At 36.1% G+C, this 72089-nt stretch overlaps 5 protein-coding genes and 1 long non-coding RNA gene across 8 annotated transcripts in view; 1 reads left to right on the top strand and 5 right to left on the bottom strand.

Moving 5' to 3' along the window:
• The window catches only part of LOC107607652 (uncharacterized), a 1330-nt gene extending 132 nt beyond the window's left edge, over nt 1-1198 (bottom strand). Inside the window, exons 1-2 of the mRNA XM_016309580.1 lie at nt 707-1198; nt 1-522 (exon numbers count right to left, since the gene is read on the bottom strand). The exon at nt 1-522 is cut by the window's left edge and continues 132 nt beyond it. Of these exons, the coding sequence (XP_016165066.1) occupies nt 1-522; nt 707-1198 (1014 nt within the window). The remainder of the gene's footprint in view (nt 523-706) is intronic.
• Nucleotides 1199-19590: 18392 nt separating this feature from the next.
• LOC148554082 (uncharacterized) lies at nt 19591-21366 on the bottom strand. Its single transcript, XM_088494975.1, has 4 exons — nt 21286-21366; nt 21081-21169; nt 20381-20757; nt 19591-19622 (listed from the first exon to the last, which is right to left on the bottom strand). Exons 1-4 carry the CDS (start codon nt 21364-21366, stop codon nt 19591-19593), a joined length of 579 nt encoding a protein of 192 aa, XP_088351101.1.
• Nucleotides 21367-21489: 123 nt separating this feature from the next.
• Nucleotides 21490-23540, bottom strand: LOC148554081 (uncharacterized). The gene is made up of 3 exons (XM_088494974.1): nt 21973-23540; nt 21806-21927; nt 21490-21674 (listed from the first exon to the last, which is right to left on the bottom strand). The coding sequence occupies exons 1-3, from the start codon at nt 23538-23540 to the stop codon at nt 21490-21492; spliced, it is 1875 nt and encodes a 624-aa protein (XP_088351100.1).
• An 11676-nt stretch (nt 23541-35216) lies between these two features.
• Nucleotides 35217-36345, bottom strand: LOC107648178 (uncharacterized). Its single transcript, XR_015892036.1, has 3 exons — nt 36311-36345; nt 35978-36087; nt 35217-35330 (listed from the first exon to the last, which is right to left on the bottom strand). It is a non-coding gene; the product is annotated as an uncharacterized LOC107648178 (long non-coding RNA).
• Nucleotides 36346-43158: 6813 nt separating this feature from the next.
• On the top strand, nt 43159-50897 carry LOC107607650 (uncharacterized). Of its 3 annotated transcripts, none has more exons than XM_088493786.1 (8): nt 43159-43298; nt 43393-43717; nt 49182-49228; nt 49324-49417; nt 49678-49936; nt 50038-50217; nt 50327-50482; nt 50590-50897. In XM_088493786.1, the coding sequence occupies exons 5-8, from the start codon at nt 49724-49726 to the stop codon at nt 50752-50754; spliced, it is 714 nt and encodes a 237-aa protein (XP_088349912.1). In that variant the 5' UTR covers nt 43159-43298; nt 43393-43717; nt 49182-49228; nt 49324-49417; nt 49678-49723; the 3' UTR covers nt 50755-50897. The 3 variants fall into 3 exon arrangements, with proteins under 3 accessions (XP_088349912.1, XP_088349913.1, XP_088349914.1); XM_088493787.1 differs by having other exon boundaries at nt 49288-49417; XM_088493788.1 differs by lacking the exon at nt 43159-43298 and having other exon boundaries at nt 43698-43717; nt 49317-49417.
• Nucleotides 45285-47547, bottom strand: LOC148554080 (uncharacterized). The gene is made up of 3 exons (XM_088494973.1): nt 47098-47547; nt 46023-46364; nt 45285-45866 (listed from the first exon to the last, which is right to left on the bottom strand). The coding sequence occupies exons 1-3, from the start codon at nt 47545-47547 to the stop codon at nt 45285-45287; spliced, it is 1374 nt and encodes a 457-aa protein (XP_088351099.1).
• Nucleotides 50898-72089: the final 21192 nt, after the last annotated feature.

Below are 72089 nucleotides of genomic sequence, written 5' to 3'. Positions count from 1 at the left end.
CAGGTAGTAACCTTTAGCTATCACTACCCCACTTTCTCCTTTCGGCATAAACCGAATTGTCCGTTCAAAGCAATCCAACAAAACTCGATTCTTCGAAAACCAATCAAACTCCAAAATCATCTCCAACCTAACCATTGGTAAACAGATCAAATCATACACAAAGTCTCTACCCTCAAGTTTGAATCCTACTTGCCTACAACCTGACCTAGTCATGACCGTCTGATGCGGAATATGTACATGCAAATCAAAGGGTAACTCTGACACTTTCAAGCCTAGTTTCTCAACTTTAGCAAACAAAATAAACGAATGTGATGCTCCAGTATCATATAATGCAATTAAGGTCTTACCACCAATTAAATAAATACCTCTCATCAAAGGATCCGCCTTGGAAGCATCCTTGGCATTCACAGCAAAAACTCGACGCTGATGCTGACTCTGACCCGCACTTGGGTTCCTCCCACGAGTGCAATCTCTCACAATGTGGCCAGGCAATCCACAGTTGAAGCACCCACCTAAACTAATCTTGCAAGAGTCATATGGATGAAAACATCCACAACGATCACAAGCTAAATCCGGAGAATTCTTACTCTGATTTTCTCTTCCCTTGCCACGCTAAAACTGATCATGAGTGTTCCTTCTGAAGCCTCCTTGCCCTTGAGGCGCATATCCTCCTCTCTTGAAGCTTTGACCTCTCGGGTGGAAATACTTGCCACATCCCTTGTCCTCCATGAGTTTCCTTGGACGCAGCCACTGTCTTGGCATACTCCTCAACCACCCTTGCTTTGTTCACCAAGTCGGAGAAGACACGGATCTCTATAGGAGCCACAGTAGCCATAATGCTATCCTTCAAACCACTCTGGTACTTGATGCACTTCCAGCTCTCGTAAGTCTTCGGGGCACCCTGACACACCCTAGAGAACCTACAAAGCTCCTCAAACTTGTTGGTGTAATCTGCCACCGACAAGGAACCTTGCTTCAGCTGCATCAGTTCCATCTCTTTCGCTTCCCTTGCAGACTCAGGGAAGTACTTCTTGTAAAAGGCTGTCTGAAACACATCCCAAGGAACATCTGTGTTCTGGAGCTGTAGCAAGTGGCACTCTGCCTGCCACCAGTGCTGAGCCTCTCCTGCCAGCTGATAAGCGGCAAACTCAACATATTGGTTATTTGGAACATGCTGCGCCTGTAAAGCACGCTCCATAGCCTGGAACTGATGAGAGATTTTATGCCGGTATAGAATTTATCAATAAATCCAATCGTGAGTATAGTCTAAACCAACAAGCAATCCCATATCAAACTTAGAAAATGTGTATATTCAAAATCAATAACCGAGAGTATTAGTCCCGAGTCGTTCTCCCTAGGAGTTGCCCTAAGATACACATCATTGGTTAGGTATTCTCTTGTTGTTTTAGAGTTTAGTACAAGGAATCAAGCTAATAAAAGTGAATGACAATCAATCAATGTAAAAGCCTTGACTAGGGGTGAGAATTGGAAGTTCTATCATCATAGTCTCCATCAATTGTGACAACAATTGGTCATTGCTCCACTTAGTCAACCTTTAACTATGAAGAAAAGTCAAGTAAAGATAATCAATTTGAGTTCACAAGTCTTAGTCAAACCCTAGGGAAGTCTAGCTTTAGTGACATGCAAATCAATTAGCAATTTCCAATTGATAATCAACAAAGGACATTGACAATTCAAGTGTCTCCAATAACTCAATCCCAAGCCAAGAGTGAAAAGTCTACTCCATAGCTAAAGTTGACATTTTCTCAAACATTTGGTGAGCGCAATAGTGAAAAGACATTGTGAAGTTGGAAAGAGAATTTGAATTCAAGCCATCTAATTCAAGCAATTAACAACAATCAAACAATTAACATCAATGAACATGAAATTCCTCAATGCATTAATAGAAATCAAAGTAACAAGATCCAAATCTAAGATCCAAAGTAACTTGAGCAACAAGAACACTAAATTGAGAGTAGAAGAATTAGATCTACAAATTGAAGTAATGTAGAATTGAATTGACAATAGATCTCACCAATGGGTCCAAGAGGAATTGAAATTGAGAAAGCAAAAACCTAGAGAGAAGTGAGAGCTTCTCTCTCTAGAATGTAACTTCCAAAAACTAACTAAAAATATCTAATGGTGTGTAATGTGTGAATCCCCTTCAATCCTTGGTCCTTTATGCCTTTTCCCACCAGAGTTCTGCTCAAAACTGGGTCTGGAACTCTTCTGAAATCGCCAGTCACGTTTTCACTTTAAAAATCACGTGCGAGCATCAACGCATACGCGTGCGCGTCCTTGGATTTTTGCGATCCACGCGTACGCGCAAGGCACGCGTACGCATCCATGAGGTTCTTGCCCAGACATGCGAATGCGCCGGCTTCGTTGCGCCGATCCTAGCAGCGCACATCCACGCGTCGCTGCTCAAGCTATAAAGCTCCATTTTTTCCATGCTCTTTCCATTTATGCATGCTTCCTTCCTCTCTTCTAGGTCATTCTTGCCCTATAAACTCTGAAATCACTTAACAAACAGATCACGGCATCGAATGGTAATAGAAGAGGATTTAAAATATAACATATTTAATGTAAAAGAAGCAAGTTTTCAACCATGAAGCAAAATTGGGAAAGAAACACAAAATCAGGCATTTTATATGAATAGGTGTGGAAGAACATTGATAAAACCCCCCAAAATCCATACAAGATAAACCCTAAAAATGGGGTTTATCAACCTCCCCACACTTAAACCAAGCATGTCATCATGCTAAAAGAAAGCAAAAGACCAAATAATCACAAAAGAATGGGATTTATGAGATGTAATCCACCTATATGAATGCAACTAAAATGAATGCTACTATCTACTTGGTCAAAAGTAAATCAATCTTCCAAGAACATATGAGAGCACGTAGGGCAAAATGATAAGACAATACATGAACTCTACCAATTCAAACATCAAAGTGAAGTGCGCTTAACTTGCATGAAGAACGCTCGTGAGAGCCGGGAACAAGGAATTGAGCCTCGAATCCTCACCGGAAGTGTTTGCACTCTATTCGCTCGGTGTGTAGGGTTGACCACTCAATTCTCCTCTACTTCATGGTTTCCACAATTTGTTCTTCCTCTAACAATCAACAATTAATCTATGCATGCATACATATATCATGAGGTCTTTTCTTAGGTTGTAATGGGGTTAGGGTCAAGGTAGGGTTATATATATGGTTAAGTGGACTACAATTCGAATCTTTGTTTAACCTAAGCTTCCCACCTAACCTATATAACAACCCATACAATTAAATGCTAACCTAACTACCCATTCTCTACTTTTTCACATACTCATGCATTATCTTTTGATTACTACACATATGCATTGATTGTTATTGAGCCTTGCTTGGGGAATTTTATCCCCTTTTTATTTCTTTCTTTTTCTTTTTCTTTTCTTTCATCAATTTTTTTCTTTTCCTTTTATCATTCATTTTTCTTTTCTTTTTTGTTTTTCTCTTTTTTTTTTTTTCTTTTTGATGTACTTATATACAAAGGTATCAATGCATATGGTTTACACATTTGATTAACACATGAGTATGTACCCAATTCCCAATATTTTCAACAAAAATAAAAACATACTCTTACCTCAATCGATGTCCCAAAGTTCCCCACACTTGAATGATATACACACACTAGCCTAAGCCAATCAAAGATTCAAATAAGGACATTTATGATTTTCCGCTTTAGGCTTGTAATGTGCTAAAATTAAGAATAAGTGGGTTAATCGTAGGCTCAAAGTTGGCTAACAAAGGTTGTTGTAAGGTGAGGCTATTTGGGCAAGTGGCTAAGTAAAATGATGGCATCAATCACATACATGCATTCATACACACAATAATGGACATATAGAGTCAAACAAATCAAGGATCACAATTATAGGAGGAGAACAATGCACACAAGAAGGAAGATAAGTGGTTATATGATGTAACCATACAATTAGGCTCAAGTCTCACAAGCTTGGGTTCTTAGCTCAAAACCGTGTTCCAAAATACATTCTTCAAGCAAGCTTAACACCAAAAATTTTTCAAATTGGTAGGGTGTCCTAAAAACACAGTTTCTTGGAAAACAAATTATTACCCTTACTGAGTAGTCCTAATCAAGAGACAACTAAAAAGAAAAAACTACTCATGCAATCTATCCTAATTAACAAAAGAAAATCAAAGTTTATTTGGGTGTTACCTGGTGCGGTATTTATAACCCACTAACTTACCGGCAAGTGCACCGGGTCGTACCAAGTAATACCTTACGTGAGTAAGGGTCGATCCCACGAGGATTGATGGACTAAGCAACAATAGTGTTTGATAGGCTTAGTTAGACAAACAAAAATTGGTGTTGAGATGCAATATAAAAGACATTAAACAATATAAAAAATATTGAAGAAAGGCAAGTAAATACTTTGGAAAAAATATGGAGAAGATAGTTAAGGTTTTAGAGTTATCTATTTTTCCGGATTAACTTTTCTTACTAACTAATTTAATTATGCATGATTTAATTTATGGCAAACTGTATGTGACTAGACCCTAATTCCTTAGACCTTCCTAGTCTACTCTAAAATTCATTAACTGCCAATTCCTTGGTCAATTAATTCCAATTAGAGGGTGATAATCAATTTCTAGTTTATATGCCACAAAAACTCTAATTATCCAAGAGGTAAAAGGATTATATGTCACGTATCCTATTAAATTCAGATAATTAAAATTTAGGAGAAATAGTTTTCAAGCTGTTGTTCAGGTAAAGAGCTTTTCCAAGTTTTACAAGAATTCAAATAGAAAGAGGGTCATACTTTCGTTCCACCCAAATTCATAAAATAAAGAGCGAAAACAATTCTTAAATTATAAATACATACATAAATTAAAATAGTAAAAGCAATAAAATTAATCCATAGAAATAGACAGAGCTCCTAACCTTAACAGTGGAGGTTTAGTTGCTCATGGAAAAGAGAAAATAAGGATTCAGGTAAAAATGTACAGAGTTCCAATCTGATGGCATTAGATCCCTTTTTATAACTAATCCTAATAAATTTAAAATCTAATATTTAAAATTAAACTTAAAATAATATCTTTTCCTAATTTAAGATTTGAATTTAAATTCGAATTAATTAACAAGTCTTCAACTGATGGGTGGGGACCACTTGATTTGTCCATTCTGTAGCTTCTAATCTGTGATTTCTGGGCTAAAAACTGGGTCAAAACGGCCCAGAAATCGCCCCCAGCGTTTTTCTACATTTTCTACACGTGGCGCATGTGACGCGTCCGTGTCGTCCACGTGTTCGCGTCATTTGTGCAAATTCCAGTCCACGCGTTCGCGTCAAGCACGCGATCGCGTCATTGCGATCTCCTCCATTCCGCGCGGTTGCGTGAGCCATGCGTCCGCGTCGGTATTCGCTGGTCATCTCCTTGGTTTCTTCTCTTTCTCTGCAGAAACTCCATCAAATCCAGCCGAATGCTACCTAAAATAAACAGTATTGCACAAAACTCAAAATAGCATCCATAGTGGCTAAAATATAATTAATTCTTTATTAAATTCAACAATTTAGATGCAAATTCACTAGGAAAAGATAGGAAAGATGCTCACGGATCATTACCTACGGAGATCGGTCGATTGACCTCCCCACACTTAAGAATTAGCATGGTCCTCCGTGCTATTGGTGAGGCGCAAGGGGCGATCGGGTCCGGAACTTCCACTATCCCCTTCATGGATCCTATTGTCACTTAAGTTCGAGGTGGATGTGGAGATCTCCGGTTCCTCCAAAGGTGGGGTCGCAAAACTCAAAAGCTTCTTCACATAAGCAAATCGGCATTGGTTTCGCCGTTCATATCAGTCCATCTTCTTATGGAGATCCTCAAGCAGTTGGTGGGACGATCTTGGTGGTGCGGATGAAGTGGTGGGGATGCTCACGGGAATAGCTATGTCAAGGTTCTCGGTTTCCGCCAGAGGCTTGAGATATTTTCCGGTTAGGACGACATTGCCCTCTACCGGAATCATTGTCTTCTGGTCCTTAGCCTCCCGGGGAACACCAGCTGCAGCAACTAACTCCATCACCAGGGCTGGAAAGGGTAGGTTACCCTTGGCGTGGACACGACCTAAGGCTTGTCGGATAAGGAGGGGGATGTTGACCAGCTTTTCTGTAAGTATGTACCAAACTAGTAGGGCTAGCTCTGCGGTGATAGATGACTCGTGGGTGCTTGGAAGCACATAATGAGATAAGATTTGGGCCCACGCCCGAGCCTCTACAGTGAGAAAACGTGCGTTAATGCCCTTGGGCCGGGGTCGCATTCTCTCTCGGGTCTAAAATGCTTCCGGTTCGGCTATGACCCGGAGAATAGCATCGCAATCGAAACCATATTCACAATGCTGCGACAAGACCTCTTGGTAAGCGTCTATCCCATCTGCCAATGGCAAGGTCTTAAGCACTCCTTGAATAGCTTCCTCCGAGACGGGGACTTGCTTCCGACGCACAAAAACTGACGCGAGAGAAGATGGGTGGTAGTTGGAGTAAAACTCCACCACTTAAGAAAGGTTATCCTCCTGCGGTCTTCTCATGAGAAACCCCATTGGTGCCGCTCGATGTGGGTTATGACAAACTGAACAACATGCTCCGGAGGTGCAAGAAGGGGCTCAGAATGATTATTCCTATCAACCATCATGGGTTATATGAGCTCACAATATCGGTTGGAAAACCTAGTTGGATCCCTCGCAAGGTTGTCCTTCTCCTGTTCATCAACATTAATGGTGCTCCTCGCCCTCTTAGGGAGGGGCTTAGCTTTTGGTGCTTGGTGCGCCTTGTTGGTGGATCTTTGAGGTGCCCGTTTGGTAGATGGTTTCTTCGGTGCCTTTTCCTTACCCTTTTTGATGACCATCCTAGAAAAAGAGAGGAAAAGGGGCGACATTAAACTCAAAGAAACACACATCAATAGTAACATGCAAGTGAGAAAGAAAGCCACAAAAGAATAAGTGTCTTGAAAACATGACAGCGGTAACATGTAAGCAAGACAACAATGAAAACAATGGGCATGTCACTAGCATGTGATGCAAGAGTGATATAAGTATGCAAGTAAAAGGCATGAGAAGCATATGCTCAAGCATCAATAACAAGAAGTAAGTCATAAGGAAGGAGCATATGAATGGGAAATATGAGAAGTAGTAGGCTCAATACACATAGGGACAAGCACGTGAATGAGAAAGGGCACTAAGTTGAAGGCATCATGTCAAATTTGAAACAAGAACTCATAGGTGCCTTTCAACAAACACTTGGTGTGCAACTTTTAAGCAATAAGCAAGTGGAGGAAATGTAGCAATGTAACACCCCCAAAATGCATTACCAATCATCATATAGCACCACATATCACAAAGAAATCAAACATAGCAAATTAACCCATTAATGCAAGAGATAACTCCACCCTCAATACCCATGGAAAATAAAAAAAAAAAGAAGCAAGGAAATAAACAAGAATGCATGAATGAGAATCTAACTAAGAAGAAATGCAAAGAAATGCAACTAAAGAGAAAAAAATTGAAAAAAAAAGAAAAAAAAGAAAGGTGAAGAATACCTTGAGAGGGGGGGAGAAAGTGGTGTAGAATACAAGTGAAGAGAGAAGAAAATAAATGGAAGAAAGAGAGAAAAGTATGGGATCAGTGGGAGTGGTGGTCACCGGTGGTAGTGGACGGAGATAAGGTGGTAGGAGTGGGTGAAGAAGAAGTGAGGAAGAAGAAGAATGGAAGAGGAAGAATGAAAAAAAGAGTGAAATAAGGCGCACTGGTTTGAAGTTGCGTCGCGAAATCGACGCATGCGTGCCATCCACGCGCACGCGTGGATAAGGAGAAAAGGATAGGGACGCGCGAGCGTCGCCCACGCGTGCGCATGGGTGGCAGAAGAAGAGGGGTCATATACGCGCAAGTGGCCCGCATGCGCAAGTTGTCCACTTCAGTAGGATTGGTTGATCCTCGGAAAGTTGGTGGATGAACCTTGAGGAAGGTTGCCAAAGTCATCGGAACGCCTCCCGTGTTGTCGCCGTTTCCCTCAGTATTATCATGGGCATTCCCTTCGCCATTCCCGTTTCCATTTCTGTTTTCGGCCAGTTGGCCTAACCTCTGCACAGCTTGCAGAGTCGCAGCAACATTAGCTTCCATAGTGTTCGCAAGGTTTGCCATGGCCGCCATGAATTCGGCATGGTTATCAGCCGGTCGCTCATTCCTACTTTCTCGTGAACGTGCTCGACCTCATCCGCGAGTGGCCATGTGGGGTTCCTGTCTACACCAAACATTCGATATCAAGGTGACCAGTCTCAATATCAAAAGTCTAGTGCTTCAATTATCCCAAACAGGCACTCACAAACAAGCATGCTATGCAATATCAAATAGATAACATAATAGCATCAAAGAAAAGACACAGAGTATGCAATGAAGCACAATCGGTCCATCCCTCAGGCTCATGAGGATGAACCGCTCTGATACCACTAAATGTGACACCCTAATTAACCTAAGCTTTACCTCACGTCTTAAAGCAAAGGTTAATCAGAGATTACGACAGTTCTAAGCTCATACATATAATATATAGAAAGAATTTAATATAATCTAGAAGTCTGATGAAGGATATAGCTCAAAAATCAGGATTTACGAAGCGCAAAACGTACTATCGAAGCTACTAACTTAAAGCACAAGGAATAGATACAGTATACCAAAATATCATAGTATAACATTATAAGGATCTAGCCACAGCTCGCGGAGTTTAAGCCGGCTAGTCATATATACAGACAAACAGAGACCTAATAATAAAAACAGCTTATACAAATTTTGTTCTCTCAAATACAAGCCTCTAGGCAAAGCAAAATACAAAAGTGAGAGACATATACAAAGTAAATCAAAAGAGATTCAAAAGGTATCCGGATCCTCTGCTTTTGTCACCAACCAAACAACTCACTGAGGTGGGTTGCGACCTGCATATGAAAAACAGAACAGAAATATGGTATGAGAACCGGAGATTCTCAGTATGGTAACAATGCCCAGTGATGTAGGATATAAAATCCCGGGACTCCAAAGGCAATCCTAGACTCCATATCCATCACAATAATTCAAACTTAAAGCATTCTAAAACAAACAAGCATATTTAGGTAAATCTTAACATAACTAAACGGGGTATTCTATCTTAAGGGGATTTCTATTCTAACTAATCACCGCTGTCCCACAGCCTTCACTAACCTAACCTCCGTGCGATCCCATCGCCACCGCCTTCCGAACCTCCTCAATCCCAGTAGAAAGCACAATTAATAGTAATGCAAGTAAATCACAAGTAGAAGCATATAAGGCAAGTAACTCAAGTAGCAATTAGACATGTTATACAAATAGGCATACAATTACAAGTCGGCAAAGCAGACAAACAGATAGAAAATGCACATGATGAATGCCTGTCCTATTGGCTGTGATATCACATTGTCGGTTCAACTGCCAATCTGACACATCTCCATGGAGATGTCGCCCTTCGGAATCATCATATGGGAACCCCCGAGATATAGTGTGCTTGGATCACTGTCCAAGATTTTGCGCCTGCACGCTCTATAGATCTGAAGGGATGCGAGCAGGATACTCTTGCCACGGACCTAACATCTTAACGCAAGTGGGACGAACCACCGCCCTTACGCCGCCTCCGCTACCTTGACAGGCGGGATCCAACCGCCGTCCCCGCTAGGCGCATAGCGTCTCATAATCTTAATATAAAACAGTAGTGCAGTGGTTTTCAGAAAACAGTTTCAGTACAACATGGATCCATCATCCCATTCAGAGTCCACGACTCTTTCAACCATTGTCCATTCACAATTCAGTTTCGAACTCAGTTATTCCTCAATTTTCGTCTCATACATCAACCATTCATCACATACCATCGAGCCATTCTCAGTACACCAGAAACCTAGGCCTCTGTTTTCTAAGTTTTCCAAATAATATCATCCATAACACTTAAATTCTTTCCCATGTTTTAAATATCCAAAACTAGGCCCAAGAGTCCTAAAATGGTGTTACAGAAGCTTATAACCTTGTTGGGAAGGTAAAATAGTTGAAAACAACGTAAAATTTGAGAAACAGAGCGTGTGCGTCCGCACAGGGGTGTGCGTACGCATGCCCAAGAAGATTTTAAAAGTGTGCGTACCCACAGGGGTGTGCGTATGCACAGGTATGAAAATTCACAAGTATGTTTACTCACACAAGCTGTGCTATCGCCCCCAACAGACGACCCTCCCCGACTTGTGCATGCGCACAGGGCTGTGCGTACGCACAGGTTGCAATTTCTTGTTGGTACGCGTGCACACAAGCTGTGCTAACGCTGCAAACAGCACGCCCTTCCTTGTCTGTGCGTCCGCACAGAATAAAATTTCGCAAGGTTGTGCGTGCGCACATAACAGAAATCATAAAATTCTGCAACTTTGTAGAATTTCAGATTTTTAACACCAACTTTAAATGATCATAACTTCCTCTACAAAATTCCAAATTTTGCAAACTTTATATCAATTAAAAGGGTTTTCAATGAACTTTAATTCTAAATGAATTTCAACCAATTTTAAAAACCGATGCGAAAGTTATGATTAGACAAAGTTCACCAAAAACCAACATTTACGACAACTCACAATTTCTTGTAAAACACAACCAAAACCATACCAAACCATTCCAACTCCAATTCTCACCACAATCAACACTATATGTCATATTACACCCAACTTACCACATTTTCCTTCACCTTTCCTCATTCTCAACCTCAACCTCAATATATCACATTATAATCAAACCTCATTAACTTATTTCCAATTACATCACCAAATCATCAACATTAACATTACATATATCAACACAATTCTCTTCTCCACTTCACAAATCATTAATCCTCATCATATCATTATCAATCATCATAATCAAACTCAACAATCATCAATTCATCATAAATCATCACATATCATCATTCAATAATTCAACAACCATTTAAATCCAAACCTATCCTATGGGTCACTAGTCTAAGTGTCCATGAATATTATATACTACATAGAGGAAACTGAAACCATACCTTGGCCGATTTCCAATCTGTCTTTAACCCAAAATGAGCACCAAAATGATCACCAACAAGCTTTCCAACACAATCCAAGCTTCCAACAATCACCAACAAGCTCCAAACTCACAATAATCAAACTATATATGCATAAACCATCACAAATCAACCTAGGGCTCAACAAAAATCGAAATTTCACAAGAGTTCAAAACCTCTTACCTTGTCTAACAGATTTGGATGTCAAAACCCAATGCTAAGCAAGGATTAGAGTGAACCTAAACACCCAAAAATCACAAATCTCACTTAATCACAAATCCTAGAACTCGAAATTTTGGAGAGAAGAATAGAAAATATTTCGTGGTTACCTCACTACTTTCTTGTATCGGCTTTGTAGAGCTCTTCACAAGGAACGCGTAGCCGCAAACGGTGCGGCGATCGGAGCTCTGTAGCTCAAGATATGAGCTTGAGAAGAAGAAGGTAAATAGTATCAATGGTGTCTCTCTTCTTCTTCTTCTCTTCAGCAATGTGTGTGTGTGTTTAAGTGTGTTATGAGTGATTGGGTTCATTAATGGACCCTTATATATGTTGGGCATGGGCCCAACTTGGGCCCGGTCTAACCCATTAGTGCTTTTAGCCCGTTTGTCCCAACCTCGAGCTAAACCTTTAAATTAACGTCCGGTTTTCTATTTCTAATGTTTTTCTAAGGTTTTTGGCTGTTTTCACTTTTTGTCACGCAGCACCGGACAGACTTGAATCGGTTCAACCGGTTCAACTGTCGGTTCGCGATTTTTCACGGTTTTCGCAGAAAACACTTTTTCTTATTCAAAAAGACCCACTGAGTCCAAAAATCACAGTTAAATCCTCAAATTCTCACTCTAACTTTCGGAACTTGATTTGGGTAAACGAGTAATTAAGCTCGGTTCTTACAGATATCGTTTCCACGAAAATTAACGGATTGAGGCAAGCAACGTCTAATTAAATATCTAATTACATCGATCAAACCTTAGATTTTGGATTGTGGATCTTGTAGAAAAGAAGAAACAGAAGAAGAGAAATGGTAGAATGCTTGAAGTTGACAGAAATCAATAGATGAGAATATTGAAGGTTTGGAGATTTTTGATTCTTAGAAGAACAATGCTTTTGCTTTCTTATTTAATTCATGTAAAAATCTTTTCTCAACAAAATATTTATAACTAAACTCCAATTTCTTGGTGATTTAATTTCTCTAAACCCAATTAATCGTCAATCCCTTGGTGAATTAATCGAGAGAAGAGTTAAAGAACGGTTTCAATTTTAAGCCTCACAACCTTCAAGAACTATCACTAACCGAACTATATGTCACGTATTTGAACTAGATCTAGATAAGTGAAGATTATAAGATGAGTTCTAAACTAATTCCAAAATTAATTTTTTCAAATATAAAATTAGAATCCAAGACAGATATATTTTCCAATAGTTTTAACTCTTATTGATGAAGAACAAAACTTAATCTTAAAAAAGTAAAGAAGCATGAATTGAAATAAAGAAAATACTTACATAAAATCAAATAGAGCTCCTAACCTTTAGCGGAGGAGGTTTAGTGACTCATGAAGAAACTAATCCTAGTGATGAGAGAAGTGTCCCATAGATGGGTGATGCCCTATCTGTAACAAGATTCACTTATTTATAACTTAAGTTCTGGAATTTAAATTCAAAATTACTCCTAATCTTATCTCTTGAAAAGATAAGAGAGCTAATTTCCTACTTTTAAATTTAAATCAAAACAAGAATTCAAATATAATCTAGAAATAAATTCTAACAACCAAATCTTTATATTTTTAGAAGGAATTAATGATAACTAATCTTTTGAATCTTTAATCTTTGAATAATATTATGGGATATTTTTTTGTGTTATTGGGGTTTTTGTTACGGCCTATATTATAGTTGGCTGATATCTTAAATGGTTCTCTAGACTTTTTCTTTAAATATTAAACATAATATTAATTTAAATTAAATATTAAAATATTTTAAAAAATTTTCAAAAATTTCACTTGACTTTGGACGTTCCATTTTGCCTTCCATACATGCTATTTATTCATTATGTTTTTCTGTTTGATTGTTATTATTTTTTATTTTTTTTAATTTTCTGTCATTCAGTCATTCTACATGCTGTTGTTTCTTTTTTTGTTTTTGGTAAAAATCCGGGGCCGAAGCCCTACATGCCGTTCTTTCTGTTTGGGTCACTATTCTACCTGCTGTTAGAAGAGGGTACATGGGTTAATGGCTTTAGGGTCCCCTAAAGCCCATAAATAAACTAGGCGAAAGTAACATAGGCTTGTTTACATTCAAAAATTAAATGTAAGCGTCCAAAAAAAACATATTTAAATGTACGTACCATTGGCATTACTAATGTTGACTGATGCCAGGGTAAAGGACAAACAATGAGATATCTATATAAAGTTCCGAGTTTGAATTGAATTTGTAATATAGTTGTTAGCACCTAATAATTGTAATTTGTGAAGGGCTAAAGCTTCTAAAAGTAATAAACATGTGTGTTTCCATGTAATAAAATGCATGCTGATTTACTCTGGCAAATGCATTACATTTACGTTTGGTGCGGTTACAAGGGTAATTGCCAACATGATGTTTTCTTTTTAATCCTTTGGCAGGTGTGATTAGCCGAATAACGTAACCAAAATATCATAAATAATAAACAAAAATATATACTTAATAATATTCTTATTGATAGAAGGATATGAATCATTTTTTAATTTAATTAACATAATTAGTTTTTTATTATTTTTTAATTAATTATATCAAAAATTAATTTCAACTTTAATGTGAATTAAATCCCAAATTTTTTTTTATTATTACATTTACAATTTTACAATTTTTTTAAATAAAAATTCTAAATTCATATATCATTAATCTTAAAAAATATCTCAAAACACTTCGATATATCTTTTTTTGAGAGAACAAGGCCACATGTCCAAAAGAACAAAAAAAAAAAAAAAAAAAAAACTACACAAGGATGGTTCTAAAAAAAGTCATTCTTCTTCTATCTGACAATGAACACTTACTAAAACTTAGTCATAACAATGGAAGTCATGAGGACTTCCTTGGACATGCTTCGCCAAAGCATGAGCACCTGTTAGGAAATTTTCTTCCATGAAGATATATCTTGTCCAAAATTTTTTAGGTACGGCTGTACACAGATCGGATCGGATCGGATATAACTTATAATTTTATCCGATTCGCACTGTACTCATCGGATTGGATCGGATATGATATCCGCATTTTTTCAGGCTGGATCCGATCCGATCCACATACAGGGGCGGAGCTAGATGAAATATTAGAGGGGACTACAAATATTTACACAATAAAATAAGACTAAAATAAAATTTTAAGGGGGTTAAATTGAAATTTACGGATTTGGATCCTCTAAAGTTTGAATTTTACTTTAGAGAGTAAAGTGTGATCTTCTACCTTTAATTGGTTTCTCTTTCATATTTATTTTTGGTCCCACTTATGAAATAAATGGTGAGAGAGCACACTTTACTCTCTAAAGTGAAATTCAAACTTTAGAGGATCCAAATCCGAAATTTACATATAATTTACATGTAAAAATTAAAATTAGGGGGCCATTGCCCCCCTTTTCTACTACATAGCTCTGCCCCTGTCCGCATACTTACGGATCGGATATCGGGTATATCCGCATAATTCAAAAAAAATGTTGTAAAGCCCTGTTTGGTTGTTTTTACAAAAAAAATGTCCAGAAAATACATCTTTTAACCTGTTTAACCTTATTTACTCCTAAAATATATCAATAAAAGTTATCTTGAATTAAAAAAAAATAATAACACAAGATCTAAGTTTAATTATTCTAAGTTGAAGTATAACATAAAAAATTAATAACAAGATATGATAAAATTCATAAAACAACACACTAAAATTCATAATACAACACTTGGTAAAACAACACACTAAATCAGTAATTCATCCTACTAAAACATCAACTCAACAACTATACTATTTATATGAGACATGCGGATATGCGAATTTGTGGATCGGATCTGCGGATATCACTGCCAAATCTGTAATCCGATCCAATTCGATGGCTCTGCGGATCGGATAATATCCGCAAAATTTGGATCGGATGCGGATAATTACCGCGGATATGCAGATATTATCCAATCCATGTGTAGCCCTATTTTCGGGCTTGGCCAATAGAGCCCTAATCTCTCGAACAAGGGAGGTTGTTGAGTAGGGTAGTTATGGAGGAGTTGCAGTGCGCACAGCAAGTCAGTTTCAATCACCAAGCTTTAGATGTTGAGTTCCGTCGCAAGCTTCAGGCCTGTGTAGAGACCTCAAAACTCTGCTTTAGCTATGGAAGTACTCCTAATATTCATCCAGAAGCCAGCTACAAATCGACCTTGGGAGTCTCGAATTAACCCATTGTAAGTATCAATCTAGGAGGTAGAGAAGAACGAGTCATTCATGTTGAGCTTGAAGCCGCCTACCTCCGAAGGTTCCCATCCGATGTACTCACCCTTGTGGAGGTGAGCGTTTTCTTACTGGACTCTGTTAGGGATAGCACCTCTTCATGTTTTTTTTAGATTATGAGATGAGTAGGAAAGACTAGTGTAGGGGATGTTTTCTTGGTTGAAAATCAATTCGTTTCCTCCATGCAGCGTTACACATGGTGGTGAAAAATATGGGCCAAGCGATGCCATTGTCTTTCGAGTATCCAAGCTCAAGTTGTCTTCCATTTAACTGAAGATTTTGATTGAAGAAGTCATTTTGCAAGGTACTATCAATGTTGCTTTCCCAGGCATTTTGTATGTAGGGTGTAAGACCCAAGACTTTTGAAAAGTCCTATTTTAAACTAATCTCAAACCATATATTTATTTACAGTTTTAATTTCATAAATTATCTTATTGAAGGTAATTAAAGGTAGTTTTGATTAAATGAATTTGAAATAAATTAAGGTTTTCATCCAAACTCTATAATTATGGATTATTTTTCTATTTACAACTTAAAGTTCTAGAAATCTAAAAATAATGAGTTTGGGCTATTTAAATTAAGATTTTATCTAATTTTACAATTATTGAGTTATTTTATATATTTAAATTGTAAAGTTGGTAGTTGTGAAATAATAAGGATTTTTATATGATTTGGACTAAATAATTAATATTTTAAAATATTGATACTACTGTTTTGGGAAAATAAAGGATTTAATTATATTATTTCTAATTATTTGATTTGGACATTTATTGAAAATAATTTGTAAAATTGATGAGCAAATAGTATTTTCTATATACAAATAGTGTTGGATTTAAATTGGGTTTCAATTTCTATATTATCCCTACTTTTATTTGAAATTACAAAATTACCCTTGTACCTAATTTTACCTTAATCCTAAAACTCAACACACACAACTCTAACCCCTAAAAACCCTACCCGATTACCCAGTTCCCCTGACCTAGTACAACACTAGTGCACCTAACCCTACAGCAGTAGCAGCTGTAAACTGAACGAAGGAAAGAAAGAAGGAGGAAGCAGGGGAAGGGTTCCACGGAAGCAGAGTGAGGGAGGAGGAGGAAAGGCGGCACGGTGGGTGTCACTGCCACCGTCGCCGCCGTTGCTAACAGAGGAGAAGGGAGATCTGAGGGAGATAGAATGGAGCTCCAATCAGGGGAAGGGATGAGCCGTGCTGCTGCCACCATCGCCAGCCTTGGGGTCCTCGTTCATGCCTCGTCGCGTCACCATTAGTTGTCACTGTCGTCGCCAACCAAGGAGAAGAGAGAAGAGGCGAGCGCGAGCCAAGATCTGCGACGGAGAGCTGCCGCTACTGGATTGCTGTTCTACCTCGCCGTCGCCGTTGGATCCACGAGCTACGCCCAGTCACTGTCGCGTTGCGTCGAGGAGGAAGGCCGAGACTGAGCGACACTGGGAGAGAAGAAGACGCGAGCTGGAGGAGCTGCGTCCAGTCGCCGCCGTCGCGCCACTGACCGCCACCATTTCGCCGTCGTCGTCAGTAGGGGTTCTGCCAGGAGAGAGTTCGGGAGCAGAGCAGACGAGAGAGAGATCTGAGGCTGAGTTGGGAGTCCAACCACCGTGCCCAGCCGCCGTTCGCATTGTCGGCGCTGCCTCCGTCGGAACTGCTGCCGTCAGGAAAGGGTTCAGGCCGCCATAGGTGTCGCTGCTAGAGAAGGGAGCTACGTCACCGTGACTCTGACTGCCGGGAGTGGTTCTGTGACTTCCGGGACCACCGCCGAAGCTTCTGGCTGTTTCTGCCATATCTGGAAAACTCTGCCGGTAAGGGTGTTGAATTTGGTTTTCATTCGTTTAAGATTCCGGAAGCTTTATCATCTCTGATGTGGGTTTCAGACACCATTGCCAGATTCCGGGTCACTGCTGCCGCTTGAGGTGGCTGCCGGGCTGCCGCCGAACCGGTTCAGAGATCGCCACTGTTTCGGTTCAGCCGTTCCTTCTTCGTTCGGTAAGCGTCTCGATCTGAAAGCCCTCTAGTTACTGCTCTGCTATACGTTGAGGTGTTGTAGCATTCGTTGTTATGAGAGTTAATCTCGGTTATTATATGTTGCGATTAGAGTTATTGTGGTTGCTGAGAAAGCGGTTTGGAGCTGAGGTTTTGATTGCAGTCGATTCGGGTCGATACGAAGGAGTCAGTTAGCGAGTTTGTGTTATGATTTCAACGTGTCGAGGTAGGGGCTTTTTATACAAACTAATTTATTTTAAATTGGAATTGTTATAAATAGATATGATGTGCGAAATACATTTCTGGTGATTATGTGAGTCTTATGAATTGTCTGATTTAGATTGGATGAATATGATTGCTGGTTTGATTGAAATAATGTATGATTTTGTTCAAAATGGAGGTTTCTGGTTGTTTTGAATTGAAAATTTTTGTAATTAAAGTATGAATTTCTCTTATTGGAAATTGATTTGGCCTTGAATCCCTTGTAAACAGAGTTGAGGATTGGTTTGGTTGGGACCCGAAAAGTGTGGCAAAGTCCAAGTTTTAGGGGAGATACTACCAAAATTTCTATAAAATCTGAGATTTTGATTAGAACGTTATTTTGAAAATAATGAATTATGCTTTGAATTAAATGTTTGAGAAATAAATTATGTTTGAACTTGCCTTATTAAGAAAATTGTTATATTTTGGACGTAATTATTAAGAAAGGAATTATGCCTTAAAAATCAATTTAAATATGAAAATTTTTATGTTTTGGAATTTGATTTAAGTAAACAGATTTGTAGGGATTTTAATGGATTTAGAAGAAACCTGGTTTCCAATTAATCTATTTCACTTTATTACATTTTGGAAAATGTTTGAAGTATTAACTAGAATCTTTGACTTAGTAAAACTGATACAATTCCCGAGCCTTTGGAAACAGATTTAAGAATGAAACTAAAATTGGTTTTCAGTTTAAATGACTTGGTTTTGGTCTAAGTAAGTTGGTTTTGAAATTGGTTCAGAATATTTGGACACATGACTTGATTTTGGTTTAAATTCAATTTTATTTATTTAAATCAAGAAGTTAAGGTTTCGGAGGTTTTCAATGAATTTAAGAAATGAATTAGGTTATTCCACTACAAGAAAACATGTCTATTGCCACGCTTTTAAAGCGTGGCGAAAAGCTGAAAAAAGCATGGTGATAGCTTTTCGCTATGCTTTTTGAGCTACCGCCACGCTTTTGAAAGGGTGACCTATGAAAGGGTGGCGATTGCTCTATCGCCACGCTTTTTTTAGCCTATTGCCACGCTTTTTTACAAACTGCCACTTGTAAAAGCATGGCTGTAGGTGGGAAATATGGCCACGCTTTTAAAGCGTGGCGATAGGTAGAGATATGGCCACGCTGTTAAAGCGTGGCGATAGGGCAGATCTGGCCACGCTTTTACAAGCGTGGCAGTAGACGAGATATGGCCACGCTTTTAAAGCGTGGCAAAAGGGGAGGTATGGACACGCTTTTAAAGCGTGGCAAAAAGAGCAGATATGGCCACGCTTGTAAAGCGTGGTAATAGAGGAGGTATGGCCACGCTTGAAAAGCGTGGCAACAAGAGGAGATACGGCCACGCTTTTAAAGCGTGGCAAAAGGGGAGGTATGGCCACGCGTTTAAAAGCGTGGTAATAGAGGAGATCTGGCAACGCTTTAAAAGCGTGGCGAAAAAGCTTAGATACGGCCACGCTTTCTAAGCGTGGCAATTGACAGAGATATGTCCATATGGCCACGTTTTTAAAGCGTGGCAAAAAAGATGGTCAGTAACCTAATTCCTTTTTAATCTTCATAAATAAAACCTTACATGAATTCATAGATAATTTTATAATTTAGTCAATGACCAATAATCAAGTAATCCAACTTTCATAAAATTGTCACCAAAATAAGTGTGTGATCACATAACAACATACACTAACAAAATACCAAAAGTGAAAGTCATAACTACTCATGAATTCCTAATACATGAATTAGAATTCCTAATCAAAGTTTCTTGTACTTCATGCCAAGATATAAAAACTTCATGTATCATTGCAAGCTAAATTGTTTTGACATGTGCCCTGCAAAATAAAAAACACAAATGAACAACTACAAATGAAAAATGGATGATGCAGTAAACTTCAGCCCACTAATTTTTCTAACAATTAGATTTGACATCAAACTTAATTTTTGTAACATAAAAAGCATTCTAACAATCAGATTTAATTTTGCTACATATATCCACTAATCTGCACAAGGATTCTCAAAATCTCCTTTAAATTTGATATCAAACTTATTAACAAACAACTTATTGTTCAATAAATAAATCTGATTTATAGCATCAATGAAAACGTGATACAACATTCATGTTCCCTCAGCCAATGTTTGATATTCTATTGTTGAGCCAAGCCTAAACCTAACAAACTAAAACTGAAACATATATTACTTATTTTTAACAAAATAAAGATGTGAATGTGGCATAAGGTCTCTGGCAGCAATTTAATTTTGATCATGCGCCTACACAATATGATGATATCATCCAATACCATTAATATCTCTCTAACATTTCACAACACACTATGAAATTTGAATCGTGCATTCAGAATTTTCAGATAGAAGGAATCAATAAGTGAAACAAGTGAAAAAGAAGATGCAAAACGAACAACAATGGCAACTAGTTTGAACCTTCCAAGTTCTAACAAACTTAACTATTTCCACCAGTCATAGTTATTCAAAATCATATTAGAACCTTCCAAGTTCGAATTCAGCAACAACAAACAAAATTGAAGTACTTGGTTATATTCCAACATTTTTATTAATAAAAATATTATAATTTTACCTACATCATCTTTGTGTGGAATGTGAGTTGATTCGGAGGAGCGAGGAGCATTTCTTGCTTTGCTACTTGAGGTATCCAAAGGAGAAACTTGGGCAGCTTGAACTAAGGCTGCTACCTCTTCATCGCTCATTCCAGGGTTGAGTTGGTGCACCAATACCTTTAATAAACCACATACACCATCTATCTTCTTCTCTAATGATGAGACCTTAGTGTTATATTCAACTTTTATATGGCGAATCTCCTCATCTTTTTTAAGAGAGCTTCTTGTAATCGAAGCCCCATAACAACGAACTCGACCTGGTTGGTCCTTTCCTAACACTCCTACAAAAGCATCCTCTTCATTTTCTCCTGCTTCTAAGCGGTTTCTGAAGTTCAGTCTATCAAAAAGCAACAATCAATAAGGTTCAAAGTCGCATTAACTCAATTTAGATAGAAATCACATCAGAATTCATAATGTACATATCCAAAATACAAATACAAACAACTCACAATTGTGGCTTGTGTTTTAGCATCAATTTTTTTTCCTTTTTTACTTGTGCGAGTTGCTATGAAAACTTCAGCCCTTGATGGTTCTTCACTGTTCTCTTTAGAGTCGCGCTAGAGTACATAGAGAAAAGTTTACATGAAGCATACTAACTAGGCAACTACACCATGAATACATATAAAAGAGAAATCACAAAGAATAAGTTATATTACCAGCTGCTTACGCACTATTCCAAAATTTGTGGACCCCATTCGGTGAGGACATGTTTTTTTCAACTTATTTTCAGTATTCTTAGCAGAAATAGCCTAAATATAAAGAATCAATGAAGAATCAAATTTCTTCAAAACACCTAAGTTTAGGAACATGAAGAATCAATGATAGTATGCTTGATGGTATAGGAAGAAATAAAAGGCAATATTACCTTGATGGCCGGAAGACTCCAATACCGAATTAGTTTGCGAAATTGAACCTCGGGAATCTCTAATGGTCGGTTCTTTATCATTTCTTTCTTTGTGTTGTACTTCACGAAATGCTCTTTTTTTATTTCTCTCTTATATTTTTTCCATGCACCACAAAATCCCCGTATTACCCACGGCTTTGAACTTATGGGAAGAATAAACTTTTGCTATGCAACACAACACATTAGAATATCAATGGTTAGCACAAACAATGTGACAAATATTGGAAGTATGCTCTTGATTGGTACTTGCAACAAGTAATGCAACATGAAATGAGCATCATGGGTCTTGTAACCAAAAATCTTCTTTTCTGTTTCATGCACACATCGAGCAATATTGGAAGCGCTACCGTCTGGTAATTTTGCCGCTTTCAACACACTACAAAAGATTGTTTTCTCTGCTGGAGTCATTGAAAAGCATGCCTTTGCTAACTTAGTTTTTTTCCATCCTTCATATCTTTTGGTTGAAGTTTTTTCCTGATACCCATATCTTTAAGGTCAAAACGAGCATCTACATGATCTTTCGTCTTTCCGAGAATATCTAAAAGAGTTTCAATTATGTTATCAACTATATTATTCTCTATGTGCGTGACATCAAGGTTGTGTCTAAACATGTTGGACTTTCAATATGGTAAATAAAAAAATATTGACCGTTTTTTCCAATTTGATATGCCATTCTTTGATCTCTTTTGCTTCTTCCCAAAAGAATTATCTACCTCTTGCAATATATCAAATACAGTTGAACCTTCTAACAACTGCGGTGGAGAGCTGAGTTCAGTTTTTCCATTGAAAGATCTTTTATTATGCCTCCATGGTTGATTCATGGGTAAAAACCTTCGGTGATCCATATAAACAGTCTTGTGACTATGTTTCAGATAGATAGAAGAAGTCTCATCATTACAACATGGACAAGCCAATTTTTCCTTTTTACTCCACCCAGATAACATAGCATACACAAGGAAGTCATTAATTGTCCACAAAAGGCATGCTCTCATGTTGAATGTTTTGTTTTCTTTCGAATTATATGTTTCGACACCTGACTCCCATAATTCTTTTAATTCTTCAATCAACGGTTGAAGATAGACATCAATGTCATTTCCCGGTGATTGTGGTCCAAGAATGAGTAAAGATAACATAAAATAATTAGGCTTCATGCTCATCCAAGGGGGTAGATTATACACCATCAGAACAACAGGCCATGTACTGTGTGTACTGCTCAAAGTTCGGAATGGATAGAATCCGTCACTTGCTAACCCAAGTCTCACATTACGAGGCTCCTTTTCAAAATCTTCATGTCGATTGTTAAATGCTTTCCAAGATTCACCATCGGCAGCATGCCTTAAAGACCCGTCTTTAACACGTTCATTGTGATGCCAAGACATAGCTTCAACAGTTCTTGTGCACATAAAAAGCCGTTGAAGTCTGGGAATTAAAGGGACATGCTTTAGAGTTTTTGCAGCAACTTTGCGAGGCTTTCTAGATGAGGTAACATCATCTTCTTCTTCATGATGCTCAATATAACGGGATGTTCCACAGACATAACAAGATGAGTCATTCTCATACCCATTCCGATACAACATGCAGTCATTGCGACATGCATCGATCTTTTGGTAGTCAAGACCCAAGTTCTTCACCATATTCTTGGTTTTATCAAAAGAAATAGGAATATTCAAATATGGCATTGCTTCTTTCAATAATTCCAAGAGAGAAGTAAATGACGCATTACTCCAACCATACAAGCATTTTAACAAGTAAAGACGAATGGTAAAGGATAATCTTGTGAATCCTTTACACCCGGGGTATAGTTCTTGGCTTACCTCGTCTACCAATTTATAAAATTCCTTTGCACATTCGTTAGGCCCCATGTTTTGTCCGTCAACTTGTGTATTATCTCGAAATCTATCACGTAACAACTCATCAATGTTATCGTTGCAGTTATATTCACCGCCTATGTCACTGTCAATATCCATAGCAAAAAGTGATTCCCCATGATTAAACCACCACCTATAACCTTTTACAAAACCGTGGCATATTAGATGATCATATATGTCATCTCTCTTTAACCAAAATATATTACAACACTTTGCACAAGGGCATTGAATTTCTTCCCCTTGAGGAACTCTCTTTGATGAGAAAGCAAAGTGTAAAAATCTTTCTACACCAACTTGATATTCTTTCTCATGACATGGTGTATCCATCCAGTCTTTCGACATATCCATCGAAAACCTATATATTTCACGTAGATAGCTAAGTTTCTAAATTGAAGTCCTTACTATTAGTCTCACTAACTGCAAATCTAACTTCCTAATTAACTAAGAGACAATGTTGTGCATGCCTCCAAAATACTTTGAAGGCATTAGACATAAAATAACAGAGAAAATTGAATTTTAGCAATGCTTAAAGAAGGGCCTAAAGTGATGAGTACCTCAAGAAAGCACTAAGTTGCATGCATAACATCAATAACAAATTAATAGATGTATTTAAATTTTCATAAACCAACCTTAGTTACTGTCCTAATCCATTCCACAACAGCAGCAAAGTGGTAGCACAGCAGAAGCAGAATTAGAGAGGTAGCAGCGGCAGCGAACAGGTATTCAGCAGTAGCAGACTATTATATTACCACAAGAGCAGCAGAACAAAGAAGTGGCAGCAGTAGTGGATAGATAACTATCGAAAGCCTGAACAAAAATAAGCTACATTGAAACCCAAACTGCTAATTAAAAATAGCACGAGAGTAGAATGTCCTTAAATGGGCCAATACATTTGTTCTTTCTACTACTACTAAAATCCACTCATCATGCTATGCCATTTATACTTCTATACTCCTAAGTCCTAACCCATAATTTTGTTTTCAATTTTCTTAAACTTTAATACAATTTGCTAGTTAATGCAAAGTATAAAGTGGGTTGATGTGAATGTGAAGGAATAAAAAAGGGAAAATGGAAGCAAGTGTTGGGAGCTACTGATTGCTGATGGAAAAATGCATTAGGACCCCCTTTTAAAAAAGCAAATTTAAATTCAAATTTTGAATAAGTAAAAAGCAAATTCAAATTTAAATAAGGCTTATTTTAACTGATATGACCCATTTAATAGCATTTCCAATTTTAAAATATTATTTTTTTAAATCTGTTTTTTCTTAGACAAAAAAGTGAAGGGATAACCATTTTTATCTAAAGCTTTTTTTAGAACTCAAACGCAAATAAAAGGCTTGAAAAAAAGAGTTATAATCTAGTTGTCGCAATTCCCAATTATTGGCCAGTGGTGAGAACAACAAACCATATGCATAATGTATTCATAGCATATATAGAAATGGTCATCAAGCTTTTTGAACTGGAATATCCAACAATCAAAATACTACTATGGTCCAGGTTCCACACCTTTTAATTTCGTCACACTCTGAACCTTATAAAACTTAAAAACATAGAAACTACAGTACACCTTGAAACTAACTAATAAACTGCAGACTCAGTGACTAATGGCAGAGAAGACTGAGTAGGGAATGGCAGAGACGAATGCACCAGCAGGGATGAAGGAGCAAAGCGGAAACAGCAGAACCTCTTCAAACTTGTTCTTCTTCTCTCTCAATAGCTTCAGTGTTGTTAGTGGTTGTTACTGCAAAACATAAAGCATAATAACATTACTTTGTTAATTAGTAAGCAGAAGAGGAAATGCAAATTGAGAAATCAGCAGCAGCCAATGATTAAAGATGTAATGAGCATGAATGCATAATAAGCACAAAGAATCGCAACGAGGAAACGAGTTGCTAACACATGGCACGAAACAGCAACACTTATTAAACAGCAGCAGTAAATAGTTGTTTCCCAGGTTCAAGCAAACAGCAAACAGAATTCATATGACTTAACCAGTTCCACAAACTGAAATCATTGCAGTTCATATAACAGTCCAGATTCTCTAATTAGCCACTTAATTCAACTAAACTAAATTAGTTGAACTAAACAAGCTAAACAGAATGAGCTAAACCAGATTAATCAAACAGAAATATTGGTGAGAGCATGATCAATCGATTATTGGTGAGAGCATGGAAACAATAGACTGTAGTATTACACAAACTACACCATAAATTACATATGAGCTACAGTTTTCAAAGAAAAATAGGGGCCAAGAAAAATATGAGCTACACCATAATATGATACTCTATCAAACAAAAGGCCGTCCAGTAACCAGATCAGAAGAAAAATTAGATCAGACAATAAGGCCAGCGAACAATCAAGACAACAAGAAAAACGAAAAATAAACACACAAGCTATGCACATTAAATAAAATCAGTCAAGTTCAACTAGACCTTAGATCTCCACAGTAGAAGATCAGAATCAGAGTTATCAGCATGCTATATACAGTTAAACATAGCACAATTTCTAGATCTACTAGGTCTCTAACACATGGGACGAAGCAGCAACACTTATTAAACAGCAGCTGTAAATAGCTGTTTCCCAGGTTCAAGCAAGCAGCAAACAGAATTCATATGACTTAACCAGTTTCACAAACTGAAATCATTGCAGTTCATATAACAGTCCAGATTCTCTAATTAACCACCTAATTCAACTAAACTAAATTAGTTGAACTAAACAAGCTAAACAGAATGAGCTAAACCAGATTAATCAAACAGAAATATTGGTGAGAGCATGATCAATCAATTATTGGTGAGAACATGGAAACAATAGACTGCAGTATTACACAAACTACACCATAAATTACATATGAGCTACAGTTTTCAAAGAAAAATAGAGGCCAAGAAAAATATGATCTACACCATAATATGATACTCTATCAAACAAAAGGCCGTCCAGCAACCAGATCAGAAGAAAAATTAGATCAGACAATAAGGCCGGTGAACATTCAAGACAACAAGAAAAACAAAAAATAAACACACAAGCTATGCACATTAAATAAAATCAGTCAAGTTCAACCAGATCTTAGATCTCCATAGTAGAAGATCGGAATCAGAGTTATCAGCATGCTATATATAGTTAAACATAGCACAATTTCTAGATCTACTAGGTCTCTTTATTGCAATAAGTGCTAAATACAAAAAGAGAAGTTGAAATTAAATGAGAAAACATAATACATAGAGTAGTAGTGGTAAGAGTTGCCTATAGACTATAGGTAGGGTTCCCTCCAATCTATATTTCCTTATTTAATTGCCATGTTACTACTATAAAATTGTACACATACAATATGAAAATAATCCATATAGGTAGCAGGTCCCCTATTCTGAATGCTTGTTCTTTATAAAGTTGTACAAAAAAATCAAGTTGTCCCATGTATTTGTTTAATCTTGTGCTATTGAATACTAAAAGTATAGTCATTCTTTTAAACTTCTTCTAGCTCTAACATAACCTAGTTACAAACTATTGGATGGAACAATCATATTTAAACATTCAACTTGCCTCAGTATTAAGTATTTAAGTTCATTTGCCAAAATAAAACAATTATAATAGCATAATTGTCCTTACTTGTTCAAGAACTAGTTAAATTTACTTGTCCATACAACTTTTCCTTATTCTGAATGCTTGTTCTTTGCCTGTGTGTGAGTTGCTATGCCTCTTATCTGAGCTTGACTACCTTGAAGGTTAGCAATCTGCTGCGTAAGCCTTACCAACTGTCAAGCAAGAACTTTTGCAGCCTGAATATTGCACAGGAAAAGAAGAATATATTAGCATGTTTGGCACAACAGATTATCTAAAGACTAGAGAGAAATAACAATTTTTAATACTTTCAAAACTTTTGATAGAAGGCTCTTTCACTATATAAGATGTTTTGAACCAAAAGTAAGCCAATTCGAACATATTTAGATCAACGTGACAGCTTCTCAAGTAATTATGCATAAGAAACCTATGAGAAAACGTGGATCATACCTCGTTTCCCGTCTTAGCAGTTCTCTTTATCTCAGCAAGAAGCTTCTTTTCCTAAAAACAGTAAGAAAGAAAAACATTAGAGATAATCCCAAAGTTCAGCAAGAAATAATCAGTGATCAATGAATAACTGCTTCACATACTTCCAATTGTAATGCTCCAATTTCCCTCTCTATACCTGAAAAACATCACCAAAAATCAATCAATCAATAATTTCTAGGAAATTCACACGAAATTCGAAGAGATATTTATATTAGCATAATTGAGCAGCTTTTTCTTTCTATAGCATAAAAAAGAGTTACCTTGAATGAGATTATCCTGCTTTAGGAATAAGATTTAACCCAGTCTAGTCCAAACTCTCAAAAACTTCTTTTAAGGTCAGATATGTCCCATCTCTAAATATTACAACCTGGACAAGTTAAGATTATTCACAGTCATAATCTTTCTAAAAAATAATTCACGGGATATTAATAATTAAAATGGTGTAATAAAAGACATTTGGTATTGACTTCTACAATGATGATAATCAATTGATCATTTTAAGTATCCTGAATGTCGCAAATATTGCAGCAGTATTATATATCCCATTCATATGTTGAATTAGCATACTAAAAAGTTATTCAACATGAAAAGTCTATTTTCTATTTTTCTTAGTACACATACAGTACAAGTTTAATGTGACCCTAAAATTAGTTAAATACTCCAAACCTAATCCGAAGCATCAAATTCATCATAAACAGTAATCCATCCCAATTCGCGAGAAATTGTAAACGAGAAATTGAATAGAGTAAAATAACATGTACAAACCCTCAGCAGAGAATCAAGCGAAGCAAAAACAGTGAGGCAGGGAATGGCAGAGACGAACGCACCAGCAGGGAAAATCGACCAAAGCAAAAATGGTGAGGCAAACACGAACGAGGGATCAGCAGATGTGAGGTGGAGGCGCGGTGGAGGGGATGACAAAGAAGACGGTGGCCAGTGCAATGTTGAGGGTTAGGGCATGGTGGCCAAAGCAAGAAGATGGCCAGAGCAGGAAGGCGATGACAAAAGTAAGGTGAAACCACAAGGAAGGAGAGCAGAGAAGATGACACTGGCGACGATGCAGAGGAGATCGGCGAGGAGGAGCACGAACGAGGGATGTAGCAGATGCGAGGCGGAGGCGCGGTGGAGGGGGTGACAAAGAAGACGGTGGCCAGCGCAATGTTGAGGGTTAGGGCATGGTGGCCAGAGCAGGAAGATGGCCAGAGCAGGAGAGCAGAGAAGACGACACTGGCGACGATGCAGAGGAGATCGGCGAGGAGGACGACGCTAGTGACGAGGAGGAGACGAGGCGTAGGAGAGGCTAATGGCACAGCGAGGACGGTGCTGGTGACGGTGGGGATCTGAGCTCTTCCAGGGTTGCCATGGAGTCGAGAGCTGAGTGACGATGGTAACTTAGTAAGAGCTGAGAGTGAGAGAGTGACAAAAGGGTTTTCAGATCAAAGCTTGCTTTGGGGTAACTTAGGGTTTTATTTTCCCAAAACCTTTTGGCCACGCTTTAAAGAGTGCCAAAAGAGTCCCCCGTTCCCTCTATGGCCACGCTTTTGAAGCGTGGCCATTCCAACCAACTGCAACCCTTCCAAAAACGTGGCCAAATCTCTATGCAATCGCCACCCCACAAAAGCGTGGCAGTTGACCACTTTTAGCCACGCTTTTAAAACGTGGCACAAAAAAAGCATGGTCATATCTCCAATCAACTGCTACCCTTCCAAAAGCGTGGCCGTTGACCTTTTTCGCTATGTTTTTGAAGCGTGGCAAGAAAAAATGTGGCCAAATCTCTATGCAATCGCTACCCTCACAAAAGCGTGGCCATTGACCACTTTTGGCCACGCTTTTGAAGCGTGGCAAAAAAAAGCGTGGCCATATCTCCAATCAACTGCTACTCTTCCAAAAGCGTGGTCGTTGACCTTTTTTGCCATGTTTTTGAAGCGTGGCAAGAAAAAACGTGGCCAAATCTCTATGCAATCGCTACCCTCACAAAAGCCTGGCAAAAAAAAGTGGCCATAGGATATTTTTCTTGTAGTGTTCTCCCCTGAAGTCTTGAGACTCCGCTGAGGAATTTTATGACCAAATCCTGATTTAGAAATGAATGATTTTGAGTCTTTCGAAAGATGATTTTGAATTTGGCATGGTTTTGAGATTGTTTGGAAGTGTTGGAAAGACGTGGAAAGTGGCTCCGTTTTGAAAAGTGATTATTGGCATGATGTGAATTGAATACGGTTGTTATTTAAAAGTAAATGGGCTAAGAAGGATTTTGAAGTAAGATATTGAACCTGATTGAGGTATTGAAAATGTTTTTCTAAAAAACCACTGGACTACTGTTTTATATTGAGACTTATGAGACGCTATGCGCCCGGCAGGGGCTGTGGTTAGATCCTGCCTGTCGAGGTAGCGGTGGCGGCGTAAGGGCGGTGGTTTGTCCTGCTTGCACTTAGATATGAGGTCGGTGGCAATAGATCCCGCTCGCATCCCTTCGGATCATCAGAGCGTACAGGCGCAAAACCCTGGATAGTGATCCGAGCACTATATCTCGGGGGTTCCCACACCATGAATCCGAAGGGCAACATCTCCATGGAGATGTGTCGGGTTGGCAGTTGAACCGACAATGTGATATCATAGCCAGTAGGGCAGACATTCATCATTTGCATTTATGTGACATTATTTGGGTGTGCATATTGTAATTGGTTTGCCTATGTGAATACTTATGTTAATTGCTAACTGCTATATTTGTTGTAATTGCTATTGATTATGTTTGAACTACATTATTTGTGATTGTGTTTGATTGGTTGGCTTGTGATGAATTGGTTGATGATTGAGTCGTTTGGGCCGGGGGCCGTGTTGGATTGGATGGGCTTGAGGCCGTGATTGGTATATTGAGTTCTAGTTTTGTATAAAGTATCTGACCGGTTCAGCATAGACTTAATGAATCTATGCTTGGAACGGGATGGTCATTTATACTGCGTAGGTAACTACTTTCATGGTTGTGGTCTAGAAAAGTATGAAAAATCAAACTCTTACAGCATAGACTTAATTGAACCTATGTTTGGGATATGTTGGTCATTCATACTGTCTAGGACAAACTTTTCAGATTTTACAAGAAGGGAAAAAGTTTTGTTTGAAATTATTTGAGAAATTTACCAAGTCTTCAAAAAGGGATTTTATGGATTTTGAATGTGTACCCAAGGTTTTGGAAAGACTCATAAGACGAGCAATGATCACTGTACTCTAAGAATAATCTTTATTTTACGTATCTTGTTATAGCAATTTCTGTAACTCTATAGTGAGAGCAAGCGAGGACGACGTTCTCACTCCCCTACAGGTTCTTCCTTTTCAGGATATGGGCGATGAAGCTTCGGAAGAGTTATATTCCTTTTTCTGTTTATTCGTTATTTTTGTATTATCTTAGCTATTATTTTTCCCTCGCCTTTATCTTTATTAAGTTTGTAAGAGGGATAGGTAATTATGATATGTATGTTTGTTAAATAATGTTATCAAATATTGGGTTTTGGGCCTCCTTCTTATGTTAGATTTTATTTAGTTTTACTTGATTTTAGTGCAAAAATTCCCTTTAAATGCTACTTTGAGTTGTTTTGGTGTTTTTATGATTTCAGGTAAAATTCAGAACAATTTGGCGAAGTTTGGAGCAAAAAGGAAGAAAACTTGCAGCACCCTCTAGGTGCTAAACTGGCGTTTAGCGCCAGCAAGGGACCTCAGCATGCATTAGGCCGCTCTCCTTTGGGCGTTTAACACCCAATCTGGCACTAAACGCCAGCAGCCAGTCCGAATTACACTCATTTGGGCTTCTCAAGTGGATTTAGCATTTATTAGTTTTATTTTATTTTCTTTTTGTAATTTTTATTTACATACAATGTCTTTTATTTTTAGAATTTATTATTTTAATTTTACTCTCGTATTAAACTAGGTTAAGATAAAAGGGAAAAGATCTTCAGTATTCGAATCTCCTTCCTTCCACACATTCTCAGAACCTTAGTTTCTCTATATGTCATGAGCAACTAAACCTCTTGGTTAAGGTTACGAGCTCTGTTTATTTCTATGGATTAGAACTATTATTCTTCTATTTTAATTAATATTTTGATTCGATTCTAAGGATTATTTTCATTCTTAATCTTATGAATTGGGTGGAGCGAGAGTATGACCCTTTTCTACTTGAGTTCTTGTGATTTTCGAGAAAGTTATCTCGCTTAAACTACAGCTTGAAAACAATTCCTCATAAATTTCTATTACACGAGCTGATTGGGATTTGTGATATAAAATCCTATTAGCTTTGGGCAATTAGGGTTTTTGTGGCGTTAAACTAGTTTTCTGAACTTAACCCTCTAATCGGAATTAAGTGACCACGAGAGTAGCAGTTAATGAAGGTTAGAGGAGGCTAAATCACTAAGAGATTAGGATTTAGACATTTGCAGTTTGCCATAGAATGAATCATGCATTGTTAAAATAGTTGGTAAGAACTTTTAATCCGGAAAGATAAATATTTCCGGAAGCCTTAACTATTTTCTCATACTGTTTTCACACCAAACCCTTATTTGCTTTCTTTAATTGCTTATTTATTATTTTTTGCGATTTCAACCATCAAAACCCCTTTTCTGTTCTCCTAATTAAGTCCAACCAGACAACCATTGTTTGTTCAGTTCGACAATCCTCGTGGGATCGACCCTCACTCACCTGAGGTATTACTTGGATGACACCGTGCACTTACCGGTTAAGCTGTGCGAGTTCCCAATTCATGCACCAAACACGACCAAACACTAAAGAGAAGAGAATAGAGAAAGTTATTTTTGCACATATACAAAGCTGTCTCTGTAAATTGGTCATTGCAATTTTTTTCACCATTGGATTGAGCTCAAATTTGGATAATGTGTTTTAGACACCTGGTTCTTCATTTTTACCATTCAGATCTCACAACTAGAAAATGGATTAATACAGACAGATTTACAGACAGATTTAGTCTTTATTACAGACGGATTTTTGGTTACCGACGAAATTACCGACGGATTTTGTCCCTCTGTAAAAGTCCCATCGGAAATTATTTACCGACGGATTTTTTTCCGTCAGAAAATTACAGACGGATTTTTACCAGTTACCGACGGATTTTCCCTCTGTAAATTCTCTATCTATTTCCCGAAGGCGACGAACTTTTCGACGGATTTTCCGTCTGTAATTACAGACAGATTTTTTGACAGATTTTCCGTCTGTAATTTGAACTTTGGAAAATCATCCCACACTCTGATTACAGACAGAAAATCCGTCTGTAAAGTATAATAGAATTTTTTTTATTTTTCCAATTACAAAATAAACTTGTTTTCATACAAAATAAATATAAATTTAATACAAATTTTTATCTAATTTGTATTCAAATATTTATAATATTTCAAAAAATAAACAAATTCATCGTATTATGAAACTAAAAAAAAACTACTATAAACAAGCAAGTCAATATAATTCAAAATATAAACAAAGTGTATTGATACATCAACTATAATAATAAGTAACAAACATACATCAACAAAGTCTATTGAATAAATTAAAAGTTGTTAATGAGTATCCAAAAGGCTCTAAATGATTTTCCTCATACTAGTAAATTAAAAGACCTATATTGCAAGCAACTCCTATTCAATTTCCTAACTTATTTGAACAATTTTCACTGCTCTAATAATTAATAGATGAAGTTGGTGAAGGAGGTCCTGTATTAATTCCACTTATCTCATCTGCAAAATTCACTTCACTTGCTCTTTCTGCTAGTGCTTCTTCTTCATCATCCCAGCTTTTCTCACACGGTCACAAATATTCTCTAAGACCAGATCATTCATGTGCTGAAATAATAGTACCTGAAAAAATTAAAATAATTAGATGTTGACCAATAAAGGATCGAGAATGTAACACCATGATGTAAATAATGCACAAAATCCAGAATATATGTTGCATAGTCAATAGTGAACAAAATCTCAACTCACACCACAAAATCCAGAATATATGTTGCATAGTCAATAGTGATCATTCTTAACACTTTGCTGCAAAAAAAAAATAAAGCACCCTTAACCGCAATAAGTAAAAATAAGATGAGTTTAATGTTCTTAATAGCAGGTCTCTCTACAGTGTGAGTATGTCTCTTCTGTTAATTATCTCCTTTTATTGTAAAACTTTGCTCTAAACTACCTACTGAACAATGAGTATTTCAAGTTCAAGTTCATAGCATTCAATTTTGGCTGATCAGCAAACCAATTTTGGCTGATCAGCAAACCAATTTTGGCAATAGCTTTCTGAACCTGCTCTGAGCAGTTAAGGTACAGTTCATAATTTGGTGAGAATTTGGACCATGCTAAAAGTTACCACTCAAGCTGGTGTGTCCAAGAAAGCAAAAAACCCATACCTTTAAAAGTGCACTAGGTCCTTCTTCCTTAATATCAAAGGGCAAATCCCGCAATAAAAAAGATCCATACCCCTGGGTTTCAAAGATCAATGTCAAAAATTTATGTAGTCATGTATTGATTGTTCAAGAAAAACAAGGCATCAAAAAACAAGCAGTACTTGCTTTAATAAATACCTTGACCAAGAGTGAACTTTATAGGTTGATCTTTATCCCTCTACTGGAATCAAACATGGTTCCATCTTCCAAAGTCCCAACATAGTGCACTGCATTCTCGAGATGAAATAAATAATCAAACATTAAACATTTTTTATTATTAACAACAACTACTACTTTTTTATTACTAACAACAACTACTGCCACTAAGAGTGTTCTTGTTTCAGCTTATGTTGCCAGAAAAATCTGATTTTCAAAAACAATCCTAATTAAAAAGATCAATAAATCTGATTTTCAGCTTCATACATTCTCAACTTCTTCAATTATATGTAAAATCACCTAAGAAGTTATGTCCAAAGCAAGTATTATTTAAGAGAGAAAAGAAATGGCTTCAAAAAGTCAACTTAAAATATTTTAACCCCCTATATTGTAATCAAAAGATTGAACTGAGAAGCATGTTGATTGTTGATGCACGCACTTCATCAAATAAAAAAGAAGCAAGAATTATGAGTGGCTTTAATTTATGAATAAAAAATCATGAATGGCTTCAATATTTCTCCAAATCTAAATATGATGCATGAACCATGTACTATATGCCAGAGAATCAAATTCAATGTCTCAACCAAGTACATAGGTAAGGATGATCAATGACTTCCAAAAAGAAAAAAGAACCTATCCTATTCCACTTTTTCTTTTACTTCTATTTTTGTCCTCTTTGTGTCAATGAGTCTGAACTTGACTAAAAGAACACTCTGGAGAAAATGGAAAGCAATTCAATGGAACTAAAGATAACTCTAAAGAGAATAAAAGAAGAAGAAGAACACAAACCATCTTGAGACAAAAGGAACAATTCCAAAGGTCATGCCACAAGTAGCTTGAACAAACACAGAGAATATGATCATAACAACAACAGAAACACTCAAAGATCCAACAAGCCCAAGAATTATGCAGAGGACACCAGCGAATGTTTGGCAAAGCCACAAGGCCCAGAGCCTACCCCTCATTCCAAACCTCTTTGAAACTGCATCAGATATGAACCCTCCACCGGGCCTGGAGAAAAGATTCGCCAATCCGAAACCGGCAGCAATGATCCCAGCAGTGTGCAGCTTGAGATTGAATCTGTCACAGAAGTACTCAGCTATGATGTTATCAATAGTCAACTCCACACCAAAGCAGTATCCATAAGTGAAGTACAGACAGCAGTATTCAATTTCTGAATAAAAAATTAATCTTTACAACAGCAAAAAAAATATAAATAAATAAAGCATAATGCCAACAAAAAAAGTGTCAAAAAGAGATTATAAAGCATTACTTACAGTATTTTAGCTTAGCTTAGCTTAGCTTCCTTTTAATTGCAGTAGGGAACAAGCAATAATCAAAATTAAACAAAGGGGAAGGAGAGAATGAAAAGGATGGGAGCATAGAGAGCATACATGTTTGTTCTTTGTTCATCAAAACAAACATGTCGTTCTCAACCACCTTTGCTACTCCCAATCAGCTATAGCAATTCTCTGCTTCTGTCCTCCAGAAAGTTGGGTGCCACCTTCTCCAACCTGTGTTAGAAATAAACTATTAGGCTTTAAGTTTGAATGCGTATTTTCTGATATCAAAGTGTTTTAGATCTACACTTTACTAAAAAACACAATAAAATGAGGTTAGGAGATTAGGTCACTTTGCATCTAAAATTAATTGGCCAATTCTCTGGTGCATTTAACTTTCATGCTGAAATTTGTCATTTTAATATATCAATTTGGAACAAAAGCTGTCATTTTAATGGAAGAGTCTTCTCCTAATCTCATTTGTGAGGAAGTTATTCTTTCACCTGGAGAGGGATAATCTTGGATGATCACAAACCCAAGTAGCTAGTAATAAAATCAAATTATGATGTAATTCACTAAAACCTATCATGACAACATCAAAACCTTTCCCTCACTGGATATGGCTGGATGCATGAATCAAGCAAAGTTAAGTGATTAGCAGCATCATCCATCAACCCCAAAATAAATCAAATCAAATCGGAAAATAAAAAAGTTGAAAAAAAGAAAAAAAGCTTATCATCGTAGAAGAAAATATACTCCATCAAGCAAACAATACAAGAAATTAATATGAATAAAAAATAAAAAAAGTAATTATAACAATTAACAAAAGAATAAACAGAGAAATTAGGTTTGAAAAACTGAAAAACTGTGAAGAGTGGCACCTGAAGCAAATTTTGAAGATATGAATCACCACATTTACCAAACTTCAAGGCTGGTCAATCTTCAACTCCTTTGCACAAACATCAAAGCCAATACACGCAGCAACTACTACCTGAATAAGAACAAGAACAAGTTGTTTGGCTACTAAGAAAACGAGAGAGAGAGAGAGAGAGAGAGAGAGAGAGAGAGAGAAATGGAAATAAGAGGCAAAATCGCAGATCAAGCACCTTTGAGAATTAAAGGAAGCAGAGATTAAATCACAAAATCGGAAATGAAATCACAAAATCAGAAACAACGAGGGCGAGGAGCAGAGATTAAATCACAAAATCACAAACCGGCGAGGAGCAGAGAATCAGAAACAATGGACGGCGAGGAGGGGAGGAACCCTTCGCGACGGCGACGCCACGAGCTCAACTCAGAACTTCGTGCGATAGTGAGAAGAGGAGGAACGATGCGAAGAGGGCCAAGTAGAGCTTCCCCAGATGACGAGGGCACCCACGGTCTGTCCCGCCGGCGGCGACACCACCTTCTACCAGAGGAGAAGAGTTTGAGGGATGAGGGCTGCTGGAAACGTTCGAGGGATGAGTGTGAATGGAGTGTGAATGGGTGGTGATAAAATTAGGGTTACCTCAATATTTTTGACGGAAAATTTAAATTACAGACGGATTTTTCGTCTGTAATAATTTAATAAAACGCAGCGTTTTGTCTATTTAATTACAGACGGATTTTCCGTCTGTAACCATTTTCCATGGAAAAAAAATTAATTTTTCCGACGGAATTATCGACGGATTCTCTTTTCCGTCTGTAATTTATGCTAATTCATTTTTTTAATTTTCCGACAAAAAATCTCTCTGAAATTCCTTCTGTATTTTCGTAGGATAAAATCCGTCAGAAATATCTGTCTGTAATAACTAGTTTTCTAGTAGTGTCTTTAGTTTGGTGTTTATAGATGGAGGTATTGGCCATGCACAAAAGCTCTATTTTTTGTGGTATCTTCATCTTCTTGTTCTTGTTTTGTAAGCTTTGGTACTTGGGTTGTTTGGTTTGTTGTATGCATGTTTTGTACAGTAATTTATGACTCTCTTGTACTCTATTTTTTATCATAGTGAAGCTATTTTCTATTCATGGTGACTCGTGGTTTTTACTTCTCACATTGAGGAGGTTTTCGACGTTAAAAATTTTGGTGTGTTAGCTTACCTCTTTTTTTGTGGTTTGTGTGATTTTCTCGCTGCTATTAGGTATTATTGTGTTACTGTTATTACTTGTTGTGAGTGGGTATATTGCTCCTTTGATTCTTGCAAGTAAAAAAGTTGTGTGTTTTATTCCTATCATTTGGTATCAAAGTTCAGTTTTGGGGATTTGGTTATAACTTACTTGAAAGATGGAGGCAAATAATTCTACTAGGATGATAAGCTTGAATGGAACTAACTACCATCTATGGAAGGAAAAAATGAAGAATTTGTTGTTTGTCAAAAATCTACATCTATTCGTATTTTCTACACAAAATCTAGAATCAAAAGCAGATGAAGAATGGGAGTTTGAACACCAACAAGTTTGTGACTTTATTAAGAAATGAGTGGATGATAATATTTACAATCACATTACTAATGAGACTCATGCTAGGGCTTTGTGGAATCAAATTGAATCTTTGTATGCTTCTAAGTCTAGCAATAATAAATTGTACTTGTTGAATATATTGATAAATTTGAGATACAAGGAAGAATTATAAGTATTAGATCACTTGAAGATGAGGTTCAAGGATTATGTTTGCTAAATATTCTACCAAATTTTTGGGAGACACTTCATATCTCTCTTACTAATTCTACTCCGAATGGTAAAGTGAGCACGCAACTTATTAAACATGGCATTTTAAATGAAGAGATGAGAAGGAAGACGCAGAATTCTTTGTCACTCTTTGAAATGCTAGTCACTGAAAATAGGAGGAGAAATCAGAATAAAAGTTAAAAAGGTAGAGGTAAAAGCAAGAGTAAATCCAAGTCAAGATACAAGAATGTTGAGTGTCATTACTGTCATAAAATAGGCCATGTAAAAATATATTATTTTTTTTTAGAAAAAGGAGAACAAAGGTAAGCAAGAAAGGAAAGATGATGGAAGTAATGATCGTGTATCTGCTATTTCAGATGATCTTTTCATTGTTGACATTGTTGATTATGAGTACAAGGTCAATTTTGTTTCTGATGATGAGTTCAGCTGGATAATTGATAGTGGCTCCTCAATACATGTTATACCGAAGAAGGAGTTCTTCACTTCTTATACTCTAAGCATTTTGGAGTGCTTAAGATGGGTAATAATGGCTTGACCAAGGTTATTGGTGTAAGAGATATTTGTCTTGAGACTAATATGGGAATGAAGTTGCTACTCAAAGATGTTAGACACGCTCCAGATGTTCGCTTGAATTCGGTTTCAGTTAAAAGGCTCGATAATGAAGGCTTTGTAAACACTTTCGGCTTTGAACAATGAAAGCTTACTAAACGCAACTTAGTGGTAGCTCGAGAAAAAGGTACTTCAAGTTTGTATGTGATGCATGCCATGATTACAAAAGATAGTGTAAATGCGGTTGAATATAAAGAAGTTTGTAGTTTGTGGCACATAAGACTTGGTCATATTAGTGAAAAAGGACTTAATTGTTTGGTTCAAAAAGATGTTCTTTCCGGTTTGAAGAATACAGAATTGGAGAAATGTTCTCATTGCATGGCTGGTAAACAAAGAAAATTATCCTTCAAGAAGCATCAATCTTCAAAAAAATTAGACTTCTTGAAATTGGTGCATTTCGATATTTGTGGTCCTTTGAAGATACAATATTTTAGTAGAGTTGTTTATTTATTACTTTTATTGATGATCATTCAAGAAAGTTTTGGACTTATGCTTTGAAAACAAAAAACCAAGCTTTAGAAAAGTTCAAACAATTCCAAACTTTGGTTGAGAGGCAAACAGGTAAAAAGCTTAAATGTGTTCACACTAATAATGGTGGTGAGTATCGTGGACCATTTGATGAGTATTGCAAGCAGCAAGGTATTAGGCATGAAAAGATACCTCCTAAAATACCTCAGTTGAACGATTTGGCAGAAAGGATGAATAGAACACTGCTTGAAAGGTTAGGTTTATGCTTACTAAAGCTAAGCTACTTAAAGTCTTTTGGGGTGAAGCGCTACTTACTGTGGCTCATGTGATTAATCTGAGTTCTACAATTTCTTAAGATTATGATGTTCCAGATCATGTTTGGTCGAACAAAGATGTCTTGTATGGTCACTTGAGAGTCTTTGTATACAAAGCATTTGTTCATATTCCAAAGGACGAGAGGTCCAAGTTGGATGTGAAGACAAGGCAGTGCATTTTTATTGGCTATGGTTAGGATGAGTTGGATGACAGGCTTTATGATCCAGTTGAAAAGAATCTTGTAAGAAGCCATAATGTAGAGTTTATTGAAGACCAGACCATTGAAGACATTGATGAGGTAGAGAAGAAAAATTCCAAGAGAGCAATGACTTGACTGATGTATATCCAATTTAGCCACCTCCTTCACCAGAACTAGTAGAGAATCAAGATCAGGATCATATGCAGTAAAATGAGCCTTTGGTTCCTGATAATCAGCAGATGGGAGATCCGATTGATGCTCTAGGTGATGATGATGCTAATAATCAACCTGAGCTGCCTGAAAATCCACCAAGTTTCTATCCTAGGAGGTCTACTAGAGAGCGACAACCTTCAATGAGGTATCCTTCTAATGTTAGTGATGGGTATGTGACTTTGACTGGTGGAGAAAAACCTAAATGTTATAAGGAAGCTATGGATGGTGATGACAATAAGAAATGGTATGATGCAATGCATGATGAAATGTAATTCTTGCATGATAATCAAATATTTGAACTTGTAAAGCTGCCAAAAGAGAAGAAAGCTTGGAAGAACAGGTGAGTTTATAGGTTGAAGTGTGAAGAAAGTTCTCAGTCTCCAAGGTACAAGGCTAGATTGGTGGTTAAGGACTATAGGCAGAAAAAGAGAGTTGACTATAATAAAATTTTTTCACTGGTTGTGAGAAGATCTTCTATTAGGACTATTTTGAGTTTAACTACAAGTCTTAATTTAGAAATAGAGTAGATAAATGTGAAAACTGCTTTCCTTCATGGTGATTTTAAGGATGAAATTTACATGGAATAACCTGAAGTTTTCGTTATAAATGGCAAAGAGGATCATGTTTTCAAACTGAAGAAGAGCTTGTATAGCTTGAAGCAAGCTCCAAGACAATAGTACAAGAAGTTCGAGTCTGTGTTAAATAGTTTGCTAGTAATAATTTTATTATCCTTTTGATATGTGTTGATGACATGCTTATTGTTGGTCAAAATGCTTCTAGGATTGACATGTTGAAGAATCAACTTGTGATGTCATTTTCAATGAAGGACCTTGGATCAGCAAAGGAGATTCTTTGTATAAGAATCAAGCGTGATAGAAAGGAGAAGAAACCTTGGTTATCACAGGAGAAATACATAGAGACAATGTTGCGCAGGTTCCAAATGGAGAAAGCAAAGGCGGTTAATACTCCTCTTGCTACACACTTCAAATTAAGTTGCAAGTAAAATCCATCAAGTGAAGAAGAGAAGAAAGACATGGATAAAGTTCTATATGCATCAGCTGTGGGTAGGTTAATGTATGCTATGGTGTGCACAAGGCCAGATATAGCTCATGCTGTTGGTTGTGTTAGCCCTTTGTTTCAAACCCAGAAACATATTGATGTGAGGTATCATTGGACGTGATGTTTTGGACGCTGAGTTGTTGAAACTTGAAAAGGTTCATACTGAGGAGAATGGTTCTGATATGATGACTAAGGCTCTGTTTCTATGTAGAGAAAAGCCCAAATGCTGGTACCCATAGATAGTTGAAGTAGCTGAGGATGTGCTAGGGTTGCTGAGAGAGATCTCATTTGTAAGAGAACACCAAACACTAGGGAGAAGAGAAGAGAGAAAGTTATTTTCGCATATATACAAGGCTGTCTCTGTATATTGGTTGCTACGATTTGTTAACCGTTGAATCAAGCTCAAATTCGAACAGTGTGTTTCAGACACCCGGTTCTTCATTTTCACCGTTTGGATCTTCAATTTAATTTCTGTAGATGGAGATATTGGCTATGTATAGCAACTCTGGTTTTTGTGATATTTTTATTTTGTTCTTGTTTTGTAAGTTTTGATGTTTGGGTTATTTGCCTTATTGTATGCATATTTTGTATAGTAATTTGTGACTCTTTTATACCCTATTTTTCATCATAGTAAAGCTATTTCCTGGTCTTGGTGACTCGTGATTTTTACTTCTCACATTGAGAAATTTTTCGACGTTAAAAATCTTAGTGTGTTAACTTGTTTTTATTTTCTTGTTTGTGTGATTTTTTCGCTGCTATTAAATATTGTTGTGTTATTATTTGTTGTGAGTGATATTGTTACTTCTCTAATTTTTGCGAGTAAAAAATTATGTGTTTTATTCTTATCATAGAACAACATTTTTTTCTTGTTGGAATATCGGGGCAACTAGCATCATTAGTAAGCCCTCTTTTTTGTCTTCTAGAATTTGTGAACAGAACTTTAAGCATAATGAGCTAACAAACGTTTTAATTCTGTGAAGTTTTTTTATCTTCCAAATATTCTTAAAGTAGTTGCTAGGAGCATCGTCATTATCATAGTCATAGATTTCTTCATATGCTGATTTGATCGAAAATTTCTCATTTGGTTCGGGTAGCCAAGCTGTACTATTAGAGCCGAGTTTTCTTTGGTGGGCTTTCACAAGACGAATGATGTCCAAAACATGTTCTGGAAGCATTTGATATAGCTTCTCCCACCTCCAATTATTATTCTGGTCAGCAAAGATACTTTATCTTTAAAGCTGTCTGCTGCAAGATTTCCATGATAAAGGTCTTAAGAGACTCAATTCCTGAAACTCAATGATCTTCGCAAAAATGAATCGCTTCTCCATTACCTATTTTCCAAATGATACTTGTCTTGAACTGATTCCAAATCTTCAGTATGCCCTTCCACACGTTGGAAAATTAGCCTTTTAATAAACTTTGGGAATGGTATCACCGTCGCACCTACATTTCGATCTCATCATCTTGAACCATAAGGGATCTCTATTTGTAATCAAGTTACAAGCTAGTTTCATGAGAAACAAGTTGATAATTTCTTGAGCTTTCCTAAGGCCGAGCCTTCCTCTTTGTATTTTATAAAAAATCAAGGTTTAATTACTTTGGTTCTTATAGTTTTGCGAAATTTTTAATTAAGTTCTTATACTTTTTTTTTTTAATTGAGTTCTTACACCAAATTTTTTTAATTGGTTCCTATATTTTTTTTATTTTATTTGGATTTCTGCACTAATATTTTTTTAATTGAATCCCTATACAATTAAATCAATTACGGTCAAAAGGGACCTATTTAAAAAAAAATTTAGTGCATGGACCAAATTAAAAAGAAAAAAAAGTATAAGGACCTAATTGAAAATTTTACGAAACTATAGAGACCAACAGAATAATTAAACCAAAAATCAAAATATCTTTTGATTGATCATTATTTATTAATAATAAAAAAATCTAAAATTATTAGTTTATGACCTGTAAAATAAAATAATAAATAATAAATCAGCACCAATTCATTGATTATAAATGTTATGTGTTTAAAATTATAAATGTTATATGTATAAAATTATGGATGTTAAATTAAAAACTTTTAACAATTTTTACTATATAACTCATATTTTTACATATCAACTATTATAAAATAAAATATGAAAAATAAAATATGAACGAAAACTAAGAAATTTTTTTTTAAAAGTATTTATTAACTCATCAATAAATAAGCATATTTATGAATATAAAAAAAATTAAAATAATTAAAATCATGATCTATTGATGCATATATGAAATATTGAAATATACAAGAAGACACGTAATTTAGAATTTGGTAATATTATTTGTAAAAGATTATTAACTATAAACATTATATATACAAAATTATAGATATTATGTGTACCTAAATATAAATATTATGTGTATGAACTCATGATTTTTTTTTATCAAAGTTATGCAATTTTATTACTGAAAATTGGTCCAATTTGGATTACAGGCAGAATTATAATAAAGAGAATAGGAAGTTCCAACTTTAATAAAATGACTTAAGCATAAGGAAACTAAAGAGGTAAAGTAAAAACTCAAGGGTCTCATATTCTCTCACGCACACTTCTTCTGGCCATCTCCACCATAGTTCTTGAAGGGGTAATTTTACCTTCAAATACCCAGGCGTTTCTTGCTAACCAGATTTGCCATAAGAGGTTTGCTGCTACTGCTCTTTTTTCATTCGGATTTTCTTCCATTATCAATTCTTCTTCCAACTGAATCCATCACTTCCATGGTCTGCCATGGCAGATTTGAACATTTCCAAGCTTCAGTCACATCTGGGCACTCCCAGAAACAATGAAAAATACTTTCTTGTGACCGATTGCATTTTGGGCACCAGGGTTCGATGGATTGTATTCGGGCGTTCAACCTTTCTTTCACAGGGAGTCCTCCATGCATCAGTTTTCAGAACAAATTTTTTATTTTCGGTTGACAATTAATTTTCCATATGCTCTTCCATAAGTTCTTTCTTTTGCATTGTTCTGGCAGGTATTCAGTTGGTGGGTGGTAGAAGTTAAAGGCTATTTTGTATCCTAAAGCAACAGTGAAGCCGCCCCCTTTCTCCAGCATCAAGGTAACTCTATCCTCTGTCTCATGAATTGGAGTGTTGATTATTGCTGTAGCTATTTCTGGATTGAAATTGGACTGAAATAAATTCTGGTTCCATGTTCTATTTGAATGCTGTAATTGTGAAACCCATTCTAGATTAGCAGTCATTGTCGTGGTAGTAATAGGAGTAATTAAAACATAATCCTTCACCCATAAGTCTTCTCGGATTCTGATGTTAAATCCCCTTCCTACTTCCCATAGTATACCTTTTTCTAGCACCTTTCTGCCTTCGATAAAACTCCTCCAACCCCATGATGAGTTATTACCAACCTCTGCTCTTAGGAAGCTTGAATATCTATAATATTTGCTCTGTAACACTTTACTGATGAGAGAATTAGGTCTGGAAATTAACCTCCAACCTTGCTTTGCGAGCATGGCAAGATTAAAGGCCTTCAAATCTTTAAAGTTTAGTCCCCCTTGCATTTTTGGTCTGCAAGAAATCTTCCATCCGATCCACTGCATCCTGTTTTCTGATCTTTTCTGCCCCCACCAAAATTGGAGTATGGCTCTCTGAATCTCTTCAATTAGTGTCTCCGGTAACTTGAAGCAACTTAGTGTGTATATGGGTATCGTGGTTGCCACCGCCTTAATAAGCACTTCGCGTCCACTAGAAGATAATAGAGCCATCTTCCAATGGCTAAGCTTCTGACGTACCCTATCTTTAATGTAATTAAATGTCGCTTTCTTTGATCTCTGAACCACTGCCGGTAAACCCAAATATTTGTTTTGATTGCCAACATGGGGGACAAGGAGAATCTCCGCCAAATGGTCTCAGACTGGATTGGTGTGTTCTTACTAAAGAAGACTGATGATTTGTCCAAGTTTACCTTTTGGCCACTAAGTTCTTTATAAGTCTGTAGAACCTATAGAAATCTCTGGCACTTTACTTCTGAAGCTTTGCTAAAAAGAATTGAATCGTCTGCAAAGAAAAGATGATTGATTGTCGGACACCTCTGATTGAGTCTCAAACCAGAAATTTCCAGCCTCTGTTCTTCTCTGTGGAGCAGATGGGAAAGTCCCTCTGCGCAAAACAAAAATAGGTAGGGAGATAGAGGATCACCTTGTCGTAATCCTCTACATAGTTTAAAATATCCATGAGGTTGTCCATCCACAGTAATAAAGTAAGATACCGTCGTCACAAGTTCCTCAATCCACTTCATCCATCGATCACAAAAACCTAGCTTCTTCATCACCTTCCAAAAAAAAAAAACTCCATTCCACCCTATCATAAGCCTTGCTCATATCTAGCTTTAATGCCAAATCATAATCTCCATGCCTTTTATTTTTGAAAAAAATGCATGAATTCGTGTGCAATTAGAACATTATCACTAATCAACCTGCCCTTTATAAAAGCACTTTGAGAGTCACTGATTAGTCTATTCATAATTGATTGAAGTCTGTGCACCAGAATTTTAGATATGATCTTATAGAAAACAGAGCTAAGACTAATCGGTCTATCTTGTTTCATAGAATTAGTGGCCGGCACCTTAGGTATGAGACATATGTGAGTATGATTAAAAGCTTTCAAAATTTTACCTCCGTAGAAAAAAGCTTCTAACAGCTGCTGTCACATCTCCCTTTATTGTACTCCAAAAGAATTGAAAAAATTTTGCTGTGAATCCATCATCTTCCAGAGCCGAAAAAGGGTTGATGGAGAAGACTGCTGCTTTAATTTCCGCTTCAGTCACTGGCCTACACAGCATTCTATTAGTGGCTGCATTTATTTTTTGGCGGATTTCATCCAATTTTGCAGTCGGATCTCTAAGACAGCTTGTTGTGAATAGCTTTTCAAAGTATTTCTGTGCAACTTCCGCTATTTCTGCTGGTTCCTTTGCCATATTCCCCTCTTCGTCCTCCAACTCCTTTATTCTATTTTTCCGATTCCTCGTTTGAAATTTGGAATGAAAAAATTTAGTATTTCTATCGTCCCAGTTGAGCCATTGCATCCTAGACTTCTCCCTCCAATACCGCTCTTCTTCCTCCAATGCGTCCTCTAGTTCAGTTTCTAAGATTCGGATAGCATTTCCATCTGCCTGAACTCCTTTCTGCATTTCAGATTCTATCTGATTCTTAAGAATCTGAATTTTCTTCCTTGAATTAGATTCAGAGTGCTGCTGCCATTGTACAATTGAATGTTTACAATACTTTAGCTTTCCATCTAGCTTAAACATTGGAGACTCCTGAATATCTATTATTCATGCCTGTTTGATTAAACTAATCACCTCTTCATTTTCACACCATCACTCCTGAAATCTGAACCTCCTTTTTACCCTCCTTTCTTCACCACCCGTGTTGAGAAGAATGGCCTTATGGTCTGAACCGGAATCGGATAAGTGTGCAAGAGTGGTTGCTGGAAATTCACCTTTCCACTCATTTGTAACAAGAGCTCTATCCAATCTTTCCTTTATATGATTCTCTCCAAATTGACGATTGCTCCAAGTGTATTTATCTCCCTCATAACCAATGTCGACTAGCCTTCCCTCATTGATGAAATCCCTAAACTGTTGTATTGAAGTGCTGGATTTTTGTCTTTCTCCCTCCTTTTCCTCTTGATTTTTAATTGCATTGAAGTCTCCTATTATTACTAGCGTTTCACTCCCTCCTTCCAATATCTGTAATAGTTTTGCAAATTGAAACCCTCTATTTGTCTCATCTGTGTGCAAGTGTACTCCTATAATTTCCCATTTTAAACCCGCTTGCTGGTCCTCTATGGAAAAATACACAAAGAACTGGTCATGTTACATTATGTGCACCCGCACTTCATCCTTCCAAGCCACTGCTAATCCTCCAGACAGGCCCATTGGATCAACTGTAAAAACATATTTGTAGCCTTCCCTCCTTAGCACTCTCTCGACTGTCAAGGTACTATTTTTTGTCTCACAAAGAAATAATACCTCGGGGGAATGGGATCTAGAAATCTCTTTGATGTTGTGAACTCTCAGAGGTTTTTCCAAACCTCGATAATTTCACATCATCACTTTCATCCCTCCTTGGGTGCCAATTGTTGGGTGGCAGCCTCTCCCTTATTCAGCTCTTCCTCTTCCTCCTGACAAAGCTTTTTAACACCTATACTCTCCCCCGATCCTCTAGATCTCCTCTTAATACCTAAGACAGCTTGAAAGCTGTGTTTTTTCCTTGCTATTTGCTTCAGATTTTGTTTCTTAATTTCTCCTCCCCTCTCGTTACCTCCTGCAGCACTGAAGGTGAAGCATCCATCATCTAATTTGGGCAGAGTTGGATCTATTGATTGGGCCACTATGTTGCTGTCTTTATCTCCTTCTTCCCATGTTTCTGAACTTCCCCCTTATTTCTTTTTATTATTAGCATTTTTCGGCCACTGTGCACCTCTTGATCATCTTGTTTGATTTGTGAGTTCTGGTCCTGAACGGAGAGACTTGCAAATTCTCTTATCAGGTTAACTGGGATTGATTTTTTCTGTTTATGTATGTCTCCCTGTGCAGCATTGGGTTGATTTGGATTGTTATTTTCTTTTTGATCCTCCACTCTCCTACCGAATTGATCTACCCTTAGCCATGCTCCCCATTCCGCTTCTTCTTCTCCTCCTTGCGCTATATTTGCTAGGTTTTCTGAATACGCCCTGATCTCATGCCCGATGCACCCACAACAATAACAAAAATTACCAATCCTCTTATACTTGAGTTGAAGATCAATAATTTTGTTGTTGCTTCCTGAGATTCTCATCTTCCTCCTCAATGGCTTTGTGATGTCTAGGAGGATTTGAATTTTTAAAATCCTCTCCTCCTTCCCCTTCATAGAGAATACAGCAACATCCATCACCTTTCACAGCGTCTCTCCTACCCTTTTTTTCAATCCTTTGGTTTTACATTGCTCCGGTAAACCCCACAGTTGTACCCATATAGAAACATAAGAGAATTCTGCATCATTGATAATTGAATCTTCCCTCCATCTTTTCAGATTTAGAATATAATTTTTGAACAACCAAGGAGCCCCTTTCTCCACCCTGAGCAATTTGATTTTATCTTTGAAGAAAAATTGGAATTTGTTACCTCCGTGATCTAAAATCCGAAAGCCTTATGGTTGTCTCCATATTGTGTTTAGAGTGGCCTCCAATGTATCTGCACGGAATGATCTGTCCGCCAGTAATCTTCCAATCAAACTTTTGGTACATAATTCCAATCCTTCTTTGATGTCCTCATCTACAAAAGCTATGATCTGTTCTTCCTCTAATTTAGTCTGTCCTCTACCCGTTCCCTATGAGACAGCAGGAGCTGCCATTGTATTATCGTTGACACTCTAGAAATTTTTACTAGTAAAATAAGTATTTTTTGCAAACCCGAACAGAACTTGAAAAATCTTGTATGAACTCATGATTGCTAGGAGTATATTTGTTAATTGAATAAATTAAGAATTTTACATTAATTTTTCAAATTTAATTATGATAAAATTTGAAAGTAATATATTTTATATATAATTAAATATAAAATTCGTTTATAAATAAACACACATGAATGTTATTTTAAAAATATTAAATTAGCTTATAAGCATATTTTGTTAGAGCTTGTGTGAATTTGTAGGTTTTCAGAAATTGGTTGACTAAGAATATTTTCATCGGGTGAGTTCAATAAATATTTAAAATTTTCAATTCCTTCAGGCTCCACGTTAAAGTTGAATTCAAATGCTATATGCAGACAAAAAAAGAAAAAACTAAACTGATTAATATTTGACAAGAGTTGAAACACAAAGAATAAAGATTAAAAAATATATAAATTCACGAACAAGCAACGTTTGCTAAAAAAAAATATAATACGAAAATTGAGATGTATGGAAACATTTCTTTAGGAAAAAAAAATCTTATATTCTTTTAATTTGGAGTTTTAGTTTAAATATTGTTTTGGAAATAGCATCAACAATGAACATATATACAAGTGATTAAATAATAAACAAAGAATGTGCTTTTATTACTAATTTACTATAATGCAAATTAAATACCATAAATGAGTATTCAGAAGAAATTAAATTATATATACACATTAAAAAGGAATAAACTAATATAAATGGCAATGATCGATATTGTTTTCACTTAGTAAAAAAAGCACACGAGAAATTATAATATTCATGTACTAAAATCATATAAGTGAAGTGAAAAATAGAAGGTTTTGGCAATTTTTTGCTGAACATTTTTTGTTTTCCAAACATTTTCGGATTAGCCAAACCCAAACCTCTGACCCCTTCTTTCGCCATGTATCTCTCTAGGTTCCAAACATAACTTATGATAGCAAATTAATTGTTCTATATTCTTTATGGAGATCTTAGATGGAAACCAAAGTAAGCTTCAGCGAGATCTCTCTTGATATTGTTTTTGTCTTCTAAGCCAAGCCATGCTGATCATATACATAACTACGTAATTCTTGGAAAATAACACTCTGATCTTGTGCATATTATTTCAGGACCCTGTAGATGTAAAGTCATCCAAGAAATTCCCGTTAGCTTCAAGGTTAGTAGTTTTAGCTTTCTCTGTGATTTGTGGAGTATACATATTTTCGATTTGTTCAGAACAAGTAGGTGTAAACACACATTCCAAGCTCGTAGACGTCAAAGTCTTCAAACAGCAATGTCCTCCTCCTCCTGTGGAACAATGGGAACTGCCCTACTTGAATTATCCAGAGCCACAAACCTTCAACAGGTAAACTAAACATTTATATCAAGCATGTTATGTTTACACAAAAAAGCGGCCACCAAATCCGTTATCGGCATTTTATACATGTCAGAATATAAAATATACATGGATGAAAATATGAGAAAAAATACATGTATATACAAATATATATTGATTGATTTGGTACCTGATTTTTAGCGTAAATATTGCCTTGTTGCATATATATATATATAAACACATTTCTTGATTAGTTATTTATATAAATGATTTATTGGTTTTATGCTTAGAGAGGAGTGTGCCTGCAATCCTGTTCGGTTATTTTGCATTGTGTCAATGCAAAGATCTGGGAGCGGTTGGTTTGAGACACTTTTGAACAGTCATATGAATGTTAGCTCCAATGGAGAAATATTTTCGGTTGTTAAAAGAAGGGAGAATGTCTCTTCAATTTTGCTGACATTGGATAAAGTGTATAATCTTGACTGGTTCACAAGTGCTTCAAAGAATGAATGCTCTGCCGCTGTTGGCTTCAAATGGATGCTTAATCAGGTACTTACCATAATAACACCAAGCCATGTTAAGAAATTAATTAACTAGGACTGTATAAGATGCTGTGATGAGATTCTCAAGAGTGATTAAATATACTGTAGGGGTTGACAAGGCATCATGAAGAAATAGTAGAATATTTTGAAAGAAGAAATGTATCCGTAATATTTCTATTCAGAAGAAATTTGCTTCGCAGAATGGTATCTGTGTTGGCAAATATTTATGACAAGGAGGTCAAGTTACTGAACGGAACACACAAGTCTCACGTGCATTCCACTACAGAGGTTCCTTTCATTTCGTTTAATTAATCTTGTACTCTATGTACGTAGGTAATGTAGTTATAATTATTATTGTTGATTCATTTCAAAATGTGTGTATCTGATTGTGGTGCAGGCGAATATTCTTGCACAGTATAGGCCACGACTCAATGTTACGCTAATGATATCAGAGCTAAAGCTAACTGAGGAGACAACTCAAAAGGCCTTGGTATACTTCAAGAACATTCGCCACATTGTTCTCTACTATGAGGATCTTCTCAACAATCGAACTGTAAGCCTATCTTCTCAATATGTTATGGGAAAGGTTATAAGGTGTTTCAGGAATATATGTGCATCTGTTTTGATCTTTCTGTACGAATTTGGATATTTCACCTGCAGAAAATCATGGATGTTCAAGAATTTTTAAGGGTGCCGTACAGAGATCTACAGAGCCATCAAGTGAGGATACACACTGCTCCACTATCAATGCAGATTGAAAACTGGGAAGAAGTGCAAAAAGCACTGAATGGAACGCCGTATCAGAAATTTCTATATTCAGACTAATTGATATTGTAACACATTTTCTCATAAGTCTAGTAGAGCAACATTTGATTCTCCTTTTATATATACCTTAGCTTGTACATAACTTTATCATGATTAGCAGGCATAAGATTATTACAGACAATATAGAGTTGCATCTTGGAAAACCCGGATAGGCCTAATAGATGAAAAGAAATCAATTTTTTTTCCCTTAACAAATAATCGTATCAACATGAAATTAAATAAATAAATAAAGCATATATCACTCTTCTAATTATATGAGTGTGATCAAATACTGCCAAAATATAAGAGAATTTAGTGCCAAAATATGACAAGAATTTGTCGCATTTGTTGCGTATTCTTTTATCAACCTTATTAGATGTATATAAAAAATTAGGTACCAAATTAGTTATTAATATCTTGGTCCCTTCTCTTCTCTTGCATTATACATATTCTTTATTGTCGGAATAAATATATCTTTGAAGAGGATCGATCTGTACCAGAGGGTGCTGTCCATTTGGCTGCTCTTGGTTAGCTCAAGATTATGTTACTGCCCGGTCTTAGTTTATTAGAATGAGGAGAAATGTTGATTCTTTTAGATAGCGTTTGAAAGAGAGACAGAGATTGAGATAGATACTGAAATAAATTTCAGTATTGTATTTGGTGTAAAGTAGGAGACAGAAATTGAAATAAGAATGAAATTCTAATTTAATTTGTACAAAGAGTAAAATTAGAATTAATTAATTGAAATAGAGGTATTTTAGGTATAAAATGTTATTAAAGTTTTAGTCTCCGTCCCCAAAAATTTCATTCCCTTGTGTCCCCACTTTTTGGAGGTACTAAAATGCTGAAATTTTGAAGACAGAGACTGAAATTTTAGTACCAATCTCTGGACCAACAAACATGATATTGAGTTTCAATCTTCTACTTTCCGTCTTAGTACCTGAAAACAAACGCTACCTTATAGAAAAGCAGATCTATTGGTCTCTCCCAACCTCCCCCTTCATTAAATTAAATATAGATGGTTGTGTCAAAGGAAGGAAAGGCTGTGCGTGGTGGCATTTTACGGGATCACGAGAGATAATTCTTGGCTTGTTTCAGTGCTAATTTAGGTGTTTGTACGTGGCTGAATTGTGGGGTATACTTTTTGGTATGGAATTGACTATTAATTTGGATATTGCTAATCTCTCTATTGAGGTTGATTCAAGAGCTGTAGTTTTGTTGTGTCTGCATGATACTATCGATTTCTATGGAGTTCACACTCATTGTGACTATGACTATTAAGGACAGGTTCAGCAAGTTTTCGAGTTGGGAATTTTACTATGAATTTTGAGAAGCAAATTGTTGTGCTGATCGTTTAACGTTTAAAAGACATTTTTTGGAGTTTGGCTGTCATTTTTTTACAATTTATTTTTGTGTATTTTATCTTATTTTCTTTCCGATGCCATGGACGTATCCTTTTTTAGAGTAATTTCTATGTAGTGTACCCCTTGTTTATAAAAAAAATTATCGATATAAAATATATATTAAAATATAAAATATATATTAAAAATGAATTTAGGATCAAATATATTTATACGTAAATATAGGGTGACTGATTTTTAATTTTTTCGTAGTTTTTTTTGTTTTTCCCCTAAATTATGTTAGTTGTATTCCTTACTCCTAAACCTAATTGTGATATAAAGTTTTTTTTTAAAGGGAATCATGTAATATTTTTACTATAATTTATTACATTTTTATTTTTATATTAAAAACAATTGTGAAAAATGAAAGAAGATAATAAATTTTTATTGTATAATATTTTATTTTTATATTATCAACGTATAAAATGTAGAAATTAATTTAATTATGGAATAAAAAATAGAGTAATTTAAATATATTAGTGCATAATATGTTATCCACATATGTGGATCTACAACTGCACAGAGTTGCAAAATGCATTTTATGATTGACATGAAGCAAACGAAAAATTGCTGAAAAAACGCAGGTTGCGTTTTATATGGAGAGACAACCAAATGTTGAAACGTGTCCTCTATCCCTGCATGCAGAATAGACCTACAGTTTGACCACATTGGGAGACACCAAACATGAGTTACATTTAACAGGAGGTCACAACAAAGCGTGATCTGTGTTTGACAGAAAAGACACTTTCATGTGTTACACGAGTATGTGAAGGGGGTGATATGGAGTCTTTATAATGCGTGTTGCGTTTGCTTGAAGATAGGTGAGCACACTTAAAAACAATTTCTACGTTTTGAGTTTAGGGAAGAAAAAGATCGAAAAATAAGAAGAAGGTTGAGTATGTGAGTAGTAAAATTAGTGAAAAATGGTTTGTAATTTTACATTATCTCAACATATTATTGAATATTTGGATCATTCTCAATTGGTAAGTATTTTTTTTATATTTTAATTATATATAAGTTTATTTATTTGTGTTGTTATTAAAGTTATTAGTAGATTTTTAGTATATAAATTAACTGTATTATTATTATTATTATTATTATGACTCAGAACTTTTGAAAAATTTTATTTTGAGTTATTCTAAATTTATTTATTTATTAGCGATTTTATTTTCAAAAAATTATTTCATTGAGAATAATTAAATCAAATTTTGGTAATTAAAATAAAAATTTTACTTAATTCTATAATTATTGAATAATTTTTCATATTTAAATTATAAGACTTAGTAGTTATAAAAAAAAAATTTTATACGATTTAGTTTAAATAATTGAGATTTTAAAATTTAATACTTTAATTTTTATAATTAATTATATTATCTTATATTTTAAATTAAAATATTAGATTGAGAGTTAATTAACAAATTGATAATTTAATTAATGTTTCAGAATAATTTAAAAGAATTAAATTAAATTTTTAATAAAATATTCTATTCCCTAATTTAATTAAAATTACAAACCCTAATCCAACAAAAATACAACACACCCACACCCCCCCTTTCCCATCAGCAGCCGCCACTCCAACCCCTTTCCTCACTCTCTTTTCTGCGCAGCACCCACACGCCCAAGTAGCGCACACACACACACAACACACAAAACAGAGAAAGAAACGCAGAGATGGAGAGGAAGAAGAGAGAGCTCGGAATCAGAGGGGAAGGAGCCGCACTCTACGCCGTCCAGTTCACTGCCACCGCCGCATCTTGCCTGCGCCGTCACCACCGTTCCATGGAGCCGAGCCCACGTTGCTGTCGTTCGTTCGCGTCTTGCTGCAGCCGCTACAAGGGTCTGTCGCTGTCACAAATGAGGAGGACGCCGCCGGCTCTGTTGCGCCTGGTTGCTGTCGAGCTCGCTGTCGGAGACCGCCGTTCCCTCACCACTGTTGCATCGCCATTGATGAAGCTCTTGCCGCCGCCGTGAACCCCGAACAGAGGAGAGGGAAAGAGATGATTTCGTGAGGAAGAAGTGGAAGCAGCGCTGTCACTTCGCCGCTATGCTCCTTGCCGCCACGTCCCGTTAACACCACCATTCAGGTCCGATGCAGTCTCTATCGGAAGCCACCGTTGGAATCGTGAACGGAGGGAGAAGAAGCTTATTCCGTTACAGCCACTCCCGGAGGAGAAATCAGCCACACCACCGCGCCCTTGTCGCTGGGAACCGCGACTACTGCGGCTGAGGTCCACCGCCGGTAAGATTTTTTGATTTGGTTGCTGTTCCTTTTGATTCCGGGAAGATTATTGACGCTGCGTGGTTGCACAGTTGTCGTCACTGAGCTTTTGGCTGCTATCGGAGCTGCTGCCAGGTCAGTTTGGGATTGCGGCTGCTCCGTTCTGCTGTTACAGTAAGTATATTTTATTTCGAACGCTCGACATTAGTATTCCGTTAAAAATTATTGAGAATTTTGCGATGTAAATATCCAGGGTCGACTTTGAGGTAGGGGTTTGTTTAATAAGAAAATGTTTTGGGGTTTTGAATACCTGATGAGTTTAGTAGATTAATGCAAATGGATTAATGCCTGTGATGTGAATGATTTTCTGTTGAGATTGATATATTGTGTTGTTATCAAATTGATTGATTTTTGGATTTTTGGATGAAATGAATTGAATCTTTGGATTTCGGTTTTCTTTGATTTAAATCGATAATGATTGGTCTTAAATGACGGATTTAAAAACGTTGACTTGAAACGTTGGTTTTGTTGAGTTGAAGTTGAAATGAGGGGACCCGTGATGGGTGGCAAACTCCAGTTTTTAGGGGAGGTGTTGCCAAAATTTTTCTAAGAATTTGGAGTTGATTTGGTTAAGATTTTGAAAACGGATGTTCTGAGGGATTTCAAAGAAAATCGGATTTTTATGATTTGGTTGAGTCATGATTTTAACTTATTCGATTTTTCATAATACCGACAAGAGATTTTTGTTAAATAGTCAAAGACTTTAAAACAGTAATTTAAATATAAATTCAAGGGTTTATGAATAGGAGTGTGAGTTTGAAGGTTATGCGTGAGACTGAGAGTGATTGTGATGATGAATGGTAATTAAATATGATGATGAAGGATGATGGTAGGCGAGTTTAATACTATTGAATATGAGATTGAGAATGAGAGTGAATACGAGATTGAGAATGAGATCGATGATGAGATTGATTATGATTATGAAATGATATTGAATATGATTCTGATTGTGATGCACCTACCTAGGTAGATGCAGTGGAGTGATTCCGCTTGTTCCGGGATGTGGTGAGATACACCTACCTGGGTAGATGCAGTGGAGTGATTCCGCTTGCTCCGGGACATGGTGAGATATATCTGCTTGGGTAGATGCAGTGGAGTGATTCCACTTGCTCCGGGTTTGGTTTGAGACTCTTGGGGTAGATGCAGTGGTTAGTCCCCAGTTGCTCCCAGTCGAGGTTGATAAAAAATTTGTGAAACTATCTGAGTTTCGGATTTCTTTGGGTAGATGCAGTGGGTCGGCTCCACTTGCTCCAGGTTGAGATCCGAGATTCTGTTGACCATGCGTTGACAAACCCCAATTTGACGGTTTATCTTATATTGATTTTTGGGGATTTTATCACCTTTTACCCACATTTATTCAATGAAATAGCATGGTTTTATAACTTCTCCTTTAATTGTGCTTAAGAGTGAAAACATGCTTTTTAGGTCTTAAAATAGCTAAATCTAATTCTCCTTGATTCCATTAGACGCCTTGATATGTTTGTTAAGTGATTTAAGGTTTAGGAGGCAAAGATTGGATCAAGGGAATGAAGAAAGAAGCATGAAAAGGTGGAGAACTCATGAAGAAATGAAAGAACCGGAAAGCTGTCAAGCCGACCTCTTCGCGCTTAAACGACCATAACTTGAGCTACAGAGGTCCAAATGATGCGGTTCCAGTTGGGTTAGAAAGCTAACATCCGGGGCTTCGAAACGATATAAGAGTTGCCATAGTTGCTACACGTATGGTGGCGCGCACGCGCATAGTACGCGCACGCGCCGTTGCTGCCACCTGGTTCACTTAAAGCAAAACGTGGCCAGCGATTTTAGAAGCCTTGTGGGCCCAATCCAACTCATTTCTGATGTTATTTAAGCCAAGGATTGAAGAGGAATCAACATACTTTACATACTTTTTTAATCATTAGCTTAGTTTAGTAGTTAGAGTTAGTTTCTAGAGAGAGAAGCTCTCACTTCTCTCTAGAATTAGGATTAGGTTTAGTTCTTAGATCTAGATTTTAATTCATGCTTTCATCTCCTTCTATCTTCTCAATTTCTTGTTGTTACATCCACCCTTCTTCCATTCTTTTGTTGTAATTTCCTTTATGTTGTTCTTGCATTTTGTTGTAGATCTACTTTTGTTCCTTCCTTTCTCTTTCAATTCAATTCAAGGTAAATCATAATAATTGTGTTCATTTGATTTGTTGTTGTTTAATTCCTTGCAAATTGAGTAGTGTAGATTTACTTTTCTTGCAATTTTACTATGCTTTCCTTTTATGCCTTCCAAGTGTTTGATGAAATGCTTGGTTGGATTTTAGAGTAGAGTTTTATGTTCTTGGCTTGGAAAGGTAACTTAGGAACTCTTGAGTTACTAATGTCCAAGTAATTGATGATTGGGATCCATTAACTCTAGTTCTCACTAATTGAATTAGTGGAGAGTTAGGACTTATGGACTAGGATTGATATGGCTCATTTGACTTTCCTTTACTACTAGTTAGAGGATGATTTAATGAGATTAATCCTTGCCAATTCTCATATTGTGGTTAGTGATTAGGATAGAGATCTTTGACCACCAACCCTTGCCAAGACCTCTTTAGACATTAGTTTACTTTCTTACCATTTATCTTTCATGCTTCATATCAAAACCCCAAATATAACTCACAACCGATAACAAGACACTTCATTACAATTCCTAGGGAGAACGACCCGAGGTTTGAATACTTCGGTTTATAAATTTTAGGGGTTTGTTTTAGTGACAAACAACTTTTTGTATGAAAGGATTATTGTTGGTTTAGAAGCTATACTTTACAACGAGATTTCAATTGTGAAATTCTAAACCATCAAAAATCCAATCATCATGCGTCGTAAGATGTGGCTGGACACTTAGACCTTTCCGGATGGGCTCTCCTCCACGAATATTCTATTTTGATTGATTATGATTTTGAGCTTGGGGATGTGCGCTCGCAGGGACTGTCTAATGGTTAGCTACCAGGACATGTCGGATTGGCTTTGTAATCGACAGATGATATCATCAGCCATATGGCAGACATACACCATTTGCATATGTTTGAATTGTTTGGGTTTGCTTAATTGTATTGGTTTGCCTGATTGTATATGTCATACTATATGATTATGTGCTATTTGTCTTACTTGAATCTACTTGTGTATTACTTGTCTTCATTGCTTGTGTTTGTACAACTGAGAGATCTCTCATGCTAGCGGTGGTGACGCTGAGGGTTGTACTTGATATTGATAATGAGATGTTTGCTGAAAATTGAGTTTAATACTGAATTGCTGAGTTATATGCTGATAGACTATGGTAATGGAGAGAGATAGGCTGAACGGAGTGTTGGATAAAAAAGCTTGAGAATGTATGTTGTAGCTATACCCAGTTTCATATTTGAATGGAGTAAGTTATCGTGTAGGAAGCCCTTTTGACACGCTTGTGGTCCTTTTCAATTTTAAAATATTCATCGTACTATTTTGTAAACTAAAGAAGTTTCTTTACGGCTTTACAAAGTAATACTTTCCATAAAGCATTTTTCAAAAGGTTATTTCAAGGATAAACTACTTTTAAAATGAAACTAATTCTATTTGCAAGTATTTCTTTGCTTTGACGGTATTCACGTCCCTAATGAGAACGTGTGGTTTGTTCTCACCCCAATATCTTTCACCCTTTCAGTAACACAGGTTCGAAGACTCAGTTTGAAGCTGCGGGCGATTATTGACTTTACTTATGAGTTAAGTTACTTTCATAGAGTTCCCTCCCTTGTTGCTTAAAATTTTTATTTTATACAAAGGGATATGTGTTGTATCTGAGCTTTGTTTTGATTTGCTTGTATAAGATTTATTATTATTAGTAATTATGTGATTTTTATTACTTGGTGATGTGTGATATATGACTTTTAATGAGTTGAAAACAATTTTTTGGCATTTTATCAAAGATCGAAACGTGATATCGAACTAAAGGCTCAATATTAAATAGTAGTAGTAGTAGAAGAATGTTACTGTTATTTTAAGTAACGAACAAATATAGTTGTTACTACCGTTATTATTATTATTATGATTATTATTATCTTAATTATTGTTAATTAGTATCTTACACGGTTTTTGTGAATAATATATTAATAATAACAAAATCAATTATGCTAGGTAGACAATGGAAAATATGAACAGCGTGAACAATGAGCTGATTTTTAGTCCACTGAGGATTAAAAAAAACATCCTAACTCAAGTTAAAAAAAAGAAACATTTTAACCCTACCATTGAAAATTTTAACCATCCCCTCGCTGTCCTGAAAACCCTAACAGCGCCGTTCCCTACCCCAACCAGCCATCACTCCCGTTGCTCTCTAGACATCGGTGGCTACTGGCTTCTTAGCACCTTGGCCACTACCGTAACCAGTCCAAGAACGCTATCTCTCTCTTCCTATACGGAAATCATCCTAGCCACTGAGCTCGTGGGCATCGTCGCTACAAGGCCAACCATCCCCGAACCGTCGTCGATCTCCCACCTGTCAAACACCAGCCTCGCTGCCAAGCTTCTTCGTCTGTCGCTGGTTCGGCCAGAACCCCCCAACGGCATCACTGTCTTGCTCACCACACACCAAGATCGCCGCATAGCTTCGTAGTGCCATTGTTGGTTCCCCCAAAATTCCCCAAATGGGGGAGCTCTCCACCCTCATCGTTGCGTCGTAAGGTTAGTTGTTGACTAGGGATTTAATTGAAAACTAGATGTTCATGCAATGGATTTGGCTGAGTTACTTGCTTGTTCTGCTTCTGTACATCAATATATAAATTTGAATTATTGGACTGAATTGAACAGAGTGTGGTTGTTGCTGGTTTCCTTGGTTTTTGTATTTTAAGCTTCCAATTTTTTTAAATTTTTGGTTTAGTTAGTATAGCAATTTAGATACGCTGTACGAATGTTCAAATGCGACGTTACTTAAATTTGTTGATCACAGTGAATATTTGTTTGAAATAAGACAGATGATTATTTTACTACGTATTCGGATGGTTGGATTTCATTCAATTGATTGCTATTTGTTTTAGTTATGTAATTGATTTTTTTGCATGATATACTATATGGATTGTGAGTTTATTGAGCCCTTGAGCCAATATTTACTTCCAGTTATGTGAAAATGTGTAAAACGAACATGTAACAAAACTTTCTCATCTTCTAAGTGGTTACAGTTTTTTTTAATTGCTTAGATTGATGATTGAAACATTTTATAGTTGTGCTTTAGTCAACCTATATCTATATGTTTCTCAATTTGGGTTGGGCACTCTTAATTTTTTAGAGAAAAGGAAAGTTAGGTAACGAATGCGGATGTTCAATTGAGATGTTATGTGTACTAGTTGAATTCATGTTGTTCTCCTAATTGACTTTATTTAAATTAAATAGTGGTTGACAATTTAATGTTGATAGTAACAACATATTTCTATATGGTTCTCACTTTGGCCAAGAAATTTTTTATTCAACAATGCTAGTATCTACTTAGTTGAGTTCATGTTGTTATCACTTTTTTTTTTACTTGATTTAAATGAAGTATTGGTTAAAAATTATTTTAATATTGTAAGTATCAACCTGTTTCTAGTTCTCACTTTGGTCGACAGTGTCGTTGTTTGATTCTTTTTGGTTTTAACTAATTAGTTTGAAGAGGCTCAATAGTAGCATTGATAATGTTTTTTAAGTTTAAATGTAATTTTGTTCTATTGCTCGTCAGATACTTGTATTCTAATCATATGCTGATATTCGTATTAAGGAAAACCTAATGATTTATTGGTTCTTAACAGTCTACCAATCAACCAGAGTTTTATTATTCAAAAGCCAGTTTAGATGGGTAAAAAGGTAATGCGCAATTCACAACATGAGTTCATCGTGATTGAATTTGCTTTTAACGGATGTTTCTTTTGTTGATAGAAATTGGGAGAGACGCGTTGCTCACCTTGCTACAAAAACAGTTTGTTCTCCCACTTGGAACAAAATAATGGCAATGCCGAGCTAGCTGAAATCGAGGCTAACGGATTCGGATTCCTGAGGCGGATCCCACATTGGCATGCGAAGTAGAGTATAATGGTTCAACTAGCAAGGGCCTACGACGTCGATACAAACACACTGAAAGTGGATGTCGGGAACATCCGCATTAACGTCGAGTTGATCGGGAGGATTTTAGGCATCCTTCTGGTGGTAAGTTTCCATTATTTATTAAGTAGCATTTGTTGTGCATGAGGGTTTTATTTCGTTTTATCTATCCAACTGGTAATTGTATATACTACAATATTTTAATAATCTAGGCGACGACTTCCCTAAACTCGACAAGGAGAATGCTATCCATGTTGCAATCAAGAGACAATTTCCCAAAAAAAAAAGACCATACAACTGTGTGACTTCGTCTACAGCTGTCCCATAGAGACCGAGGCACAAAGGATGGACTTTAGATGACACTTATCTTGGTGGTCCTAAAAATGTTCCTATGCCCAACAAGTCAACAAACAATATCGCCATGGCACATACCCCCGATCCTGGATGTCTCAAACCCCAGTAGATTTAATTGGCCATTGAGACATTCAAATGGTTGGGAAAGGCAGTCACAAAATATAAAACTAAAAAGCATGAAACCTGTGGAGGATGCATGTTCGCGTTGCTAGTATATTAAATCGTTAAACTAATATTAAATCGAACATACCATTTACGCTACAACCCATAAGCTGTGAACTTCTTGTATCTAGGTGTTGTACTTTCAAGGACTAAAGCATGGTCTGCTAGATGCCTGTCAAGAACCGAAGTCATGGGTCGCCGCATGGACTGCTGATGAACTTGAAAAGAAGGCCAACAATGTTATTTTCCAGGTACTAACAAAAACGATTTAATGTTTATCCTGTACTAAAATACCTTACCTAGCTGTGATATTTATAACCCAGATAAATTTTTTCGGGCTTAATTTGGATGATTACTATCTATTCATTCAATCTTTTACAATCAGGGAAGCATCAAAGATAAGTCGGAAATGGGTGAAGAACCCAAAGGATCAAGCAAGTAAGAGATGTTCACAATCCGACTCCGCAGAAGCAAACCGAAAGAGGGCATGCAAAACCGCAGCACCACCCAAGGTAAAAATCTATTTGAATTTGAGTAAGCTTGGGTATGCTAGCTTTAATTAGGGAGATTATTTGCTAGTTTGACGTAACTATGTGTGATTGCAAAAGTGGTTTGGTGTTCATGTATTCGTTGGATATTTTCTATGGTTACAATTCTAATATTCTTATGTGAACATTTAGATGGTTATTGTTTGATTTTATGGGTGTATTCAAACAGGAAAGCAAGGAGAGAGCCATAAAAAAATGGCCTCATAAGACCTTGGAACAACCACCCTCGAGCTGAGGGCAAACAAAACCTCTAGAAAAACATATAGAGGGGCAAAAAGGTGATTTCCTTTCATTATAACTCGTCTTCCTAGTAAAATTTGTTGGAATTGCATTTCAATTTTTTTAATTAAAGTATGCAGGATGTTCATTGCAATAGGTATGCGGATGTTTATCTTAGCACTACAGTGGCTGCTATTTTTAAAATACATAATCATCCTCTCCAGCTTTATATTCTGTTTTTTTAAATCAGTTTGTGGTTTAGGTTTTGTGCCCCATTCAATATATACAAACAGGAAAACAGGACAGCTACCAGGAGAAAGTTGTGTAGTTAAATGCCGATCATGCAGAGGCAGCACAATATCACCTACAGACGAAGCTGCCTCAAAGTGCAAGGAGACATCTCTAGTTGCTCCCGCCTCTGATGATGATGATAATGAGCCAATTACTAAGAGAATATGCCGACTGTTTCAACAGAAGGGGCCCCCATAGGAAGACAACCCAGTGGATGATGAGGTCAATGTTGAACAGGTAAAAACTCCTGAACAACCCTCGGATCCCAAGAAAACAGGTCCAAGTACACCATCAACAGCACTCGTGCAACTTACTGGATACGATTTTGACAGGCAAGTTGTGTGTGTTGAACTTTCTTGTTTGTGTCCATTGTGCATATGCTATGATTGCAATTCTTTTTTCAAGTATAACCTCTTAGTTATATCTAACATTAGTTACATTCAACATAGTGACTTTTGACATGTACCTTATGCGATGTCCAGAAAGTGAAAAAATATGGGCAAACATTGAACAAGGTCGGTATACAATGCCCATAAGCATGAAACCCTTCCAAATAGTGATGCCGATGAATTCACATTGCCACACACCGAGTCCGGCAAAACCCAGCTTCTTGCTTGGGTTTACTCATCTTGAGAAGACACGCACTCCGTCCCTTACCCCATTAGTCCATCCGAGGCTTAAGAATCTAAAGTTGGGCGAGCGTAAGGAAAAACAAGTCTAAGGATGGATTTTGAACTTGTCACTCGACAAAGAGTAGCCCTTGGCAACCTACAAAGGTAGACATCATCTAGTACTACTCAGAAAGGACCTATGGACGTTGAAAGCCCGTAGCTGGGTCAACAACAGCATACGTAACTAAACTCAATCATCTATTTAAATTCACTGCATTATTACCATATTTAAATTCGTGCGTGTAAACTTCATAATGTAGATCGTGCAATGGATGTGCTACACGTTTAACGAATCAGGATCATCGATATTCAAGCGTGATTTCTACTGCATGTGTCCGAAAATATTGGTATTCTGACTGTAGTTGTTTATTCAATGTTATAGTACTTGTTGGCATACTGATTGCTGCTGGTTTACCAGAAAACGATCACACACCAGCAGAATCTGGATTCCTTCAACAACGAGGCAGTTCTGGTATATGTGGGAATGGGTGCAAATTTCGGTGAGCATACTAGATTCTTCGACAAAGTCGAAGCAGTCAAGAGAAAATGGGTGAGTCAAAATTCTGTTTAACTATTCTATATTACACTGTCTTAAGATAACTTTGAAATATTTTACCGTGTTAATGGTTCTGTCTGGTTTGTTGAATTTGTCACGCTTATGTCAGATTATGCCAGTTACCTTTTCTTTATCAACTTGTTAATTGTTACTTATCACTTGAGGGGGATGTTTATTTTACCATGTATGGTGTTGATTCTTTCGTATGAGAGGTTTATGCATATTTGGTTAATATCAATACCATGTCACTTTGTTAATGGATTTTACATGCACATGACTCGCATGTACACTATCATGCATGAAATAAAAAGTCATATTGTGTTGAATTTTTTTATCTTTGTGTATTTTTGCTACAGTGGTTAATTCCTATGTGTTAGAAGGGCCATTGGTAGGTGTATACGTTTGAGGTGGTAACAAAGAGGATTTTGGTACTCAATAGTCAGCATTCTGAGGCGCCTAATGCTGGACGGACTAAACTTGATGCATATACGGTAACATAAGATATCCTGTGTACCCTGTCAACATTTCTAATAATTAAACCTATAACATATTATCACAATGGAACTTTGCTTGTTTTCCAGGGGAGATTGATTGAAGACATGGCTAAAGTGGTTATCCCCTCATACGAGCGCACTATAAATGGCCCGACTCGTTCAGACGCCAACAAGTCACTATTTCCATAGTAATATATGAACTAAAGGTGCAAGGTTAAATTAATACAAATATATACCGGGGTTGAATTCTTCTTCGATCGACTTGTCCAGGTCAGCGCCAAGCTTTTTACTTTTTAGCCAACGCTTCGTGGTAACCTTTGATGGGCTTTGAATATCCTCTACGCCCACCATGCACGAACTCTGTATGGCGATGCTAGCATGGGTATCAGTGACACTCGTGGACCACACCTTGGCATGGTAATTAGTCAGCTTGACCCTTGTATCATCCAGAGCAACATGCAACATGGCTACTTCCTCGTCATCGTTCATGAATTCTTGAGCAATGTTGAAGAAGTGTGCACATAACCCTCTAAATAAGTTATGACTCATCCGAACGACTCACGTCGTGACTACTCTTTACATAGGTGTGCTTGCGCTTTATGTTCTTGCTCCAACGAGGGAAAACATAGTAGGCGGGTATTATTCACTTTGTAAGACGGAAAGACTACAAGATAGTGACAACATAGCACACCTGAACTCTCGAACAGGTTGCACTCAGAACGAATCTCATGAGTTGAATGGTCAAAATAAACGTCATAGGTAACGTACAGAGTGTTCTCATTGGCTAGATTTTCTCTACCACCTTTACGCAAACCGAGTGTCCCTCTTCAGCAATGGCATAGACAGTGCAATCACCCTTCTTAACAAACTCCATTTGGACATGTTGCTGGTGTACTCCTGTTGAAATTGTCTTTCAATGGCTGAGCTGGATGCACAAGGGATAACCCCCCTCGAATCTGCAGCATCATCCTCCAGTTTCTTCTGCTCCTTGTTTCCAAGCACATTGTTGTACTCGTAGACGAACTAAACTAAGCTATTCTTGCTATGTAAGAATCCGCCGTAGAATGCGTACATACTCTCACTCCTTTGCATACTCTTCATAGCAGGCCAAAATTCACCCTTGAAAAATATGGAAACCCACATCCCTCAGTCTCGTAAAGGTCTAGAGAAAACAAACCATCCATAGCAAAAAACCTCATAATGAATGCATTTTTAGAAAACAATACAAGCAAATCACAAAACCTTAGCCATTACAACACATGATATAGTTTTAAAATAACAAACCTGACAACCATGTGTTGTGATGTAGGTTGTACTCATCTTTGAATTCAGCCCAATCATCCTCGAATGACTCTACCGACCGAGAATTCTATACAATGTCGTTTAGCTTAGCATTCAACTCTCTGAACTGATAATAACCTTCGAGCTTCTGCGGTATCTTCTTCAATATGTGCTAGATGCAAGTGGCGTGTACCGGATATGACATTCCTAATTGCACCGAACATGGACCTGCACTAGTCGGTGGTGATTTTCTGTGGAGTAGTTCCCATGCACTTCACCTATTGCGTGAAAACCCATTCATAACTTGGAATCTCCTCGTTTCCTAGCAGAGCACAACCAAGAAGGGTTGACTTACCATGATGCTTGACATTGTAACAACCCACATTTTTGAAAATCTAAATATAAATAAGCTATAATTTATTTTATTAATTAGAGTTTCTTATTTTTGGAAATTATTTTATTAAAAGTAATTAAATTAATTTTATAACTATTTAAATTCAATTAAATTCATATTTTTATATATATTTTTGTTATGATGAAATATTTTACATAATTAAAATTATAATTCTAGTAGTTTATAAATAATAAAAATTATATATATATATATATATATATATATATATATATATTTGAGTAATTGGTATTTCTAATTTAAAAATAGAGTATAGTTAATAATATTATTATCAAGCTCGATATCCGCCGATATGAGTAAATATCGGTAGTCTTCGGTGAATTTAGCTTCGTTAATGCTTCATCGTATATATTTTATTCATATATTCATTATGTTACTAATGTCATTTATATTAGTAACTCATATATAGTAGCTGATTTGAATTATTAAAAAAATGATTATGTTTTGAGTTTTATCGAGAAAAGTATTATTTTTGAATTTGATTTATCAGGAAAATGTTTATGTTTCGAGTTTGACTTATTTGATTTGAGACTCCGGGTAAGATGTAGTGGCATTGTCCACTTACTCCGGAAAAGGGATGAGGAAGAAGAATGATGAAAACTAATTTTGATTATGAAAGTGAATGATTATGATAAATGAGACATGATTAAGGATGATTGATGACAAGTATATTTGTGTTTTCTCTCTGATTGTAAAGGTGATAGGGCATCTATTCCCACTAATGGTGACAGGGCATAGAATTTCTCTAATGGTGACAGGGTACATATTCCCTCTAATGGTATTAATGTGCAACAGAGAGACAGTGTCCGAATTAGCTATTGTACATGTCAGGTTTGACTATATAACCGATAAATGAGCTTTATTAGCCATAGGACAGACATGTATCATACTTGTTTGCGCATATTTGTTTGTGAGTGTGTTTCTTATAATTGTGGGTGTGCTATATGATTGTTTAATTTATGTGTTCTTTATTTGTTAAGTCTAAATATATTCTATTGCTTGTTGTTGTTGGCTATGATAATAAAATGAACATAATTATACACTCTGACCCTACTAAGAACTCCACAGTTCTTACCCTCTATTTTCACCTTTTTCAGCTACAAGTGTGAAGGTTTAGTTCGGAGTTATAGGAGTATAGAAAATTATATTTACGAGTTGAGTTGTTAGAATTTATTTTCCACTCGCCTTGTTAGTTAGAGTTTTCTTCAGAGAGGTAGGTTTTGTAATTGCTTTTGTATGTAATACAATAATGTATTATTAATATTAAGTATGTGAATATGTGTTGTTTATTCTTGTTGGAAAAGTTTTAAGTTTTTAGTAAAACCGTTGATAGATTTATACGTAAAAGCTCATACCTTATTATTTAATATATGAAAGTCGTCGTAATACCCCCTCTATCAGAGTGGCGCACCTGGAAGCGTGATATTCTGATAGTAAGGGAGTTATGTTATGGTATCAGAGCAGTTCGTTCCTATTGGAGCCTGAAAAATGGACTGACTATGCTTCACTGTATACTCTGAGTGTCTGTCATACAGTAGGACTTGTCCTAATGACAAGAGTTTGAGTTTCAAATGTATGATTGCCTATTGATTAATGTTGTTAGCCGACCATTGTATTTCTCATGGTATTAGGTCTCGCCAACTTAATACTGATGATTTGTGTATACTAGAGCACTAATGGATTATCATAGACGAAATAGAAATGATAAGTTATGCAAATCACGGGGTATGGGAATGTTAGAAGTTACGTTTTAAGGATTCATTTCAACGTATACTCTTTATTCGTGCTATGTGACTTGGTGTCATCTATTCTTTCATTATTTTCATTAGAATTCTTTGTTTCAGATTCCTTCCTTAAAATGTGATTTGATTACTTCTTTCAACCACACCTTATCGTTCATGTATATCTTTGTCCAATTGTGATCCTATTTATTCCTTGAAGTTTTTCGAGTATTCATCCTTGACGTTGCTTGCATTTTTTCTCGTGAATCTAGTTTCTTTTTCGTAGACTTCAAATTTATTTTATTGTATCTATTTTCGAGGGCAACTTGTAAGGTGGGTAGAATGTAATGACCCACATTTTTGAAAATCTAAATGTAAATAAGCTATAATTTATTTTATTAATTGGAGTTCCTTATTTTCAAAAATTATTTTATCAAAAGTAATTAAATTAATTTTATAACTATTTGAATTCAATTAAATTCATATATATATATATATTTTATTATGATGAAATATTTTACATAATTAAAATTATAATTCTAGTAGTTTATAAATAATGAAATATATATATATATATATATTTGAGTAATTGATACTTCTAATTTAAAAACAGAGTTTAGTTAATAATATTATTATCAAACTCGATATCCGCTGATATGAGTAAATATTGGTAGTTTTCGGTAAACTTAGCATTGCTAATACTTCCCATATATATTTTATTCTTATAATCATTATGTTACTAATATCATTTATATTAGTAACTCATATATATTATTACTTGTGTTTTAATATATCCAGTTTTTATAGTTATCTGTTTAATTATTTATAACTTGAATCGCTGACTCAACAGCTTAAAACCGTGACACCCAACCCCCTTCATTTATTATCACTTAACACCTCATCATATCAGTCTCATTTCCATTTCATTCCACAATCAAACAAGAAAAGAAAAGAAAAGAAAGCAAGAAAGGCCATGAGTGAGAAGGAAGAACGCGATGGAATCCATGACCTCCCGAGCTTGATTTCTTGAGATCCGTAACTCCAATAAAAAATTTAATCCGATCAAAATGTTCGTATCTTCCTCCTCTTCACGTTGACGTCACTTTTGTCCGGGAGAAATTGATGGTGGAACTGCTATCCTTCCATGCAAAGTTCAGTCGAGGGAGCCCCGGTGGTGGAGTAGCCAATTTTGACGTTTTCTTCTTCAATTTCTCGTTTAGAAACCTTCCTTGAAGCTTCTGTTGTGATTTCTGCATGGAAGTAAAATTTGATAATTTTACAATAATTAAATATGAATTTGATAAGTGAATGTTAGTTTGATAGAGCACATATTTCCTCTAATAGTGACAGGGCAGATAATCCATTTAATGGTGACAGAGAACGTATTCCCTCTAATGATATTAATGCGCAACAGAGAGATAGTATCCAGATTAGCTACTAGACATGCTGGGTTTGGCTATATAACCGACAAATGAGCTCATTAGCCATAGGACAAACATGCATCATACTTGTTTGCGCATATTTGTTTGTGAGTGTGTTTCCTGTGATTGTGGGTGTCCTATATGATTGTTTGATTTTTGTGTTCTTTATTTGTTAAGTCTAAATGTATTCTATTGCTCGTTGCTGTTGGCTGTGGTAATAAAATGAACATAACTATACACCTCGACCCTACTAAGAACTCCCCCGTTCTTATCCCCCTATTTCCACCTTTTTCAGCTACAGGTGCGAAGGTTTAGTGCAGAGCTACTGGAGAATAGAAGATTATGTTTACGAGTTGAGTTGTTAGAATTTATTTTTCCATCGCCTTGTTAGTTAGAGTTTTATTCAGAGGGGTAGGTTTTTGTAATTGTTTTTGTATACAATACTATAATGTATTATTACTATTAAGTATGTAAATATCTGTTGTTTGTTCTTATTGGAAAAGTTTTAAGTTTTTAGTAAAACCATCGATAAATTTATGCGTAAAGGCTCATACCTTATTATTTAATATATGAGTGTCGTCGTAATACCCCGCTATCAGAGTGGCGCACCCGGAAACGTGATATTCTGATAGTAAGGGTGTTACAAACACCGACAAACGATATGCACGGTAATCCATGCCTACACGAACAAAAATCACATATAAGAAAATCAGATCATTACAAAACAAAAAATCTTAAAAACCTCCAACATAACTAAATATTACCTGTTTATACTATATGTTCTATCAAAAGACACCTCGTCATAGTAATATTCATACAATGTCCTGCACCTTGCATCTATTCAAATTGCACTCCTAAACTTGTAATCCTCGTCAAAATTTATTGCATAAAAGAAGTTTGGATTGATCTCCTTCATTTACATAAAGTAATTCAACATCTCCTTGACATCCGCATTGACATTAGTGGATCAGAGTTTGGATGTAATGTAATTTCTTACATCCTTTTCTGAGAAGCCGAAGTTCGACGATCCACCAACCTCATTAGCCAGTGCTAGGTATGTCTTATTGGGTCATATGACAGCCTTATCATTATCCTCAATCACGCATTTGGCATGCATGGTAAGCTCTCTATACTCGTGGTAGTGCACCGCCTTTTTAGATGAACATGGATGTGAATTCCTCAAATCGACCTTCAACAACATCCAATCTTGCTTCTCCCTATCAAACTTCGCACATATCCTTGCTCTGCATCCCAAGGCTGAAATCGTGTTCTTCCATGTTGGTGCTTTGACACAAGACCTGCGAAAACCCTCCTAATTACAAAGAATAGCTTGGTTAATCAATTCCTTTGTCAGCTTGTCAAATGTTGTGGTCCGTATCTTATGTACGAAACCAATTGTCTTTGCATAAGTCGCATAAAATTCCTTGCCAGTTGCAAAGATTCAAACTGCAATCCAACTATTAATAGTCAATTCAAACATGTCGTTCATGGAAAATCAACAAAAAAAATATATAATTGAACCTAATGACTAAGTTCCGTCTCATCAGTTTTTAGCTCAGTCACATCCGTCACTCCGACGACCTATAAATCGAACACAAGCAAAAAAGCCAACCAAAGAAATCAAATGAGATATTGTACCATGACGTAAATATCAGCAATATAAACTATCAAGATACGGCCAAAAAATCCAAACAAACACACAACAACACAGACCCATTTGTATTAAAGAATTCAATAAGAAACAATCATCCCAAAATATTTATTATTAAAACTCCTAAATTTTACCATAAAATCAAAATATTTCGCTAATTTTACAAGTATCACAGTTTTTTATTCAAAAAAATTATTATTATTGTTAACCTTTTATCAGAATTGTTATTACCCTCAATTTATATTAAACACCACAGCTACAAAAAATTAATACGCAAAGATAAATAAATTCAACATCAATATAAAATATCATTTATGATTTCAATACAACAACTTGGGAGCATAAAAGATGGAGATCTACAATCTATGGCTTAATAATGTGCATCACATGCAATTGCAATTTTAATGATACTAGCGACTATTTGTTTCACCATTATTGAGATTCATCACATACTTCCTCAACGATATTATACTACTTCTTTTAATTATTATGTTGCTCATGAATTAGAAAAGGGTAATGATCAATGCCAATAAATATTCTAGAACACACTATAACTAGGAGATATTGCATTAGTAGATGCTATGATCGTAATGGAGTGACTTAGTATTGGTAAGGGCTAATAATTTACTAAAATATAATAGAATAATCAATTTTACACCAACAACAACCATCCCATTTGTATAAAACTAGCCATCCGCATCAACAAAAGACTTTCACTGCTTACTGGTTGGATTGACCCAGTATATCGCAATTGCCATTTGAAAGAGTAGAATTATGAATGATTAACGAGGATTGTGCAATAGAAATTTGTTCACCCATAGTAGACTCCATCGACGATGACGTGAGGGGAATGCAGGGTGCTTATCACGGTAAGGCTACGATAGTGTCAGTAAGTGGCTGTGGTGGCGAGCGACGGCACAGCCAACGGGGAATGCAGTGGCAATGGAGAGGCACGGATACGGCTACGGAGGGATCCGCGTCAGTTACGGACGAATAGCGGCACAATTTGAGGTTTTGGTGTTGTCTGCGAGAGCTCGCGGTGGCATCAACACGATCAGCCGGGGGGTTGCAACGGCGCAGGTGAGCCTGTGGCGGTGAGAGGGAGACCAGAGATTAAGAGGATATGATGAGATTAGGCATAACTATCCGTATTGTGAATGAGTTTAATTGCTAATTCTAATTTTTAAATTTTAAAATCTGAAATTAAATAACTAATTAACAATCTGATTTTTAATTATAATTTATCTTTTTTTTTTAATCTATTATTTACATTATTCATAATTATCATTATTTTTCTATACTTTCTCTAACAAGATATTATTAATATACTGTTAATTAATATATTTTTCTATTATTATTATTATTATTATTTTTGTTGTTGTTATTACTGTTATCGTTATTATTATTAATTATTATTATTAGTATAATAATAATAATAAATTATTATTATATTATTATTGTTGTTAATTATTATTATTAATGTATTATTATTCGGAATAATATAATAATAATATAATATTATTGTTATATTATTATTATATTATGATTATTATAATTTTTTAATTTATTATTATTATTATTATTATTATTATTATTATTATTATTATTATTATTATTATTACTACGGTCGTTAGAGTTATTAATTATTATTGTTATGATTCTTGTTACTGTTATAATTATTGTTAATTATTATTATAAATATTTTATTCATTTTTTATCATGTATTATGAATTGTTGTTGTTGTTGTTGTTATTGGTTTAATAGTACAAATGTCATGGTATTATTATTTTATTTTTTGCAGGCTACCAAAAATTTGTTGTCCAAAAAATTTGATCCGCTA

Source organism: Arachis ipaensis, chromosome B7 (genome assembly GCF_059453495.1).
Source record: "Arachis ipaensis isolate K30076 ecotype BB chromosome B7, ASM5945349v1, whole genome shotgun sequence".
NCBI lineage: Eukaryota > Viridiplantae > Streptophyta > Magnoliopsida > Fabales > Fabaceae > Arachis > Arachis ipaensis.
This window is presented reverse-complemented; position numbering and strand designations above follow the sequence as displayed.

Excerpts from the sequence above, each read along its gene's own strand:
- LOC148554082 (XM_088494975.1), bottom strand. The coding sequence starts at position 21,366 with ATGATAAAGAACCGACCATTAGAGATTCCCGAGGTTCAATTTCGCAAA. Across the intron at positions 21,170-21,285 it reads GGAGTCTTCCGGCCATCAAG|GCTATTTCTGCTAAGAATAC; the intron begins GTAATATTGCCT and ends CTTTATATTTAG. Across the intron at positions 19,623-20,380 it reads TCCACACAAAGATGATGTAG|GGCACATGTCAAAACAATTT; the intron begins GTAAAATTATAA and ends TTTATTTTGCAG.
- LOC148554081 (XM_088494974.1), bottom strand. The coding sequence starts at position 23,540 with ATGGATATGTCGAAAGACTGGATGGATACACCATGTCATGAGAAAGAA. Across the intron at positions 21,928-21,972 it reads ATATCAAATTGGAAAAAACG|ACACAACCTTGATGTCACGC; the intron begins GTCAATATTTTT and ends CAACATGTTTAG. Across the intron at positions 21,675-21,805 it reads TTTTGACCTTAAAGATATGG|ACGGTAGCGCTTCCAATATT; the intron begins GTATCAGGAAAA and ends CAAAATTACCAG.
- LOC148554080 (XM_088494973.1), bottom strand. The coding sequence starts at position 47,547 with ATGGATGTTGCTGTATTCTCTATGAAGGGGAAGGAGGAGAGGATTTTA. Across the intron at positions 46,365-47,097 it reads TCAAACAAGATGATCAAGAG|ATATTGGAAGGAGGGAGTGA; the intron begins GTGCACAGTGGC and ends AAACTATTACAG. Across the intron at positions 45,867-46,022 it reads CGGGTGGTGAAGAAAGGAGG|CAGCACTCTGAATCTAATTC; the intron begins GTAAAAAGGAGG and ends GTACAATGGCAG.
- LOC107607650 (XM_088493786.1), top strand. The coding sequence starts at position 49,724 with ATGCAAAGATCTGGGAGCGGTTGGTTTGAGACACTTTTGAACAGTCAT. Across the intron at positions 50,218-50,326 it reads ACGTGCATTCCACTACAGAG|GCGAATATTCTTGCACAGTA; the intron begins GTTCCTTTCATT and ends ATTGTGGTGCAG. Across the intron at positions 50,483-50,589 it reads ATCTTCTCAACAATCGAACT|AAAATCATGGATGTTCAAGA; the intron begins GTAAGCCTATCT and ends TTTCACCTGCAG.